This window comes from Pyrus communis, chromosome 17 (assembly GCF_041283825.1).
Source record: "Pyrus communis isolate YQ-2024b chromosome 17, ASM4128382v1, whole genome shotgun sequence".
NCBI classification, from domain to species: Eukaryota; Viridiplantae; Streptophyta; class Magnoliopsida; order Rosales; family Rosaceae; genus Pyrus; species Pyrus communis.
Genome location: NC_142581.1, coordinates 14,552,219 through 14,623,052, shown reverse-complemented (window position 1 = coordinate 14,623,052; position 70,834 = coordinate 14,552,219). Strand labels below are relative to the sequence as shown.

Sequence of the window (70,834 nt, the reverse complement as noted above, 5' to 3'; positions counted from 1 at the left end):
TTGGTCCTGTTACTATTCCTTCAAAACTTTTGTTAATATGCTCACGTGACATAAATGGGACCCATTGACACAATAATATGGTGCCACATGGTATTTTACAAAAACTACACTTTAAAAGAAAAATCTTTTAAATCAAAATTATATAAGAATAAAATAATAATTTTTTTTTTTTTAAAAGCATAATATCGTCTCCTTCTGCGGCATATCCTTGTCATACTTCGACGTTTCTCGAACCTAGGCACCAACTGCTGCCAGCCACCTCTTCTTCTAGATTTGGGCCGCTAGTACCATCTCTTCGTCGAGCTGCCCATCCTTATTAATCGACTGACTCCTCCGTCCCTGTCTATTCATATGCCCATCCCTTCCCGTCAAATTGCCGCCGCGAGCATCTAATCAGCCGGATCCACCCTTCCTCGTCAACTCTCCTCCCCATGGAACTGCTACACCGAGACCCTTTCCCTCTTCTCCTCATCGATCTGCTCAAACACAAATGCTCTCCCAATAGATATGTAAGTATTTGAATCATCTGATAAAGGTCGCAGCTCCTCTAGGGTTAGAAAGCACACTTCTTTTCTCCTTCCTTGTTCAGCGTCTGCATCTGCGCCTGCTTCAATTTAGCAGTGGGCTAATCATGCGGCCTGTTGTCTTCGTCGACCATTTTCCCCAAGATTGAATCTTTCTGAGTTCTTGGTTTTTATTTAGTTTATTTTTCTTTTCCCTTTATATTTAGTTTTAATAAGTTACAGAACTTTAAAGTCTCTTTTTTGTACTAACCATGTGACATCGTATTATTGGACTTGTAGACCCTACATGTGTGCCACATCAGTATAATTGACAGAATGCTTAAAGGAACAAATTGATTTGGGACAACCAATATCATGGACAACATTGATTTATTTTGAAATTGAGGGACCAAAATGAGGAGTTAGACCAATTTCAGGGACCATTTGTGATAAAAAGCCTATATAATTTCTCATGTTCTATTATTTTATGACTTTTTTTCCCCTTCTTTAGTCTTCCTTGGCAGGGATTGAAAGCAGGAACGAAAAAGCAAAAGTATGAGAAGATCAGTGAAAAGAAAGTGTCAACTTCGATCGAGGTAAGCTGAAATCTATTGATAACAATTCTTTGTTAATTTTTGTATAAAGACATAAGATTATATATAATAATTCAGTAGAAATATTGACTGCTTTTCTCTTGATTCTTTCATAGGCATTATGCCGTGGGTATCCCACAGAGTTTGCGTCGTACTTCCATTACTGTAGGTCTCTGCGATTTGATGATAAACCAGATTATGCTTATCTGAAGAGACTCTTTCGTGATCTTTTTATTCGGGAAGGTTTGAAATCTTTCTTTGATAGGTTACTGGAAGCAGCTCTAGTGATGTTAGCGTCGTTAGACTTGCCTACTGACATGGTTATCTTCTTTCTTCAGGTTTTCAGTTTGATTATGTCTTTGATTGGACTATCTTGAAATATCAGCAGTCACAGATTGCCACACCTCCTACTCGACCTCTTGTAAGTGATGTAGTGGTACGTTTTCAGTGCATTTTAGTGCATACATTTATCTGACATTACATAATATGTAATAGGGTCCTAATGCTGGACCGAGCTCTGGCTTGCCTCCCACTGTTGCAAATGCTGGAAGACAATCTGGTAATTCTGCCATTCTTTTCATTTTCTACATAACAGCTCCATTTACACGTCAAAACTCTGTTTCACGTCTCCCTGTTTACTTAGTGCCTTGGAAAGTGCACTCACAAAATTTTTTGCTGCATCATGCGGGTTACTTTATGTGGCTACTTGAAGTGTTCTCCGTATCTTCTTGAAGAGCGGCTTATTATATTTTATTCTAGTAATTGTATGTCTTTCTCTTCAAGTAGCTCAAGTGTTAGTTATTCATCTTCTTATTCTTAACTTTTCTGTAGGTGGTGAGGAAGGTAGACCAACTGGTTGGTCGTCGTCAGATCCTTCTCGTAGGAGAAACTCTGGACCACTTGTAAATTCTGGAAACCTGTCCAGACAAAAAAGTCCTGCAAATGATCCATCTCATTCTAAAGATGCAATGGTAAAACATTTCTGTTTGTATCATGATTCATTTAAGTTTCATCCTGTTTTGGTTGTTTTTTGATATACCAGTTTGACAAGTTCATCTCAGTTCTACAGCTAGTTTGTTTTATTCATTGCTATTTGGGTTTGTACCATCTTGGATTAATTTATTCCATTCATTTTGCTTTGATCATGCAGTTACCAAGTTCTAATTTCATGCGGTCAAGTGGATCATCGAGGAGGGCTGCAGTCTCAAGCAGTCGGGATGCTGTGTTTGCTAGCAGTGAAACTGATCCCTCTCGCCTTCAAACCACAGAAATAAGTCCTGGAACACTAGGTAAAATTTCTAGTGGCCAAAGAAGTTCACCGGTTGTGCCTTCAGATAGCAACCGTACTTCTTCAGGAAGAAATATTTCAAACACAAAGAACTTAGAGTCCACTCTCAAGGGTATTGAGAGCCTGCATTTTAATAATGATGATAGAGTACAGTATTAACAGCAGCCTCTCTCAATTTCCGGTACTGTAAATTTTAAAAACCGTATACATTTGTCGGTGGAATTTGTTTTGAAAGTGTAGTATGTTTGAGGAAAGCTGCAACTTTTGGGGGCCGTCTCTCGAAAGCAGTTTGCAATAAAGACGCAATACAGAAGTGGAAATTGGATGCCCCGGAAACCTACCAGGTAAAAAGGCCTCTGTCAATACAGTTCAAGTTGGGTCGCCCTGGTTTCACCTTCTAAAATACCTTTGTTTCCAAGTAACTTGATGTTATCATGTATGTTTGTGCTTTTCATCAAACATTACGTGTGCCTCGAATGCAGAGAGACACTGTAAAACTGTAAGTACACCAATGTTTTGATTTGTTGATGCATATTATGATAATGTAATCCTCCTTGTTATAAATAGTTAAAGTACCGAGGGTTAAGACGTACGAGTTGATGTTACGTATATTTTTGGGGCAATGTATGTCAATATTTACATGTATGGAAATTTATGACACAAGATTGTATCGATTTCTTGTATTGGGTGTTTTCTCTAACTAAAATTATAGATTTGAGTTGCCAACCATCCCACGCTTGGCCACTTTGCTGGGAAATTGCAATTTCCCGGGTCTTGCTGCCCGCGTTTAGCGTGTTTCTTGAGCGCGCCCTACCTGCCAATCAACTATAGCCAAGAGAGGCTGGCTCACCGCGTGCGCTGTTGAAATTTTACGAGGTTCGCTGTGCGTTCTGTCGATACTTTGTGAGGCTCATTGAAAATATGTTGACATTTTGCACGGCTTACTGCACACCATGTGATGATAGCGAGGGTCGCTACACATGCTACTGTCCAACCAAACCTAAGAACCCTAGCTCACAATCTAGACATGCTTTCTAACAGTTTCTCGACAGCAACTCTTCTCTTGACACCAAAACTTGACACCATGAATTTCAAACATCAAATCTTGGCAGGCACCCATGTCATTGACATGTTCTCTCGACAACAAGCTTTCCATGACATCCGGATCCAACCCTAGCCACCCCTTGTAGCCTTCACTATAGAACTTACCATCGCCTTTCCCTTGCTATCGTGACATGATTTCAAGGCATCGCACCTTCTTGTGGCCATGTCACTTGGTACCCCAACAAAAGAGTTCGACACCAACCTTCTTCGTCGGAGGTTATCTCAACGACCTCCTTTATTTGTTCCTCCTAATTATCGGAACTGATTACGAACATCTCTTTCCAAGACCACTCCATCTGATCTTCCATGCCTTGATCTTCTTCGCTTGGCCCGTCTAAGTCACCACCTTGGATTCCTTGTGAAACATCCAAGTAACCGCCTTGGACTTCCAAAGTTGCTTCCCTCCTCATAGCAACATTCTTCTCAATACCAGCTAAGGCCTCGCGACCGCAATCTTCTTCCAAGTCATTGTTGCACCTTGAATAATTAGCACCCTTTCTACACCACTAGCCTCCACATTTTCTGATATATTTTCAACTTAATATTGCACAATCCTCGCAAGGTTTTCTTGGACTTCCGCATCATCACTAGAATCTTCGGTCGAAGTTGGGATACTTACCTCGAAATCCCATTCAGAATTCTTGTCCAAGTTCATGGCAGAGCATCCAACCCTCTGTTCCTTTGCTCATCCTTAGCCACCATGTTAGCAAGGGTTGTCTTGTATGCCCATTCAAAGTCGTAGGAATTCAAGACATCCATGTACTGATCAAAGTCCCACCAATTTGTTCACTCGAATGAAGGTTCAAAACATTAACACGAGAATACATCACAAATCCTATACCTTGTAACATCAAATCCCACATGTCAGTGCATGTTGCTACCACATTGTAACGTTCCAGAGATGCAAGTTGTTGCTGTAGCAATATGCATTGACATGTGGGACATGATGCTACATGACACGAGATTCGTGGTGTATTCTTGTGTTAATGTTTTGAACCTTCATTCGAGTGAATAGATTGGTGAGGACTTTGATCAGTATCATGGATGTATTTAGTGCCTCCGACTTTGAGTGGGCGTACATGACAACCCTGGACACGATGGCTAAGATTGAGCAAAGGCAAAGCGGTTGAATGCTACCATGAACTTGGACGAGAATTCTGAGTGGGATTTGAATGTAAGTACCCAAACTTTGAACGAAGATTCAAGTGATGTTGCAGATGTCCAAGAATACCTTGCAAGGATTGTGCAAGGTTATGAAGAAAATATAGCAGAAAATGTTGATGCTAATGGTGAGAAGAGTACTAATTCTTCAAGGGGCAACAATGACTTGGAGGAAGAGTGGGATCACAAGGCCTTAGCTGACATTGAGAAGAACCTTGTTGTGAGGAGGTGTGGGACCATGATTTTTTAAGGCCAGAGTAAGGCGGATCGGGATACAAATACTTCAAAAGTTCAATCATGGTCTTAACAGCTTCTAGGCAGAGCTGCACAGACAAAGCAACGATGCCACCATAATCATGTTTCGAAGTAGCGGGCGAAGTCCAACTTCTTCACTAAGATTGACCATGCTTGTTCTGCAAGATACGGAAACCTAATCCATAAAGGAATCATTAGGTTTCCAATATTCTTGGAGTCCTTACCATTTAAGGATTGGTGAGCACCGCAAGTAATCATACTCCTAAGAGGATACAATATTTATTTCCTATATACCCTATAGGATTCTCCCAGTTTAATACGGATTTCATATACTTTACTTATGCTCTGATGTCGTGTGTGAAATGGGTTCATTCCTGCTCACAGCGCACTCTTGTCTTTAGGCAGTTTTAGTTTTAAATTTATTCACATTTTCCACATCACTATACTTTATGGCTTCGTCACCTTCCAGGTGTTAGCCAGTATAGCTCGATTCAGAGTCCTAGTGGACATTCTGAATTAGGTTGTGTTAGTTTGGTATCAGAGTCAGGTTGGGCTGTATTGCATTCATCACTCGCATGATGTAAGCATTCTCGGTTCTTGAGCCTAATGTTTGAAGCTTGCCACCTCGTCGAATACAAAAAATATGTTAGCTTTTCCTAAGTTTTGGGCAGTTTTGTCGACTTGTTGACACTTTAGAATATCAATTTTGGCAAACGCTTTTAGACTTAAAGTGAAGAACTTCCCTGGCAAGGAAAGATGTAGATTTAAGACAAGTTGATGGCCCTAAAGCAGGGCTAATGTATCAATAACGGTGTATCACCAGGGAACTATAAATCAATCCCATCATTATTTTCACGCCATCATTATCAACCTTTCCAAGATAGGAAACTAGAACTGATTTTGATTCCTTGGCAGTACCCGTTAGCATACCATTCATTAGGATTCCTACAAAGTTTACTTTGTCAAGATTCCAAAATTGTCTTGAGCGACAACCTGGTGCTAAAGTGGTAGCACTCGATGAAAGAAACATCTGGGGGACAATTGCTTTGGTCCCCAATAATGCTAACCTTCTTAAATGCACTAGTTATCATTTCGGATTTTGAGGAGAAAGATCGATGTCCATTTAAACCCCGTTCTAAAGTAGATTATTAGTAAATTCCCCTTTCCAGCTTTGGGACATATTAACCAATATTAGTTTCTGAATTTTTTTTGGTGATGTACTAGTCATTTCGATGAGTATAAGCACCGAAGTACGAGTTGTTATACCTATGAGTAGTACAAAATCTTTGAAGTAGTAAGTATTCCCTCTAGAATTATGAAACCCCCCTCACAGGACCAGTTCCTTATTAGTCGTCCAAAACCACCACCCGAGCGGGCTCTAGTCTATAATCAACTTATGGTGGCGCTACTAATTAACGATTTGTTCGATATCCAGAAACTGTCGACCAGTATTCAAGCGGTATGATTTCTGATACCAAACACGGGTGCTAGTATCTGGGAGTGATACCTTTACACTAGAATGTCGATTCACAATTTCAGGATAACGAATAATATCAAAATGTCATAAATCCATTCATTAGCGCGCGACTAATTGACTGATTAATAGTGACTGTTGGAGCCGAAGAAATTAAATCTCGAAACGTTAAGAGCAAGCTTTGTATTAGGACAGTAAACTCATAGTTGTTTTTACCTTATCACCTATCTAGGTAAACATAACCTCTCCGACTAGCCACCTTTTCGATCACATTCACAGGTAGACAGTAGAATCGAAGTACAGGTTAATTTCTCATTGTTAGAGTGAATGGAATATCGAGGAAGCTATGAAGACCTATTAGCATGTGGCATAGTGAAGGGAAGTATTATGGTACATTTTGAGGATGTACATTCAGGCGTCATATTCCAAAGTCTTACCTAAGATATTATCATCGATCTACTTTCTCATACTACACTAGTTTCCTTGCATCTTTTCGACCAACTCCTACTGTTTGGAAGAACTTAGTTACTAAAGCTTACTGATTAGGAATTTATTCGACTAAGCCCCTTATCTAGGGAACTTCAAACCTTAGGATCATACCTAGATTTTAACAAATTCCTCAGGTGGCAATTAAAGAACCATTATCCCCTACTTCAAGATGATGATCTAGTCTATCCACCCTTTGTAACTCGAGTTTCTTCCATAACCTGACAACTTCGCAGTAGTCTTTTCAACGACTTTCTCATTTGCTTTGGCAGTAAGATCAAATGTCTCAAACATTAGTTTTGTTTAGATTGGTACATATCTCAGGAGACGTGATCTTTGCAGACGATATTCTTTCTCTTTTTTTTTCCAAAAAGAGTTTAGAGAAAGAAGGTTGAAATTCTCACAAAGTGTTGTGAGATTTGAGATATCTTTAGTCTTGTCAAGTTTATTGACAATTGGTTAGCGATTTTCGGCTATAGTGTTTTTCCTCACTTATCGGCCAAGGAAAGCTAGTTAAGCTTAGGGTGTTGATTATGGATAAAGTTTCTAACAACTGAATTGTTGTTCTCACCTCACCATCGCTTTACACTTTTCAATGACATTGATCATTTTGGAAGTCCATGATGACATGTTCCTTGGATATTTCAACTATGTAGAGGTAGTACAATGGTGTATCATTTACATTTTCCAACGGTAGAACCACTCAAAATGAACCATCATATACATGATCTAGAGTCAACAATTGTCATTCTGAAAACCGAATGGTACTTCGCTGTGGAGAAAGATGTCCAAAATCTTTATTAACCTTAAAACTTTCCAATTTCACTTACTTTTGGAAAGACCTAAGTTTCTGACAGTAGCATTGGAAAAACTAAGTCAACGTCTATGATTGCACTATCGTGGATCATCCCAGTTGTACAAACGTAATTATTAAGCACCGTAGTAAGAGTTGTTTCTACCCCTAAACATTTTCAATCTTCCTTATCCTATTCCAATTGAAGTTCACGATTATTGATATGACGTTACCTCTAACCCATTAAGAAATTGTTTGAATGGTTATAATCACTTTTTGTATCCAAATGCAAATGGGAAATATCACCATAAGCTCCTGGTACCAAGTATCTTGTACATGTGGAGATTATGATGAAGTTTCAGTGTTTATAGATCGATTTGACAAGACACCCATTTTTCATTGGTTCAGAGGGACTACATTTTAGACTACTCAATAAAATTACCCATTCTTGAATTTATCTGATTTTCTGGCATTTCGATCAGCATCTTTTCCAACTGTGACTCCATATTCACTCATTTGTGCTGGAAAGACATTCTAGTTAACTTTGGGTACGTGTCTACTCTACTGCAATTCGCATTATTTCAAAGACATGTAGACTGTTCAGAAGAATTACTTTAATATTGGAATCAAGTTGTAATCATTAATTCTTCAATCACCCATTAAATACTCTGTTGAATGTATCGTTACCGTTGGTGATTGAATATTCTGGAAGTTGTTTTTGTAGTGTGATGGCAGACAATCAATTTAGATATCTTGAACTTTAAATTTGATGGACTTGTTTTGACCCTCAAATTCTTGAGTGTTCTTTTAGCCTTCTCGACATGGTCTCTTGCTCAATCAGTGAGAAATTCACGATAGATCGATTCGGTAGATGCATGCATTACAACATGATATTGGAGTATAATCTTCTTACGAATCTACCAGACTTACCAAGGAAAAATTTCAAGCGACTTTGGGGATTAAGTAGTATTACAACATGATATTGGTGAAGGTATGAATGTAGGTTATGAGCTTGGCGATTATGGCATTAATTTTCAAGTATGGCTCGAAACTGCAACTATCATTCGAAGAATGTCATCAGAGATATGGTTTCTCTAAGTTAAGCTTTCAGATCTTATACCCTATGATTTGGAGAACAACTCTAGTGAGTAGTCCCGAAGGAAGCTTTTCGCAATATGTGTTCATCTCCACATATATCTCCACTGCTTCACTCCAGGGTCTTATTGTTGTGGGAACGTGGACGTCGAGACACCTCTAGCAGCTGGTTTGGTGTGATATAGGCATATTCGCGCATAAGGAGCAAAACGAAATTTTGGCATCTTCGGGAACTTCTCACTAGCTTATTGAGACAACAATGAGTTATTGGCATTACAGGCTGCCGACTGTAATATCGATGGCTTAATTGTTAGGTTCACTAAGCAAGTGGGCAAGATGGCTCATCTACGGCAATACTTACCAGTTAGCTATGGTTTGGACTCATTCTCGAAGTTCGTGACATGACGAATGTTTGGCGAGGTCCATTTTCATTTTGGGTTTTGATTTTCATGCAATTATTTTTCTACTACGTTATTTTATTTATATGGGTATTTCTGCCATTACAAATTTTGGGTTAGTTATTTCCACTCTTGGTTTTAAACTCAATGCAAGTATTTGAATCATACGTTTTTATAGTGTGTGTGTGTGTGTGTGTGTGTTGATTTTTGAACATTTTATTATATGTATATTTCTTCCTTATAACTTACGTAATAATTGGTGTTTCCGACTTTACGGCTTATACGGGTATTACACTACTATATTATCAAGGAAGGAAGAAGGTATGAGCTTGGAGGCATGAAAGAGGAATAATTACAATCCGATAGCGACGGAATGGCATTTTCTTTTATGCAGCCGCTCTAACTCGATTTCTTCCTTGTGTATGTAAATATATACATATTTTCTCCCTGTTTTCAAGAATTTTACATTTAGCTAGTTATTTTAAATTTCAGGGAAAAAATTGTCTTAAGGGGGGTAGATTGTAAAGACCCGTTCCCAATTGTACGGTTTATATAATTTTAATAAGTAAATTTACGAAAATGCCCTTTGAGGTAAAGTGTTGAGTTTTGTTGACTATCATGTCGTGTCACATAAGACTCGTTTTCTTGGCATATCCTCATAGTACTCGTCGCTAAAAACGCATGGACACAAACGGAACATGATTTGGAATTATAACGAAGGAGATATTAACGTTTAAAGTTAGGGGCATTTTAGTGAATTGGTTATTTTCTACAAAACTCCAGATTTTTGGAGCTTAATCTGGAAAGCCACGTGTGTGGCCCAAATTTAAAGAAAGAAGAAATAGACGGTTGGGAGAAAAGATATAGGAGAGAAAGAAGGGGGAAACTGGACCAGTGAGGAAAGGAAAGATGAGAGAGTGACCAATTAGAAAAGAGAAAAGGAAGGAAGGAGAAAGGAGGAGGAGAAGGGGAACCAAATCAGATTCCCCTTAAGCCGCGAACCCGATTGCGACCCATAGGTTTCTTCAACGAAATTCATCATTTTTTCGATGGATTGAGCCGATCTACCACTTCCAATCATCATATAGACCTTTCTTCTACCATTTCTATATCAAATTTAAGGAGATTAGGTTCGGAATCGGGAATAAATGAACCCGTGGGTGTTGTGAGATCCGTGGTCGAGATCCACCAAATCTGAAACGTGTTCTTCCAATTACCACGACCATTAGACTCCCCCGGAGGTCTGTAACAAAGCCCATCCATTGGCTAGGGCGTCGGAGTTGTTTTGGAGTCGAATCAAGAACACCCAAATTCGAGGGTTTCTGGCGATTCAAGGCTATTTTCAAGGGCTTCCCCGCCGAATTGGACTTTCGGCCCAGGTATGAAAATTTATTCCCACATCGAGATCTACTTGCCTGTAAAATTTGGTAATTTTTAGAAATAGTTGAATTTTCTGGCGAGTCGGGGCGGTCGACCTCCATCTGCAGCGGCACATGGCCAGTGGGCCGCCGATGCTATTTTATGCTAAATTGATATATTGATCTCAGATTTGATATCCATATGATGTGATTTGATTATTGTAAATCTAATTTGATTAAGGTGCATTACTTGATAATTATATGAATCGACGATCTGACCCTTGGATCGTCACCAAACCTTGACACGTTATAGTACGTAATATTTGAGGATATAAGAAACTTACGGATCGAGAATCCAACATACGGATCTTTCCGAATAGGATACGTAAGTTACGTGTTCTATTGATAAGGATTCTGAGATATGTTTTGATAATTGTTCTAGGCGCCGATCGTTCGTGACGTCTCAATGTTTGTGCTAAGGAGTTGTAGCGCGGACTCCAGGTGAGTGGCCTTTTGGTTTGCTATATATATGTATATATGTTTTCCATTTTCCCAGAAATGGTTTTAAATGGATTTACGTTTTTAAATGTCATGTCAATTGCATTCCATTTTAATATATGCATTAGTATAGATATGCATATTATTGCATGACGCTGCGAACGCCCAGGTAAGCTTCAGGTGAGTGCATATTGATGATAGTAATTGCAGTGTGTATGGTTATGTTTAGATGCATTTAGTGCTCATTATCCTGCATCTCGGTGTTAGTGTTCCGCCCGAGGCTAGGGCTTAGCCTTCACGTAATCATTCACCTCCCGCACCACACGCTCACCTTGGATCCACATTATTCACATTTTCCACATCAATATACTTTAAGTTTAAATTTATTCACATTTTCCACATCAATATACTTTATGGCTTCGTCACTTTCCAAGTGTCGATCAGCACAGCTCGATTCGAAGTCCTGGTGAATATTCCAAGTCAGGGTGTGTCATTTATATTTATTTTCAACAAAAAAAAAAAAAAAAAAAAAAAAAAAAAATCAAGATCAAAGAACAAACTAAAAGATACAATGAAGAGCGGATTTTCATATACTCCTAATCCTTGTGGGATATGAACTAATAAACAAGTCATACACAAATTACAATTCAATATAAGTCTCGAACTCCTTGTCCATCCTAAACTAAACAGCAACAACAATATCACAGCAAGATTATACTGCAACAACAAGCATAGTTGATTCAGGCTTCTTTGGTTTATCACAAACAACTCGGCAATTTTTGCTCTTTGACTTCCTCCAACTTTTTTGCCATTTTTTCTTTTTTCTTTTTCCAACGTTCCAACGCCATTCCAAATAGAAACAAAACCTGAAAATTAATGGCGTACATATCATCTTTATTTGCAATTTGGAAAAATAATGAGGTACATATCATCGTTATCTTTGAATTTCAAAATTCAAAAAATATGTCCAACAAAAAATTACCGAATAAAAAACCCTCTTCACAAATTAAAATTTGCAAATGGTCAAAACTTTGGTAGGCAAAAAACGTAGCTCTTCTTTATGAAGTAATAATTTAGAGCAATAATGTATTCACATAATCTACTAAAAGACTAAAAAGATGGATCAACGTACTAGCCTCTTGATAAAACCTGAAGCAGTAAAGAATCTTGATGAAACCTGCTCAACGTACCGGCATTAAACCGCCGAAAACAGAGAGTAAATAGCATAACGTACCACCATTAAGCTACCGGAAACAAAGAGTAAATAGCAGATCACATATACGTCTAATTATCTCAAATGATAAGAAAATAAAATTGTGAAAACAACCATTAATTGAATTGGATAAACCCATTCAAGATTCAAAGATGGGAGATCACAAAATCAAACGTGGGAGAGAAACCCACGTTCTCATCGAATTCAACAAACCAGAAACTACGTCCTAAAATAAAGGTCACGTACAAAGAAATATCAAAGGATATATTTGGAATTCAATAATTAACATTTTAATTTAAAAAATACAATAATGACATGTAATTTAAGTAAATATAAAAATGTTGACGTGGTTATTGTTTAAAGCTGCTTAATCAAATCTTTAAATAGAACCAATGTTTGATCTAAACAGTATTAAAAAGATGCCGAAGATTCTAATTTTCTCAATTAAAAATGATAAAGTAGGTATAGAAAGAAAATAAATGAGTTTGAATAAAATTTTCTTAAAACTTTTCGTCCCGCCAGGCACTAAAATGAAAAGCCCAAAATCCTTCCGTCAGTTGGGTTGTGACTTGTGAGCGGCGGAGGAAAACCCTAAACCCCAAATGGGTGAAGGTAGAAAGCACTTCATGAAAAAGTAATTGCTGGCGTCTCGATACTGAGCAGAGAAACCGTTGTTGGTATTTGGTGAGTCCCTTCTTCTCTCTTCCGCTACAAGAACAAGAACTGCATTTCTGTCTGATTGTATTGTTTTGCTCCAAGTTATGATTCGTTATTGTTTTAAAAGATTGCAATTAGTGCTTCTAAGTTGTAAAATTGTTGGTGATTCAGTGACCCGTTTGAAATTTTTCCGAAAAGAAACTATTTTGATCAGACCATACTCATCGAAATCATTGTTAGTTGCTGAAAAGGTTAAACTGGGAGAAGAAGGTGGGGATTTTACAGTGTCTTACCTTATAAATTCATGTGGGTTGTCCCCAAAACATGCTCTTTCTGCGTCCAAGAAGGTTCATTTTGATACCCCGGAAGGACCCAATTCCGTTCTTAATCTTCTTGAAGATCATGGATTTGATAAGACCCACATTTCTCACCTTGTTAAGAAACGCCCACACCTGCTACTATTCAATCCTGAGAAGACCCTTTTGCCCAAACTTGAGTTTTTGAGTTCCATTGGCCTTTCAGGCACTGGCCATGCTGAGATTATCTGCTTCAACCCGGACATATTGAAAAGAATCCTAGAGAAATGTATCATACCTTGTTACAATGTCCTCAAAAATCTGCATCTCTTAGACGAGGAGTCCTCATCGAGGACAATGTTGCTCGTTTCTTTAAGAACTTTCAGTGGATACTTTCAGCCAAATTGGTAAGCAATGTTGCTCCCAATATTTCAGTTCTGAGAAAACTTGATGTGCCAGAAGCCATAATCTCCTTGTGCGCGGTCCGATATCTTTCTGTAGTTTTCCTTGGAGTTTAAGGAAATTGTCAAGAAGATCATGAGTATGGGGGTCTCCCCTTCGTCTGAAGTATTCACGAGAGCGCTACATGTGAATGCGCTGCGGGATGCATCAGAATGGGAACAGAAGATGGAACTTCATAGGAAGTGGGGTTGGACCGAGGATGATTTTATGTTGGCATTTAGAAGGAATCCTTTATTTATGGATTTCACAGAGAAGAACTTTTCGAGTAAAATGGATTTTCTTGTGAACAAAATGGGTTGGCAGCCTGCCGATGTGGCTGGAAGTCCAACTGTTGTAACTTATAGTTTGGAGAAGTATATCATCCCAAGGTGTTCAGTTATTAGAATTCTCTTGTCGAAAGGCTTGATATCAAAGGGAGAATTTACGTTAGGTACGTTTATCATGAACCCAAAGTCGTACTTCTTGAATAGGTTTGTGATCAAATATCAAGAGCAAGTGCCTGAATTACTGAGCATCTTTTAAGGGGAAATGGGTCTTGCAGAACTGGGCTTAGAATTTGAGCAAAAAGAGATCGAATGAAACAATTGTACGATGAAGCTGCTTTGGTTTTTCTTTCATTTGAGGATTAAGATAATTGTTCATAGAACCAGTTATGCACTGTAAGATCCTCTGCCAAGCTTGCCAAATCTTGCTCTACCTAAAACATTACAACAGGGTCGTAGGCATTTCTTTTTCAATTGGTTTGCGAAGAAAGATGTAGTTTTCTGGTGAGATGCAAGAAGTCAGTTTGTTTCTGATCGCAAGTCATTATGTTCTGAGGTTTCCAAACAAATCATATCTGCATTTAGAACTCAAGTTAACCTAACCCGAACTACTACTTTTCAAGCGTCTTGGCATGAATATCTGTTTATGCTAGTTTCTTCTTACAATTGTTGTGTCTATATCCTATCTGAAATTGATTAGTTTAGATCTTGTGTAGCACTGTAGGTGCATTTTTATTTTTGTTTCTGCCACCATCAACTCAAAATTTGCCTTCTCGTGTAAGATAATGGGATTGCATCTTGTTGACATGGGCAGAAGTCTGCTTACTCTCAAAGTATAGCAATACCAAACCAGCCCGAAGTCTTGCTGCTTCATTTGTTTCATTACTGTGTTTTTCATATCTAATTAGAAATTGTTACATTGAACTGTAATTCCTCGCTGAGATTAGTTGTTAATTGGAGGTGACATTGTAGAGTGTGGATCATATAACCACGGGACAAAGATGGAATGAGCTCGATTTGGAGTGTAGAGAAACTGATTGAAACACCGAAAGGGTCCATATTCAACTAGATATGATCTAAATATGGGTTTAGATGTGGTTTAAATAAGTCTGGATATTGAGATCACAACAGATTGCACTATATAAATCTCATTTAAACATAATTAGACCATATAAACTAAACTATGTTTAGACTCACTCTATCAAGATATATTTTGATCAGATATCGACTGCATCTAAACCTCACGTGCCTTTCGATCCATCCATTCATAATCCACACTCCACATGTCATTAGATATCGACCGCAGTGGAGCTTTAGATTTTGGTTTCACTGCGATTCTCTTTGGTTTTCTTGCTTGCGATCTCAGCATAGTATATGCATTGTACATTTCAAACAAAATGCGCAACTGGCTGCACCAAAAAACCTACAATCATGCTGAAAGAAATGCAATGTAGAAACCAGCATTCACAAGACTGATTTGGTACTGAGGTGCTTTAAAAATAGTGGGTATCAAAAAAAGTTGGGAGAGTTTTTGGTGTTTGGTAAACACTCCAAACCAATTTTATTTCAAAGGTTTGGATGAAAAAAAGCCAAAAACCTGAAGCTGCAAGAAGTAGCTTAAAATTAGCCAGCTTATTTTGAAAAACACGGGTGGACAGTAAATTCATTAATGAATTTTTCATTTTGCCAACATTGCCCTTCTTTCTCCTGCCTTCCTCACACTTTCAGCATGCCCTCTCGCAAAAACCTTGCAGAACTAGAAAACTTCAATCCTTCCTCCCAGCGATCTCTCTCGTTCTCCGGGTCACATTCTTTAGCCCGGCGTCCTTCCTCTTGTAAGCTTCTCTTGTCTAAAATTCCGTTATTTATTTGTTTTGATTTTTAAATTTGGGGATGGGAGAGTGAGAGTGAAAGAAGGGTGGGAAGAGCGAAGGGATGAGTTACGGGTGTTGGGAAAAAAAAATTGGGGATTGAGGGTCGGGAAAAAATTAATTGGGGAAGGTGATATGGTTTGTGGAAAAAATTAGGGTTTGTGGAGGAAACAAGAAAAATTGAGAGAGAAGTAAGAAAAATTGATTACTTCTCTATTCATTTTTTTTAGAACGTCTGGAGGAAACATGTTTATAGTTGTTGATTACTTTTTTTACATTAATTTCTTGTTTGTCATTATCTGAATTTGTCGGTGAACTGCTCTAAATTGGTCTGTGAACTCTACTTCTGATTTATCTTAGGGTTTAGGTATATAAGAAAAGATAAAGCTCTGCTCTGCTTTTGATCTTTGAACTCTGCTTCTGATTTGTCCTGCTCCGTTCCCTTGTCTCTTGCGATTCAGCACACCCCTCTGCAATGCTGTTTCATCTTCTTCTTCAAGCTCTCGCAGTCTCTTCTAAAACTCCAACCACCAAGTCAGTGCTCGTATCTTATCTCTCTCACTCCATCTGCTATCATGTTTTATATTTTTTTTTTTTGAATTCTTCATTTATGTTATTCATTTAATTGGTACTAGGTTTGAGTTCTTGGTTCACAATTTTTGGTTTAGGCTGATTAATATCTTTTTTTTTCCTTCTTTTTATGATTTCTGCTAATTTTAGTTGTCTAATTTTTGTTTATTTGTGGAAAAATATGGTTAGATTTGGTTCCTTTAATCGATTTATATATATTTTTATCATCGCAATATTTGAGGCAATGTTAAATAGTGATCTTTTTAATGTGGAATGGTCAACCTCATGACACTTATGAACGTATATGTATTCTATCTGTGTCTACTAGCTAGGCATAATAAAAATTTTAGACTTTAGTGTAACAGCTCTACGTACCCTCTTTTGCGGGTGCAAATGGCTTTAATGTTAAACTTCTTGAGACTTCCTGCTAGTATGATTGTCTATGGTTTGAGCCTGGGAGGTCCGCGCATACATATGGTCTTTGGGAGGTCCTGTGGCTTTAGCTGCTTAGCATGAAGATCTTGTCCTCAGCAAAATAGTTTGATTTCAAATTAGTTTGATTTCTTGGTTATATTACAATATCATTTGTTCTTGTCTTAATAAATACACACACACACACACTAATGTTCTTAAAATCCCCGCCTAGGCGCTAGGCGTCTAACCATTACCTCGATTAATGTCTAGGCGTTTGAAAATTAAGAAAGGGCACCTAGACATGCTGAGGCGCCTGCCTAGGCATCTGCTTAGGCACCTGCCTAGGTTGTGACTCACTTAGACAGAAAATAGGTAACTTTCATTTTGCATTTTATTTTTTTTAATAAATTGTAAGAGACTTTAGACAAAAAAAATATTGTAAGAGACTTGTTGAATACTTAAATGAGCACACATTATATGCTTGTTCCCTATGTTTTCATTATGTTCCAATATTTCATAATATATGTGTCATTCTATTTTGTAGTTTACGATGAAATTCATAATATATGTGATTCTATTTTGTAGTTTATGATGAAATTATATATATTTTAAGTATAAACATACATTTATTTACATGAAATATAATGGATTTAGTTAAATCCGGCTAGGCGGGCCTAGACCCCACCTAGCCGACTAGGCGCTAGGCCCCAGCTCGCCCGCCTAACTAGCGCCTAAGGTTTTTTTAGAACCTTGATATATACGTATCACTAGTTGGTATCGATGGCAAAGAAGGGGGCATCTTCGTCAAATCCTTTAGCTACATGGAATGCCCACAATATATCTATATTTTGTGATGTATGTATCAAGGAGATTGAGACCGGGCATAGTCTGGGCACTTATTTTAACAAAGAAGGATATGCAAATATTAGAGTGATAGGAGTATATTTATGCGACTTAGTTAGCTTGTTTTTTTGCATTTACATAGTTAGTTTCTACTTATTATAGTGTTTAAAACTATTTTCGTGTGTTTGTAGGTCCTAATGGCAAAGTTGGCAAGAAAGTGCATTTTGGAGTCATTTGGAGCAATTTTGGGCATGAAATGGATAGCTTGCATATGGAGCAAGGTGGATGGACGAATTTCAATTCAAAAGAGGCTAGGAACATGCTATAAATCTGGAGAAACAAATTGAAAACAAAGAAGATAGGAAAGAGCAAGAAACATGGAACATTATCCAAACAACCTTATCTTATCCAAACTTTATCCTGACCTAATCTTGTTCTACCTTATTTCTAGCTACAAGGGGACCTAAATACCTGATTTCTAGAGGTCTTATCTGCTCCTAAAAGAGTGTCGTACCCTTCCCCTTTATCCCTTCTAGAAGAAGTCCCAATTTTTGCCAGAAAATACCTAGTTTCTAGAAGCCCTAATTTCTGGTAAATTTCCTTAACCTTTCTCCCTTTTGGATTCTGATTTAAATTGGCCAGTTTCCTTGTGGATTTGGATTGTGTAAGTCCATGTCAGAAATTAATTGGGCTATGACTCCTTTCCCAAGCCTTGTGCCACACCCTAAGGGCCCTAGTCCTTTATTTCTGCTAAGTTCTAACCCTAGTCTGATTTCCCTAGGGTGTGCCGTGCATCACACCTATATATTCATGTTTTGCCGCAGAAAACTACCTCCCACCATCCACTCATTTATTCATTCATTCGGCCATCAAACACCATAATTCACACCACAAACACCTAAATCACCATAGTGCCACAAGCAAGGAAGGAGAAGAAGAGTGCTGTGCAATCTGCCATCCAAGGAAGGTTCGAAATCTACCATTGGAGTGGGACGTTCTTGGTTCTTTCTATCCTTAGTTTCAGTTCAATGTTTATGTTAATTTGGTTTTCAATTATGATGAACATGTGGAATTAATTTCTTTATAGTTGGAGGTGAATATGAAGCCATGATTATATGTTTTATATGAATTGATTACATCCAGTTGTTGTTTTTTGAGTCTTGAATGTGATTTGCTTATCTGAGTTATCAAAACTTGTTTATGTATGTTGGTTGAGGGTCGATACTTAATTTGCATGCATGAATTTGATGCTAGAGTATAAGGGAATTTCACCTAATCGTTATGAACTTATATTCACAAGTAGTAAAAGTCACTAGTCATGATTATGTTAAGTAAATCCTTGGTATGAGTATCATGCTTTTCATAGTTACGAATGCCTTGTCAATGCTTATGGTTTTCAAAGAACTTAATGACTTTTGATACATCTTTCTATCATGCTTTTCATAGTTAGGAAACTTGATAAGGATAATTTGGTTGTGATGCTTATTCCATCCAATTCAATGAGTTAAGGAAAATCTGAAAGTTAATTTGTGCTTTTCACGATTAATTTGAGGCATTGTCATTCATGGTTTGAAGGAATAATAATTGGAAATCAATTTTTGTTTCATATGTGCATGTGTGGAGAAGAATCCTCTAGCTAGTTTTTACCCATTCGATTCAACTAATTTAGTGTCTAACCTGTTTAGTTTTGCAATATGCCTAGTTTAGTTAATTTCGTCAAAATCAATCCTCTTTTAATATTTAGTGTTTTAACTTGGTTAGAATTTGTTTAAGTTTAGTTCTATTAGTGTTTTGAGTCAAGTAGAGTTTAAAATTCGTCCAAATAACCTTTAGTTCTTATTTGTGTTAGTTTTGTTTCAATTTGTCAGAATCTGTCCATATTGAGTCTTTTGATTCTTTTTAGTTCAACTTTCGTCCAAATCACTTTCTAGGACCTGTTTTGAGTCAATGTAATTTAGTTTGTGTGCTTTGAGCTTATTTAGTTTGTTTTGAGTTGTTAGAGTCTAGTTAAGTGTTTTTAAGCTTAGTTTTGTGTTTTTGAGTCAGTTTTGAGTTGATTAGCATCCCTAGTTAATCCCCGATCTAGAACGATCCATACTTGCATATATATTACAATTGTCAACAATAGGGTTTAATTTGTGTGTCAAGTTAATTTTCATATCATAAAGCTAACTTCAAGGCAAAGACAGGGCATGATTATGAAAGAGTGCAACTAAAAAATAAGTGGGATGCACTTAAAAATGAGTGGAAGTTGTAGAGAGAGCTAGTTGATAAAGAAACTAGCCTAGGATGGAATTCGAGCAAAGGTACCGTTGATGCCTCTGAGGAGTGGTGGAATAATAAAATTCATGTTTGTGTATTTATCTTTTAATATGTATTATGATATCATGCAATATATATTAACCATATTCTTTCTTACTTATAGATAAACAAAGAATATGGAAGATTGCCAAAAAAAAAAAAGACATTAGTCCTGAGATGGAGGAGAAGTTAGATACGATGTTCTCGAACGCAGTTACTACTGGTGAACATGCCTGGGCACCTTCATCTAGAGTGCTACCACAAAAGACGAGAGGAATCTATAGGACAAATTGATTCAGATGATGAGGAAGAAACTGAGACTATTCAGGATCTAAGGCAAGCAACTAGGAAGGGAAAAAAGAGCGGCTAACCAAGGAGAATTGCAAAAGAAGAAGGTTGATAAGAAAGGGAACAAAATTGGAGGTGTTGCAAAACTTTGTAGTCAAATTGACCGTCTTGTTGAAGCTTATGAAAGTAGGAGTTCTGCAAACTCATTGATGAGACCGCTGCATTTAGGCAGTAGTATTCTAGAAGTGATAGCGGCTATTGCACAATTGCCTAGTTGTGAGCCACCTAGTGAGTTATGGTTGTTTGCTACATGTTTATTTTGTAGTGCAGAGAAGCAAAAGATGTTTGCCACGATAAAAGATCCTGAAGTCCAGCTAACTTGGTTGAAATTTATGTTCAACAAACAATAATGAGGAGCTAAAACTATGAATTAGGACTATGTGTGGTTTGTACTTTGCATTAACATTTTGTATTTATTGAATGTTGGATTATATGTTGAATGTGAGATTATGATTTCTTGTTAAACGTTGGATTATGACTGTTCTTGAATGTCGGATTATGACTTCTTAGTGATTGTTGGATTATGACTTGTGGAATGTTGAATTATGTGTTAGGTTACAAGTGTATATTCAATATAAACACCTCTGATGATGATGTTGAGGATTTGGAGGATGGTCTAATTATATGCGTTGTAGCGAGAGTTGTTGAAACATATTATGTAAAAATTAGGTCCACAGAACTTCGTGTATGAATTCTTCCCAAACAAGTAATATTTGGTTGATGGAAGTACTACAAGGAAATGATGTGTGATGCTATAGAATGTTTAGGATGAACAAAGATGTCTTTTATAGTTTATCCAATGACCAAGGTTCTAAAAAATGCTAGGCGCTAGTCGGGCGGATGACTGGCGCCTAGCGCCTAGGCGGGTAAGCGGGATCTATGCGGCCTAAGAGGATTTAAATAAATTTCTTGTATATCTTGTAAATAAGTGCATATTAACATATAAAAAATTATACTTGTATAAAATTCATGAATAAGATAATAAAAGAATGATAAAATACAAAAAAAATATCTAACAAGTCCAAAATTTAAAAACACATTAAGCATACATGTCATATAACTTAAGACATTTTAAATGATTATATCTAATTTTTAAAAAGTAAAAGTAAAAATCTCACGTAGTGGGTTGGATGGTTCATAATAAAACTACTAGTGGGTTGGATTGGGTTGAGTTGGGTTGGATAGTTCCTTTATTTTAATTGAATTTATCATAAAACATATAAATAATTACATTCTTATACTTAAAAATAGCAAATATATTAAAAACTTAATGTAAGTCTTCTTACTCTAATAAAAAAGTAGAAATGAAAAAGCCCATTATCATTTGTATTACTAGATTTGTACTGGACGTTTTTGACTGGGTCAAAATGTCCATTAATTTTCAAGTCCATTTAATTTTGGAGAATGGGAATATGCTGGCATCCACTTAAATTAAATATAATATAATGATAAGGAAACGACATCATAAGCCTAGTTTATTTTTAACTATTCATCACCTTCTCATTCGTTGCTTTGACCTTCTATCTTCTCCAGTTCTTCTTGGTGGTCACCGAACTTCATGCTTTTCATTGTGGCTACTATTATTTTTCCAGAAAAAATCAACAGCCCAGCCCCGCCTACTCCGCCTAACCCGCCTAGATTCTCGCCTAGTCACTGTCGAATGGGTTTTTCGACTTATGACTTTTAGAACATTGTCAATGACTTACAAACTAATTATGGATTGAAAGATTCAAGGAGAATGAATGCAACTAAAATATTAGGAATGTTCTTGCATATGTTGAGACATGGTGTGAAAAATAGATTAGCGTAAAAGAGATTTCAACATTCTGGAAATACTTTTAGTGGATATTTTGGTGTTATGTTGGATATCTTATGTAAGATGACAATAGATATTATCAAACCGATGGATTGGGAGTTTCGTGGCATTCCCCAAGAAATAAGGAGAGATGCAAGATACATGCCTCATTTTAAGGTAAAGTTTGACTCGTCTTCTAACTTATTTGCAAACTATAAGTGTAGGTTGATGGTTTTCTTCTATGTTATTATTTTTAGGATTGTATTGGTGTCATAGATGGAGTACATGTTGAGGCTTCAATACCACCTCTGGATCAAGTTCCATACATTGGTAGGAGAGGACTGTCGACTCAAAATGTTATGGTTGCATGTAATTTTGACATGCAATTCACATTTACTTGTGCCAGATGGGAAGGCACTGCACATGATACAAGGGTTTTTCTATTCGTGCTACGGAATCCAAATTTAAACTTTTCTAACCTGCAAATGGTAATCTTCATACTTATTATAACATTTTACATACTTGCTTTGTATAATTATTACAATACAAAACAAAATTTTCAATTGTCAGGAAAATATTACTTAGTAGATGTGTGATACCCACAAATGAGAGGTTATTTGGGACCATATAAAGGTGAAAGATATCATCTCTTGGATTTTCGTAAGGGTGCCGAACCAATGGGTCATAAAGAGGTATTCAACCACATGCATTCTTCTCTTCGGATCATCATTGAACGAACTTTTGGGGTTTGGAATAAAAGATGGGCAATTTTAAGGGATATGTCTAATTACCCGTTCAATAAACAAGTGAAGATTGTCATTGTTATAATGGCTCTTCATAACTACATATGGAGGTATTCTGAACGTGATCATCATTTTGATGATCCCAGGGACTTTCGTGAAGAGAGCGATAGTAGTGATGATGATGATGAAGAATACCACAATTATCAAGATAAAGGATCACATGAGACAGAAGCATTAACAAATAAAATAGCGGCAAGTTTATGAATGCATCTAAGTAGCCGTTAATCTAATCATCGCCATGGGTAGACTACTTGCGTGCAGGTGTTCTTGATCCACTTGAAGCTCTTCCTCGGAGACCCCTTCATCTTCTCCTCTGCAGTGTAAACTTTGTACCCAGCAACCCGCTTCTTCCTCTGCATCTCGGGATCACTCAAGCTCCAGGTCTTCGAGGAGGTCCCGAGACTGCTCTTCCCTTTCTTCATCTTCCCATCCTTCACCACCATCTGGTGGTTGTTTGGCTGGGAAACACAAGAGCCTGCATAATTTGAGCTGTAATCCTGCATGCTTGCTGGAGGAGCACCTGGCTTCCCTCCATGGTAGACCTCCATCTGCATCCTCCCATCTCTCCCATCTCTGCATGACTTGGATCTGAAAGCCTCCATCCGAAGAAGAAAAGCAGACAGCGTTCGAAGGATTCAATGCCAAGAATGACAATAAGACAATGGGGAGGGAAGGGTTGCCTTTCTTTGTTGGTGTGTCATGTGTGTGAACGTGAGAATTAGTAAAATATTTTATTTTTTTTATGTTTTAATATTTTTATATTTTAAACTAATCTAATTTACGAAAGTGACGTTCAAACTTAAGTATAATAATGAGGATACGATATCTTTGCCAATTTTCTTAACTAACACATGCTATAAGACGATATTTTAGACTAATTTAATTTACAGTGAGAGAGATTCAAACTTAAGTAGGAGGAGCATATTGTTGTGACCAACTAAACTAGAGGCAATATGCGTTTTTAATATTTATTATTTATTTGCCTAGTTTTGGAAACAGTTAAAGGTGCTGATTTTAGATTTAATTGTATGAGAAAGTAGGTGCCAAGTTTGACTGAGTTTGGACACACATGACACATGAAACAGCTATAAGTTGAATTAAAATGTTAGATTTAGGAGATTGTTATAATAATGGCTTTGTACCATCAAAGTCTTGACTTTACAAATTGCATATGAATGGCACAAGGATGATCAACATCAATCATGATTTCGAGTTACCTTGCTTCTATTTTTCGTCCTTTCCTTTTCCTTGTTTTGGGTCGGAAAATTAAAGAATTGAGTGAATCAAAAACAAAAAGCGGTTCATGGCTAAAGGTAAAGATATATGGGTGATATTTATTTTAGATTATACCAGTTGTGTTCGAAATGGTGTTAATATAGAATCAATCTTTTAAAACTTTATAAATCTGACAAAAAATTACTATTTTTTATTCAACCGGAAACCTCTGTGTTCTATATTTGGAGGTATCCCATAATTTGAATAAACGGTAACTTTTCATGGGTTTAAACTAACGTTTTAGACTGGTTGGTAATTCTACTCGGTGTTACGATCTAATAATAGTTATCTTCACTTATAAGTTTTAGTTGCAACTTACATGGATGATAAGTTTGATACTAAATTATCATGGATGACTTATTGTGTAGTTTGGCCCAAGTGTTCTACCTATTGAAATATATTGTTGTGTAAACAATAAAAAAAATGGATGGTAATTATTCTTTTTTAAGGGTTATTGAGTATGGTTAGAGATGACAAATCAACTCATTGGGTTATTAATGGGTGCGTGGTAAGAGCTGTTTAGTTTTTTATATTACCATAACATAGAGGCGAGATTGGTAGTTGTGATAATAGTGCAAGGTAAAAGTCTGGTAGTTGTGATGATGGTGTAAGGTAAAAGTTAACACTATCGTATCTGGTGGCCTACCACTAGGTACTAGGCACCATCAGTGTATGTGGTGTTGTAGGGAGTCCTAGTACCTAGTGGTAGGCCACCAGCTACGTTAGTGTTGACTTTTACCTTACACCATCATCACAACTACTAGACTTTTACTTTGCACTATCATCACAACTATCAATCTTGCCTCTATGTTGTGGTAATATAAAAAAACTAAACAGTTTTTACCACGCACCCGTTAATAACCCAATGAGTTGATTTGTCATCTCTAACCATACTTGAACAATTAAGGTTAAGTCATGTCAACATCTTATATCAATTTTTTTTTTTTTGAAACTTTAACGAAAAACTCTCGATAATGTTCACTTTAATGAAAAACCACATTTTTACACTAAAAAGTCATTCATGGTACTATTCACTTTACTTTTTATTTTGTCTTTATAGTTAAAACTCAAAATTTTCAAGTCATTTTCATTAGTTTTCCTTCTTTTTTTTTTATAGAGACAATAAGACAAAAACAATGTGTGAGAGAGGAGGGGAGGAAAGGGAATGAAAATAGGAAGAGAGAGAATCTTACTCTGTGTTGGAGGGGTTTAGGTTTGTCTCAAATCAACTGTTAAGTTCAGGGCTATGGTCATATAATTGCATAGAAAACTATCAACACACAGACAAGTATCATCGTAACAAATAAATTAACTGCACAAGTAAAAATGTTGCATATTTGAATTATGAGATAAATTAATTGTGTAAGATAAACCGAGCATATTACGTCCCACATTAACAATCTCATCAAGACACATGCAAAATACTAAAACAATAAAGTATAAAGTACTTTCATTTTTTTAGTAGAGAGATAATTTTGGCGAGTGAGATGGTTAGTTATTAAAAAGGAAAGAAATATATGAAAATCAAACCGACAAAATAATATATAGGCCTGATTACTTATTTATTGGAAAGCGTCATTTGCATAGACTGTTAACTGCCTCATTATTGTCTACCTTGATCGTTATATGACAACTACATGCAAGAATAATATAAAATAAACCTCACCACTTTCCCCCTCACTGCCACCATTTTGTTCGGTTTCTTGTTCGTTGTTATCCATCCCTTGGTCCTCATCTATGACAACATCTCCATCTTGGTGGACACCGCCGTCCATTTTAACATACATTTAGTGGCAGATCTAGAATTTTAATATTGAGTGGTTATAATATAAAAGCTTCAAAAAAAATTACATGAAAATAACATTGAAAAAAATTAACAAACTACAACTTTTCACTCATAATCTTTGTGCAAACAACATTACAAGCTACTAAATTTGTCCACAACAAGCTTTTCAGATAGTTTCATTGTCAATACAAGAAAAAATATATGTATGATTAATTTAGACTAAAATGGAGAACTTACATAAATTTAGAAAGAAGGGGATTACATGGCGGTGGAGTCAGAGAAAAAACACTAGATTACCCTAACAGGTCAAGAGACATCAGGTGGTAGACTTGGTCCGGTCTGGTATGTGGAGAGGGAGTCTGGTGCTGCATTACTGAAGAGATATTTCAGTGGACCCGGAACACGGGGAAAGATCACATGTCATTATACAATTGGAGGAAAGTTTTTTTTTTATTATTATTCAAGCGTCATTCCAATTGTATAATGACATGTGGTGTTCTGCCCTGTATTTCGGGCATACTGAAAAATCTCTCGCACTACTGATGGTGGCCTTCAGTGGAATCGGATCCCCTCTAGACATAAATAAACTGAGTCTCCTAAGCAAAGGATCTGGGCTGTTAAAATTTGATTCAACAGCTACAATTATTATAACTTTTAGAGGGCCCCATGTTTGTAGTCATTGGATCAAATTTCAACCGTCCGGATCCTTTGCTCAGAAGGCTTAATTTATTTGGGTTCGGAGGGGATCTAGTTCCGCCTTCAGTGGTTAGGTTGGGTGGGGTGGGAAATGGTGGATAACCAATTAGGTATCAGAATTTGGTAAAGTGAAGAAGTAAATGGGACTAGATTGGAAGGAAAATGATCCTCGCCGGATCATTTTCCTAAGGATCTTAGGGATTCTGTGATCATGATCATTCATCGTATATCGTGCGGTCAGTTTTCGTTAGGTACTATTTATATTTAATTTTAAAATTTAAATTTTAAAATAATTTCTGAACGCACGATGTACGGTGAACTGTCACGTTCACGGGATCTCTAGGATCTCTAAGAAAAGAATCCGATGAAGATTGTTTTTCATGTTGGAATTCGTGTCTGACTACTCAAAAGTCATTTGGCGTTTATTTATTTTTAAATGCTTTGACCTTTTGAAACTAAAAATGGTGCTATTAGGTATGGTTTGGGGTTGAGGTGATTTAAAAAAAAAAAGCTAGTATGAAAAAAAGCTAGGAGAGTTTTTAGTGTTTGGTAAACACCCCAAATCAGCTTTTTTTCAAAGTTTTAGATGAAAAAAAGTAAAAAAGTGGAAGCTGCAAAAACCAGCTTCAAAAAATGGCTTATTGTGGAAGCTGCCAATATTGCCCTCCTTTCTCCTTTCTCATTTCTCCTGATTCCTCTCAGGAAGAAGAACAACGTCGTGGCCAGACGACATGTACGGCGTGGCCAGAAATTTCAGATGAGCTGCCTCCGGTGAGCCTGCAACGTCGACGTCGCTCGGGTTGAGTGGTGATAACAGTCCGAGTCCCCCGATTCCATTGGTGGTGGAGTTGTCGGGAGCAGCCTACTGAAGGAAAGACTGGTGGTCCACGAGTGCTATCATTGAGCATGATAGAATTAATTCTGCAGCCAATTTTATCCTCAGAGTGTGGATGATGAGCAAGAAGCCTTTCCACCACAATCTTTTCATCTTCCTCCGTCAGCTGCTCACCATCCATATACCTATCAGAGTGCAGAATCTCTTTGGCCAACAAAACGACGAGCTTGATGTCGTTTAAAATCTCCCGTTCCTTATCTTTCCACTTGCAGTAGTCAAGGTCGTCCCAGCAAGGGTACTTCGACGGCTCCTTCACGCACAGCCTCTCAGCAAAGACCTCTCCGCCGAGGACAATGGACTCTCCAACTGAGTCGACTCGCTCACTCTGCTGCACCATGCCCTGTCACTCGGGATCACAAGCCTAAGGCCCAGGCGTCGGTGGTGGACACGCACACAAAGGAACGAAACTGTACGCAACAGCAACCGGTTCAGAGTCACTATTCGCATCGTCGTCGTCGTCGTCGTCATCTCATTGTTTGAGTGGCATCAGTGTATGGTGGATCATGGTAATGACTGTGCAGGTGTTTTGTTCTTAGGTTTCTGCAGATTCACGATGGAGGTTGTGAGGGTTTCACGGTGGTGTGATGAAAAAACGAACCACGTCGTGGCTTATCATAACACATCTAGTATTATAAAAGGTCATTTCACACCATCACAACTATTTTACATAAAAATTTACCAAACACTATCATACTGCTTTTTTTTCCAAAAGCACTTTTGCAAAAAAATTTACCAAACACTCTGCTACTTATTCTCACAACACAGCAAAAACAGCTTTTTTTTTTAAAGCACAGCAAGACCAAACCAGCCCTTAGCCTACTACTAAATGCTCTTTCATGTGGATCTATAAGGTCTCTAACATGCTGTGATTTTTTTAATTTTTTTTATTGGTTTGGCTCAAAACGACGTCGTTTTGGCCAAGTCATTTTAAAAATAAAAATAAATATCTTCTCCTGCTGTTTTGTAGAATGTGCAGCAGCCATGGCTGCTCGTCTCCTCCACCACAACCCAGACTTGGGTGATCCTTGCAAGTCCTCATAGCCACTTATCTGAACTTTCAGGTAGTCTCAGACCATCCTTGTCCCTTAATAAATCCGCCTCTGCCAACATCTCGCATTAGTCAGTATGATCTCAATAATGTACTAACATGACAACAAGCTGAGCCAAATGAAATTACATTATGTAGTGCTTGTGATGCTTGTGTGATACATATGAACTGGTCTTATTAATGGACTATTGTTTTGTTAATGTGTTATTTTATGAGGTCTATTTGAATATATTGGGATACTTAAAAATTCCTTATTGTAAACAACGTACAAGTCAGAGCATCTAGACTCTATAAAACAACATTTGCTATCTATTTTAGCAAACAACCAACTAAATCTTAGGTAGCTCAGTTTATCATGTTATTGACAAATGTAGCCCCTAGTAGCCCTTTTTTTGGGACCGAGCTCTTCAATTACAAAATTGATTCAAATTCAACAGTTATATTTGAAAACATCCAACGGTAATTTAATTAAATTAACCAATAAATTAAAGTATAAATTTAAAAGTAATAAATTATTAAGGAGCCTATATTTAACCCATTCGGTTGAAGATGATACATGAATATAACTTAACATTGTTATTTAAAAATAATTTTTTTGCAGGCCTATAATTCTGAACGGGACCACATTCATTCCTTTCAGTTGGAGGTGACACTAACTTAAGTTTGTTTCTTCCCCCTCTGGGGATGCAGTGCTTTTGCCTCTGTTGTCCTTGTTCCAAAAATATACCCTCTAACAGCACCAGGAGATCAAATCCTCCAAGATTTGGTTTACATTTTGTTGGTGGGGTGTTAATTATAGAGTAAACAAAACCTATAAGGAATAAAAAGGGAAAAAGAAATGAACCATCATTCATATTGAAACAACCTTAATATTTATAACCATTCAAAATAACAAAACCCTGAACCGCACAAAGACAGTATGCAACGAACATCCTAAAAGTCTTTCTTCATATATCGAAACCGAGCAAGAAGGCCGCATACCATTTAACAGTTAGATATGTTTGACAGCATAAATTGAGGACAAAACAAAACCAAAAACAGCAGCATTAAACAGTACTTTCAAAACAGGACAATTAAAAACTGCCTCAAAAAGAGAACCGGAACTAAACGCGCGAGCTCTTCAGAGAAGATCAGCAACATTCGATGGGAGCTCCTCGATCACCACATTGTAAAACCTCTGGATGTCATAGAGCATTCTCTCGTCATCCCTTGTCACAAAGTTTATAGCGACACCCTTTCTCCCAAACCTTCCACTTCGTCCAATACGATGAAGGTAGTTCTCGGGTTGAGTTGGCAAATCGTAGTTTATTACGAGAGATACCTGCTGCACATCGATACCACGAGCCAAGAGATCAGTGGTGATGAGAACACGGGATGAGCCAGATCGGAATTCACGCATGATGATGTCACGAGTGTTCTGGTCCATGTCACCGTGGGTGGCGGAGACAGTGTGGTCACGGCTTCTCATCTTGTCAGTAAGCCAGTCCACCTTGCGCCTGGTGTTAACGAAAATGACACTCTGGGTGATGGCCAGGGTCTCATACAGATCACAAAGGGTCTCGAGCTTCCATTCTTCTTTATCGACATTGACATAGAACTGCTTGATACCCTCAAGGGTGAGCTCATCGCGCTTTACCAAGATCCTCACGGGTTTGTTCATAAACTTCCTTGTGATTTCCAGGGCTTCAGGTGGCATGGTAGCAGAAAACACCCCAACCTGAACCTTTGATGGCAGAAGCTGGAAAATGTCGTAGATCTGACCACCAAAACATCATACGTAATTAGGAAAACATTGAAGACAAAACAGTAATAGTGGTCCTAAGAAAGACACCACCTTAATACAAGTAACCAACCTGATCCTTAAAACCACGAGAAAGCATTTCATCAGCCTCATCCAATACAAACATCTTGATGTAATCTGGGCGAAGTGATTGCCTTCTCAACATGTCAAACACACGACCAGGGGTTCCTACAACAACATGAACACCAGCTTGAAGAATGCGCTGATCCTCACGAACACTTGTCCCACCAACACAAGCATGAACCTTTACACCAAGGTAGTCACCAAGTGCTCGCATAACCTTCTCAATCTGCTGTGCCAACTCCCTGGTAGGTGCCAAAACCAAAGCCTGGCACTGGACAACACCATAATCCAGTTGCTGCAAAATCCCCGAGCAAAAGGTTGCTGTTTTCCCAGTTCCGGACTGAGCCTGTTGAATCACATCAAGGCCTTTGCAGAAGGGAACAATTCCCCTTTGCTGAATGGCAGAAGGCTTCTCAAAACCTTCAGAACAAAAACAAAATTATACATCAAGGCTTTTAAAGATGAATATAACTATAAAGAAACATTCTTTAATAAACGCTGCAAAAAGAGAATTCAAAATTCAGAAATTGAACATGAATTCCTACAGCAGTGGGATAAATTAACACAACTACACAAAAGAGAAGCATCCTACCAAACAAAAGACAACTAAATAATGAACGCAGCTGTACCTACCATACGCATAAATGCCTCTCAGAAGATTTTCCTGCAATCCCATGGCATCAAAACTTTCAAAAACTTCATCATACGACGTGAAGAAATCTTGCCCATCAGTTGAGAGCCTACAAAGGTTGTCAAAACATTAAGGCGACATCAAATCATAATATGATATATTATCTTCCCCCAACAAACTTAACCAATAACGTATAAAAATAAATACCAGGCAAGACACTTACAGCTCACTCATCTTAGTATCATACTGTTTTGCATCAAACTGTGACCCCTCGGGTGCAACACCTGCCATGACTGCAGAAAGAATTCCATTTAAAACTTTAAGGATCATAAAATCCCAAAAGAATACAATGTTTTGAAATGGGATAATTTCCGGAGCATGCACATAAAACATGAGACAATTAATATGCACATATTACTCTCTTCACAATATATATGAAAATCAAAGGCTTGCCAGAGATGTGAAAGAACATTATTCAAAATAATATAACAGAAGAGCCAAACTTGTTAACCAAATAAAAAGGCGGGCAATCATTTACTCCTGTTTGAGTCTTCGGAGAAGCGTTTTGAAGAGGGCAGATGCCCGTTTGCTATCCAGAGAATGAACCCTCAAGCAAGCGGACACCTCTTTGCCCACTCCCCCAATAGTCAAAGAAGTTCCACACCACAATGAAAAAAGGTAACGCGTAATATAACTCTTTATCTAAACATAGCCAGATATAATTCAGAATTACAGTATCTACTAAATCAACTTTCACACTCAAATTGGGATACTAAAATACAATGATTTCGATGCCAGAACAGAAAAAAAAAAAAAAAAAAACATAAGTGAAAAGCTTTTCATCCCCAACTCCTAAACAACATAATTTTCTTCACAGATACAAAAAGAGTGACCAAAGATACATCAATAAAAATAAGACAAACTGAAACTTTTTACTAGCGTAACAAAACTATTCACTCGCTGATGGGTCGCTGAGAAAACAGATGAATCCTCAACTTTCATATTCGAATTGGCTCCAAACACGTAAAAAATCCATAAAAAGTTAATATGCTAACATCATATTTCCCGCTAATTTCTCGGGAAACAAACAGACCGCCATTGAAATCCATCCGTCACAAAAACGACACAACTTGAAAACAAATCGAGCAGTTGGATCCAGATCCAAAACACGATTAAAACCCACAAGCCAATCACCAAAACGAATAATTCCCCCCAACAAAATCAATCAAATTAACAACTTTTCAACCAGATATATAGATACACAAGAATACGTACAAACATACGAGAGAAATAGAGAGAGAAAGAGAGAGAGACCTGATGATGTTGATGAACGCTGGAGAGAGAGAGAGAGAGAGAGAGAGAGAGAGAGAGAAAGAGAAGCAGAAAACAACTGGAGGTTGCTAAAAGAGAGCTAGGGTTTCCCAAACTCCTCGGATCTGCGCCGTGGAGTTTGAAAGTAGGCGAGTGATAAAAAGAGGCTGGGTTTATACTCTCACTCTCTTTTAGGTTTTAGGTTTTGGTCTTTCCCCGCTTCAAATTCCGGATATGCCCTTGGGCTTCTCCTCGTATCTCCTACTCCCGGGGCCCGATTCGTCACTTGCCAAAATTTGTATCCAAGTAGTAAGGAAAACTTTGCAACTAGTTTACCACTCATATTCTTCTTTTCCTTTGTTTTTTTTTTTTAATCACGAAATTGTTGTTTATTGTGAAATTAATAATCTTGGCAATTTGGTAACACAAGAAATTCCCCTCTAGCTAAATAGAAAGGAGGAGAATTTAATTTTTTAGACCGCATCAATTTATACCTACATTTTGCTTCTTTAACAACTTTTTTTATTCAAATTTTAATATTATTAAAGGAAGGGGGAGGAATCGAAATAATTTAGAGAATGAAAAGTTTCAAATCCGTAACTCATGGGTAGAAACAAATATCATATCTGCTAAAATATTAGAACACCCTTCACTAACTTGATAGAAAAATAAACTACTCTTTTTGACACACCCCGACCGAGATCGGAGCGTGCTGGCCGTCACACAAAGGTAACGTAGCCATGTGCACGTGCGGAAGCTAATAAAGTAGTAAAATCAAAGTACGAATAATTAAAAACTAGCATACAAGTACTAGAATAAGTGCTAGTTAGTGCGATACAAATTCAGAGCAGGTCTATAGCAGTCCAAATAAAACGACAACAGTAGTACGCCCGAAGGCGACCCTACAATGTGGAGTGTCTGTCAGAACGCCGAAAAGCTCACAAGGGAAACCTCCGCAACGGCTAAGCAACTAGAACCTGGAGGGGCGCAAAACAAAAGCGTGAGTGGGCAAAAACAAATCTTTCTAAAACCATTTATAAAATACTTTCTAACCCCTCGCCGTAAAACCTGTATACTTCCCAGAAAATAAACATATATACGTATGTGTAAACATGCAAAACATGCTCAAGGGTATACCAATCATGCTCAAGATATGCCATGCCAAAATCTCAAAGTGATATGCAAGTGCCCAGGTATAATCATAATCAATATCATGTAATCAGGCAGCCGGAGTCACCTACGTGACCTGTACGGCTACATCTAGAGCTCAAATCTCACTCTCGATATCTAAACCTGCCCACGAGTCGGAACCACCTAAAGTGGTCTGTACGACAAGCCTGGGTGTAACATATATATACGCTCTAGTGCTACGATCACGTGAAGGCTGTGCGAATAATCGCGGGTCACCTACGAGTCGGAACCACCTATTGTGGTCTGTACGACAGGCCTATGCACCTAGCTTGGATCCAAGCTGAGCGTATGGTGCGGGAGGTGAACAACACGTGAAGGACTGTGCCCTACTCTGGGCGGGAGCACTAACACCGGGGGTGCAGGTTATGAGCTCTCTAAGCATCTCTAACCACTAATTAATGCAATCGTTAATTAACGCTTACCTGGCACTTACCTATGCCTCCACAGCACCCACATATAAATATGTATATGCATGCCACTACTAATGAATGTGATGATGCATAAACGTTAATAATAACATGCATGGCATAAGGCAAATAACCCTTTTAAATCAATTTCTGGGAATATAAATGTATATAGGTATATACGGAAAACAAAAGCCCACTCACTGGTATGTAGAAGGGTCGTAGCCCCCCTGTCTCGCGTGTGCACGCTCGTCCTCTGGGTACGTGTCACCTAAATGCGAAACAACTATAAAAACGTTAACTTTAAAGCACATAACCCGTTTCTCGTAATAACTTCTCATACATTGCTCAAAATGGACAAATGAATATACCAACGTGCTCTACACAACCTCAGGATCACAACCATATTTTTAAAATAATTTTTGGACCCCGCACGCGCCCCCACGCGCCAGCACAGGCACGGACCTACACGCCCCCCACGCGCGGCCACGTGCCAGGCACACTGACGGTGTCAACAGACGCCGTCAGGAATATTCCGTTAAACTGACGGAATATTCCGTCAAATCTAACCGGATACCGTTACCTCCGTTAGGAATATTCCGTTAAACTTAACGGAATATTCCGGTTTCTTCTCCGGTCGACCCTCGCCGGACTCCGGTCGCCGGAAAACTGGGAAAAGTTTAAACTTACTAATCTCCTTCGTTTCTCAACCATTTTCTATGATTCTTGGACCAAAAGAAAGCCCTAGACTAGTAGAATCACGTTGGACCACTTTTAAAGGCTAAAAATTACAAAATCTTACCTGTGCAAACAACCAAAACCGGCCAACTTCGAGTAGGACGATCCCGACGTCCAATTTCGTCCAACGAAGCACTCCGGGGCTCCTTGGGACACCACCAAGCTACCTATGAGCTTAGAAATCCCAAAAACTCAATGTATAAATTTTGCATGAACAGTACATAAATCGGAGCTTGTGAATTCGACGTGAAAACGTTGAGGTTCCTACCTGAAAATGATATATTCGTGCTTCCCTTGACCTCACGATCACGACTGCACCCTTGGTTTCCTCGATCTGTGACGGTTTGAAGGTCCTTGGTGTGTGTCCGTACACTCACAGAAGGGAGAAGAAGAAAGAAGGGAGAGAGAGAGACACGGGGGAAAGAGACAGAGGGAGGGGAAGAGTGACTGTGTGTGTGAGTGTGTGTGTGTGGTCCAACTCATGCCACACCACACAAAACAACCCACAACGTGACAAAAAAACGAACTAAGGGCAAAAAGGTAATTTCACACGTGCGTTTAATAATCCCGGGACGGGATGTCACACTTTTAGTGTGGGGTCATATGCGGTCCCACACCTCAAATCTTTTGAGTGTCCCATAGAAATTCACTCATAATAGAAGCTAGAGTATAGTATTCGAGGATGGTATTCGTGGATGGATGAGCGATTGGACCACCTATGATTGACAAGAGAGAGAAACGCATATAAGTTTTCCTCACCACTAATAAATGTATAATATCAACCGTCATTTTTTTTAATTAACATGTATATGTGAGCATTTATGCATATTGCCGCATTAATATAAATTCCTGTACAGCTGCAATGCACCATTCAAGTGCACCTTTTTTTAAGTTGAAAATCAAGTTACTAAAATACAAGATTAAAAGCTATATATTATCATGAATTAAATATAGGGTAAACTGCTGATTTAGTCTCTAAATTATTACTTAGTGAAAATTAGGTTTCTAAATTATTTTTTCCCATAAAAATCAATTATTAAACTAATACAAATCAGCCAATAATATCCCTAACATTAGATTCGAAGCTATTCTATTCAATTTTTCGTCAATTTAAGCCACGTGACTTGCATGTGATATACTTAGAGGGTAGATTGGTAGTTTTTCATAGTTTAAGGACCTATTTTTTTCGAAAAAAATAGTGTATAAAATTAACTTTGGATGATAAATTAGACGTTAGATTCGCAAGCTATATACAACTTTAAGGTCTTATAGGCAAGCAAATTATGGCATTATCCTCTAAAATGTGTCAAGTGACTTAAGTTCACGAAAAATTGGATAAAATAGCTTTCAATATTACAGGGATGAAATAAAGTTTTTTGAATTTAGGACTTATTTTACCGAAAAAATAATTCATAAACCTAATTTTCATTAAGGTGATAATTCAAAGACCTAATTTTCATTGAGGTGACAATTCTATTTGCCTGACCCAAATGTTGGGGGCCCACCTTTTTTTAACGGGGCAAACGATTTTGGCTAATGGCCGAACTGGTAGTCAAAGGTAACGGTAAAAAACTGAGCCTATCGATTTCTAGGCCATTAGTGGTCAACAGTTATATTAAAAGCTGTTTTCTTTTGGGTAAACTTTTGAATTTGACCTCACGGTCCATATTTATTTATTCAAATCCAATGAAAAAAAAGTATCCAACAACTAAAATTAAATCTAACGGTCAAAATAAGAAAATAATTTTGTTTTAAAATATATCTACTTTAAAAAAATTTCTCAAACTCTATATATACTCATTCATTTGTTGGCTGAGTGGTTGGTTGGTGTGACTTGTTCGGTTTATTTTTTATTTTTTTTATTTTGGCGAAATTTAAATATTTTTAGATTAAAACATTTGTAAAATTAAATTGAGATTGTGACAATCCGTTCCAAATTTTACGTTTTTATTTTATTTTAAAAGCGTGAATTTACGAAAATGCCATAGGGGCAAAGATTTTAACTTATATTGACCATTGTCTAGAGAGACGTATGACTTATTCTTTTAACATATTCTCGTAGTACTCGTTGGTGTGAACGCATAGGCGAAAGCCGTTTGCGAGTCCGGATTAACGGTATAGTTATGGACGTTTGAAAATGGTTATTTAAATTTTAGTTATAAATTATTTGAATTCCCACCTTGTGGGAATAGTGGACCAATTAAATTAAAGGGACAAGGAACCAATTAGAGGAGAGGAGGAAAGCCTTCAGCCAATCAGAAAGAAAGAAGAAAAAAAAAAAAAAAAAAAAAAAAGCTCCCAGCTTTCCCGTGCATTTTTCCCCTCGCGACCACCCATTTTCCAAGGCCTATTCCGGCCAACTCCGATGGATTTTTTCAATGCCACCACCACCATCTTGAAGCTCTCATTCCCCTCTACCAAACCCACCCAAGAACCACCTTGATTAACCACGGTATGTGGCGGTTTGAGGCCACGAAAGTTGGCGGTTCTCACAGTGCTTCGGGCACCCTTTTTTATTTTCCAGCAAATCGGCAAAGTGATGGCCGATGCCACCACTTGGGCTTTGTAGCCCATCATCCCAGGAGCTAAACCCAACCAACCTTGACCCCGTTGGATCACCGCAGACGACGAATCAACGTCGGGAAGTTTTAGGCACTCGCCGGCTTTGTGGGCAAAATTGATCATCTTCCGTCCACTTTTGGACTTCGTGGCAGGCACCAATCATTCAGGACGCCTCGATGCGTGCGTTAGAGAATCATAGCGTGGACTCCAGGTGAGTGGACCTTTTCCTTTTATCGTACATATTATTGATAGTTCCATCTACACTTTTAAATTGATTAGGTATATTACCTTCATATAATTATTGTGAATGCTTGAAGTACTAATATGAACTACGAATGGCTTGATCCCTGTTTAGGGTACGTAGGCAGTCTAATGAGACGTTAGATGTAGCCATAATATATTTGAGACAAAAGCCTTATTTGGGAAATTGAGTAATGCGAAGGAAATTGGTAAATGCAAGTTTTAGTTTTGTGAATTAGTTAGTTAAATTAGTGTTAATTGGGTTGTCATGGATAATTATCCCTGAAAATAAGTAGTTCGGGAGTAGGGCGTTATTGGTTGTACATTTCACACCGTATTGTATATAATTGAAAATGTTACGACATGGTTAAGTATTAGATTGCATCATGGTATATCCATATGTATATTACTTGCACATAATTATTGGGAATGCTTTCAAGTGCAAAGGTGAACGCAGGACACCCAGGTAAGTTCAGGTGAGTTTATGGTATTAGTTGAATCGATGAAGTTATAGCATGACTACATTTATGTGTTAGGCAACTTCGATACTGTCGTACTGGTTGCCATGAGTTGTACATGTTATATTGAGATGCATTGAGAGCTCATAAACCTGCACCCCCGTGTTAGTGCTCCCGCTCGTGGTCAAGGCACAGTCCTTCACGTGATGTTCACCTCTCGCATCTTACGCTCACCTTGGACTCAAGGTAGGTGCACAGGCTTGTCGTACATACCACTATAGGTGGTTCCGACTCGTAGGTGACCTGCTATTATTCGCCCAGTCTTCACGTGATCGTAGCACTTGAGCGTACTTATTTACACTCAGTCCTGTCGTACAGACCACTAGAGGTGGTTTCAACTCGTGTGCAGGGATGTTTGATGAGCTATAGATTAAGTCGTACAGGTCACTATAAGTGACTCCCGACTTGTATGCTAGTATTGATTGACGAGATATGGATACTTGTACCCCGGTGTTAGTGCTCCCGCCCGTGGCCAAGGCATAGTCCTTCACGTGATGTTCACCTCCCGCACCTTACACTCACCTTGGACTCAAGGTAGGTGCACATGCCTGTCGTACAGACCACTATAGGTAGTTCTGACTCGTAGGTGACCCGCGATTATTCGCCCAGTCTTCATGTGATCATAGCACTTGAGCGTACTTATTTACACCCAGTCCTGTCATACAGACCACTAGAGGTGGTTCCGACTCATATGCAGGGATGCTTGATGAGATATGGATAAGTCGTACAGGTCACTAGAGATGACTCCCGACTTATATGCTTGCATTGATTGATGAGATATAAGTACAGTCATATGGGTCACATTAGGTGATTCTAGCTGATGTATTATTTTATATTGATTAAGTTCATTTGGCCTACTTGTTAATGCATTGTAGAGTCTATGGACACGGCATACCTGTGGTTTTGTTCATTTCATTAGCATAGGTGGATATATAGATATATATATATATATATATATATATATATGTGTGTGTGTGTGTGTGTGTGTGTGTGTGTAGTACTGTCCTATAGAAAACGATAAGGGAATTACAATGAGGGGTTATTACTGTTAGAAAGGTAATAGTTTTGGGAAGCTTGGTTTTACTGCTTACTCATACTTTCTGTTTTGTACCCCCTTCAGGTTTTAATTGCTGAGTTCGTATCGACGAGGATGTATGGCTAATCTTAGTATTGGTGGCTACTTTTAAGGGTATGATTCTTACCCACACTACTGTACTTTACTTATGCTCTGGCATCGCATGTGAAATGGGTTCGCTCCCACTCGTAGCGCACTCTGGTATTTAGACACTTTTAGGTTCAAATTTATTCACATTTTATACACTATCACACTTTATGGCTTCGTCACCTTCCAAGTGTCGGGCAACACAGCTCGATTTGGGGTCCTAGTGGACATTCCGAGTCGGGGTGTGTCAGAGATAACTTAACTCAAAGTTACAAAAAATATCCTTACAAAAAAAATTAGGGTTAAAACCATCCCACAACAATTAATACATTTTAGGCCCAACCTAAATTATGTCTTTTAGTGGACCTAAATATTTGGGTTTGAGTTGGTTTAAGGAGAGAAATCCAAACGAACAAAATATCGCAATGTATGAACTGGCCTTTGTGGACTATACGTGCAGACCAACGCAAATTGTTGGATCTGATTTCAATGACTGAGAACAAATCAATCAAAGCAAACTTACTGGGTCTCTCATCTCTCTATGTTCCCCATCTCTTTCTCTTTCCTTTCTCTCTTTACTTTTCTCGTTCTTTTCTTAATCCCTATCTTGCAGATAGATCACAAACCACCATCAGCCTTGCTTCATCGTTGTTGTCACGTCACAAACCACCACAATAGTCCGACTACCTCTAATAGGCCCAATCCAACTTCCTCTCCATCTCTGAGTCCAACTTCCTTGGCTATGGCTCCCATGGCCATAAGAGTCACTAGGCCAGAGCAGTCTTAATGTCGTAGGGTCTTCCCGACTCCTGTCATTAGCTTTTTGTTGGAAATGTGTCCAAAAGTCAATCACGTGATGATACTTCACGAACATTTCGCATATTAAACTAAACTAGTTTAATCTAAGGACAAAGATTACTGTTTAAAATCGTCTCATAAATGTTATACGCTTAAACAATAAGTTGAAGGAATATATAGTAAAGGTGTAGTATCCCACATCGCCCGTGAGGGCGTGGTCTTTGGGCCTTATATATCCATGCCCAGAGCTTTAACTTCAGCGAGGCTTTTTGTGGACTACGGTCCACAAGAACAAAACCGTGCGGTAGCTGGGTGGCTGCGACATAGTCCAGGCCCAGAATGCCAAAGCGGACAATATCCGAGAGGTTGGAGTCTGGGATGTGACAATTTGGTATCAGAGCCAGACTCACGGTCGTGGTGTGCCGACGAGGACGTCGGACTCTCTAAGGGGGGTGGATTGTAGTATCCCACATCGCCTGTGAGGGCGTGGTCTTTGGGCCTTATATATCCATGCCCAGAGCTTTAACTTCAGAGAGGCCTTTTGTGGACTACGGTCCACAAGAACAAAACCGTGCGGTAGCTGGGTGGCTGCGACATAGTCCAGGCCCAGAATGCCAAAGCGGACAATATCCGAGAGGTTGGAGTCTGGGATGTGACAAAAGGGTCCGTGATCTAAAGAAGTTAAATACAGTTCTCTTTCATACACATATCCTAAATGTTTTTTTTTTTTTTTTTTGACAAACGACATTATCTATAGTAAGGGGAGGGGAATGAGCTTAGCATTTGGCGATAATTGAACCTAAAACATCTTACTTACAAGTGAAGATGAATACCACTAGACTATAGTACTAAATGGCAGACCAAATTATGTTGGAAAGTGAAATTAGTGGCGACAATTGAGATTATATGCCAAGTGAAACTTGGCTCAAACTATAGAGATTAAACTATAACATTATATGGAAAGTTAGTCCCTAAATGTGAGAAATAGAATATTCAAACCACTCCAAAGATTGGTCAAATGAGCAATGGGTTTTGGCTCTTTGGAGCTACGTAAGGTTTAAACATGAACAACTTAAAACAAACGGGTCACCAATGCTTTTAATTGTTTATTTGAATGTATTGGCTGTTGGGATGATTCTAAATGTTTGGTTCTGATTGGAATGCGTCAACTTTGATTATCTATTTAAAAAAATTACTAATAAAAATGTGCCTAAAGGAAATTCAAAATTGATCATCTAAGTTGTTGGAATTAAATATGCGCACTATTGTGGGACGTGGAAATAACAAATCCAAGTAATTTGTAAAGAAAAAACAACCGTGAGCTAGCCGAAGATGAAGGAGGTGTACCATCAAAGGCTCTCCGATGGTCAAGTTGATAAGCAACTAGCATACAGGCACACACAAAGTGTGTGAGAACATTTTTTATTTTTGTTTTTGAAATAGAAGGAGAGAAGAAGAGAGTGATAGAGAAGGTGGGAGTGGGAAGTTTGTTTTTTTTTTTTTAATTTTTTTATATGTTGGGATTACATGTAGGTGAGGTTTTGAAAAAAAAAAAAAAAAGCTAAATTTGGTTGTGTGAAATTACATTTCTGCCCTATATTTCTTATTCATGTTATGTTTTAATTAGTGAGTTAAACTGATAATTTCATAAGATTTTGATTGATAATGAATGTTTTATTAATTAGTAGAGATATAAGACTTAAGCAGTGGGCAAGATAATAAGAATGTGTTGGGGCCAAAAATCTCATGTGTAAGCCCAATTGCACCTCAAAGCCTGATTGCCATAAAAATACCTCGAGTCAAAGCTTAAATACATGCAAAGTTGCAAAAGCAAGAAGGAAAAATATTTACAATCACGCGGTGTTAATAAAATAATAATTTATGGGTTGAACATTTGTATAATTGCCCTAAGTCCATGCAAGTCCATGCACATTTGTCATGCCAACGAGTGTGAAAATTTTGAAACAAGTCCCTCACCCTATTTCATATGCGAAAAGGAAAAAAAAAACGAAAAACTCAAGACGAGAGAAGGGGGAGTGAATGATCGAGAAAGAGATGTAGAAAGGAAGAGGATGTGGATGAGAGGCATGATAGATGAAAAAGACGGAAGGTTTTACGCAAGAATTTTTTTTTAAATTTAATCACTTTGAAAAATTATTGGTTTTTTGGTGTAATAACAATTATTTAAGTTGACAGCTTAATCACTATAAGATTAATTTGATAGCTCGTATAAAAGAGGAGCTCACAGTCTTCAAAATAAAGACTTTATAAGAGCGGTTTTGGATTTAAAAAATATCACTAGACTAGAATAGAGTGATTCAAACACGAAACAAAGATACCGTGCGTATTTTTTTTCTTTCTATTTCATTTTCCATTTTGGCCGCAACAAAATAGTATTCATTTGGGGCATAATATTCAGTTATTCACACAAAACAACCCTATATTTATATTAATATTTATATATACACAATTTGCAAAGCCAGTGCGATCTGTTTCGATCATTGAACCCTAAACTCCACCGGTTCCTCTTCCATTCCCACTGATTTCTTGGATACTGCTTGTTTCATCAGTTTGATACCGGACAAAAATGACTTACGCATCTCGTATCATCCACCACTCCAAAAAGGTACGCCTCAATTTTCACCATTTTTCCCTTCTCTCGTGAACTTAGTGCTATTTTTTGCTCTTTCTTGTGTGTTAATTGTCAGAATTTTGTTTAGGCATTGATATTCTGGGTTTAGAGCTTGTTTGGTTAATGGGATTGTGGCCAAGCACTTGTTTTTACTGTTTAAATTCCACAAATCTTGAATCTCAGCCTTGTTTTGTATTGAATTTACGCCGTTAATTCGCTTGAATATTTGTAGTCACCAACTGGGGTAGTGATTGGATGAATCTGTCTATACTTCACCATGCTATTTCTTTATTTTTCGGGTTACTCGAAGTTCGGTAGCAAGTAGGAAATGTAATTTAATTTATTTTCTTATGAGCTTCTGTTTGATTGTTGAAGCTAGGTGTGTGCATATAAATGGAGGTAGTGTAAATTCCAGAATTAATTCTCAATTGGGTAATTTAGGATTACTATGTCCAGGGTGTTTTTAATTTGAATTTCACTAGTTTTGAATAAATTCTAGTTTTTCACTGTATATTGTCGACATAAGTTCTTGACTTTGGCTTAAAAGTTACCATGAGCCCATGACCTGTAAAATCTAGTTTTTCGCTGTGTATTGTCAACATAAGTTTTTGAACTTGGCTTAAAAGTTACCATGAGCCGATGACCAAATGTTGATTACAAGCTTACGTTGCCCAGATAACATAGGCAATTATATAAATATGCTCTTGTCTTTTGTTTTTTTTTCTATTCTTTTTGGTGCTTTATATCATTGACTTAGGTATATTTCAAGCATTAATCTATGAAGCTGATGGTTTCTATGTTATCACGATGTTTCTTTACATATAATTTTGTACTATATTTGTGTTCACTGCAGTTACGGAATGCTCCCAACTTACTACGGCAAGAGCAAGCACTCTTGGTTCGTTGGTTTTCACATGATGTTCAACCCTCTAGTGGTAAATTAAATGGAATGCCTTTTTTGTGTTGTGTGTGTGTGTGTGTGTGTGTCAAGAACTATTTTTTCCTTTCCATCTGTTATGCTAATGTTGCATATCATTGAAACAGAAGTTGCTATTCCAGATAAATTATGCTAGTTAATCCAATTGATGATGTCTATATGTTTTTTCATGAATATGTCTTTCGGACCTGATGATTCGATATTAGAGGATTAAATACAGTGATGTTGTAAATATGAGATTGAAACTGGTCTTTTGTTATCTATTTATGTTGGTTTTCCGTGTGAAATTGAAAACTGGTTGACCTGATGACTTGACTCCTTGTACTTAACATATATGTGTGTATTCATTTGGACAATACTATGTGCAATTATTTTCAATTACATTTCCTTATCATGCTTCACATGCTAACATATGCTCGTACATATATATGTATCAGGACATGAATTAAAAAATTTGATGAGTTAACTATGACTGTTCTTAAGCTGGAGTCCAGGGTTTTCCTAGTACTGATTTTGTTAAAGGTATCTTGTTGTACAATGTGTGACACAAGATCTGTGGCATCAGTTGAATGCAACAAGACACTTGGGTTTTTAATTATGCACTTAAGTGCTTCTGAAAATTTGTTTAGCTGATTTAACAATCAATTCTTTTTTCAGATATATTGAAGGTTCATCACCACAGTTATGTGCCTTCAGAAAGAGCAAGCGGTTCTAGGTCTTTCAGCAGTAGCACTGTAAGTTAAACTGGTTTTTATCATGTTGATAGGAGAAATATTATAAAATGTCCCATCTTTGGAGTATTTCTGTTCAAAGTTTTAGTGGTCTTTCTTTGCTTCTTCCTTTTTTTTTTTTAAATATCTTGTCACACACTTTTAAAGGAATTGTCACTAGTGAACTTTGTATCAATTATAGCGCTGTCACCTGTCATGTTTTGCAGAAATCAGTGTCAGGTACATTTACCAGGGATATCCCAATGACAAGGAAACTAGGAAGTTCAATTTCTGGATCGGTATTCAACAAACAGCTTTCATGGTATGCTGTGCTAGATTTTGTTACTTTGTCTGTGTGTATGTGTGTACAACTCTTGTTTGATACATCTATTTTTCCCTATATCAGTATTCAGGCGCAGTTGAGCAGAGGCTTGTCATCTGATGCAGGTATGCCTCTTGGTGTTTTGCATCTTGATAATTTCTTTTTGTATTTTTATGTCCTTGAGTGCACATTGGCTTCCTCTCCGAGTAGGCTAGTATGATGATGGACTTCATGTTGCTATAAGAGCTTGCTTCAATGATACAAGTTTACAGCATAGAACTATAACAAGTTGACTATTGGTTCATAGATTTCTCAAACTCATCCGTGCTAGAAATTGGAAGTGTAATATTGTGATCAATCACTGTGGCCTTGTAGTTTCTATTTTTTTTCATTTCATAACTCTATTTGGATATTTTTACGGTTGAGGGTGGGTACTAGTCATTAATCTCCTAAGAATGATTTCTGTATTATATTTTTTTGATCCCTGCTGCTTTAATTCATAGAGAAATAGTTTTCTTAATGTGATACCATGATTTATTGTGAATATATTATTTCACTAGTTTTGGGTATTGAAGTGATTTGCATCCCTTTTTGAAGTGTGATCTTCTTTATTTTGAACTCTTCCGTTGATTTGGTAATCCTCAAACATGTTATTTAGAGTTATATGATCATCTAACTCGTCAAGAATCATGTCCACTTCAGGCCTCCCTCCACACCAAGAAATTGGGATGCCTTCTCTTTCACCCACTATGTCTGAGGTATGTACTGTTTCAAAGCTTATTGGATTATCATACCTTTGAAAATTTACTGCTCCATTCTAAGTCATCAGTTTTTTTTATTTGTAGGGTAATATTGCTAGGTGGCTGAAGAAAGAGGGTGATAAAGTTTCTCCTGGTGAAGTTCTCTGTGAAGTTGAAACTGTAAGTTTTCTGTACTTTACATCCACTTACCTGTTAGCTCTGTTGAATGAGTAAATGAACTTCTGTTATTGTTACGTGCTTCTTTTTATGATGGAAGCCTGACGTGTACCTCATCCAATGACCTGTTAAGGATAAAGCTACAGTGGAGATGGAATGCATGGAAGATGGTTATCTTGCCAAGATTCTACGACCAGATGGCACCCAAGGGATCAAAGTTGGAGAGGTATTGATTCTAGTTAACTTTTATGGGGCTTGGGTAGATTTATAATTCACCTTTCCTTTGCTTGTGGTTGGTGGTGTTGGACTGATTAATAACGGGGATAAATTAGATTGAATAGAAAGAAACATCTTGATATAATATGAGTACTTGCTAATGGTTTTGGCACATAGGTGATTGCAATAACTGTTGAAGAGGAGGATGATATTGCAAAATTTAAAGATTATACACCATCGGCATCTGGTGCCAGTGCTCCTGCAGCTAAAGAGGCTTCTGAGCCTACCCCAACCAAAAAAGAGGTGGTTGCAGAACCAGTTCCAGAGCCAAAGGTTTCAAAGCCCAGTGCAGCTCCTGCTGCTACCCCTTCTGGAGATCGCATATTCGCAAGTCCTTTGGCAAGAAGTTTGGCTGAAGAGCACAAGGTATGCCATGCAGAATTCTATGGCTGAATTATTATCATTTAATGGTAGAAAACACTTACCATCATGCGCCATTTCTGACTTCTGTGTTTTCTAGGTTCCCCTCTCAAGTATCAAAGGAACAGGTCCTGATGGAAGCATTGTGAAGGCTGATGTTGAAGAGTATTTGGGTATAAATCTCATTACCCAAAACTCGTGTTAATACTTTTGTTATTCTTTGCTATGTTATTATTTATTTTTTTGTTGATTTTGTCTTGGACCTTTGTCTACCATTTTTCTTCTGGTAAAAAAGGCCAATCCAGCTGATGGTCAGAAATTGTGTTTGATCTTTTGCTTTTGTTTTCTCATGATTATGTAGCTTCTCATGGGAAGGAAGCTCCTAAAGCTAAGGGTGCAGCACCTGCAGCATTAGATTATACCGATATCCCCCATTCTCAGATACGGAAGGTAATATTAGAAGTAACGATTGTACGTGTTTTATGTCATAATTAATTGAGAGGATGCAATGTAAATTTTTTCCAAGTAATATCTAGGCTGATATCTTCTGTTTGTTTTGTGTTAGAGAGATTTGCATTTGTAAATTATATCAATTCAGTCCTCACTACTTGCTTATTTCTTTGGTGCACCTGAAGTACTGTCTCGGAAAATTTTAAATACGTTTATTTGGTTTGGTTCACTTACGCTTTTCAAGTACTTTTCATCAATTAATTGTTTAATCTCTGTTGTGAACTTTACTTTATTCTTTCTAAAGCTATATCTGGTATGATTTTTGCAGATCACAGCTTCAAGATTATTATTCTCAAAGCAAACAATTCCTCATTATTATTTGACGGTAGATACATGCGTCGATAGACTCATGGAGTGAGTATAAGTTTCTTAAACATTTTAAAATTGAACTAACTGCATAACTTTGGATATGTTTAACTCTTGTTTATCTGCAGTTTGAGAGGCCAACTCAATGCGTTACAAGAGGCATCAGGTGGGAAACGGATATCTGTTAATGATCTCGTAATTAAGGTACAAGATTCTTCCTTCACTGAAATTTTTGAGCGGCCAATTATGGTACAAATTTCCCCCCATGGTAAGACCAATGGAAGTGATGAGGTGCTTAAGTGCAGAATGGGATAACGGGTTCTTTTGATCTCTAGAGTTATCAGATGAAATCTCACGATTATCAGAATGACTTTTAGTCTATCATAAAAGGTGCCTCGAGGGGGAGACTGTATTCTAGAGATAACTAGAACCTTGTTAAGTTATGAGAGTTCTTGTAAGAGAAAATAAAAATCAAGTATACTGGAGGTATATGGTACCTTTCCGACTGTATATTCACTCCAATGTAACAATTATTGCAGGCTGCTGCTTTGGCTCTTCAAAAGGTTCCTCAATGCAATAGTTCATGGACAGATGACTACATCCGCCAGTGAGTTTAGATACAAACATTTATAATTAGGTTTCCATATTCCACCTGAAGTAGGTTGTAACATTCCTTTACGGTTTCTATTCTCAGGTTTCACAACGTGAACATTAATGTTGCTGTGCAGACAGAAAATGGACTGTTTGTACCCGTCATTAGGGTGAGTGATTGCCTTGGTCCGTATTGTTGAACCACTTAGTTAAAACAGCAATTTGCCTGAATCTACATTGTTAAATTCGTAGGATGCGAACAAGAAGGGACTATCCAGCATAGCCGAGGAGGTCAGGCAGCTGGCCCAAAAAGCCAAAGAAAACAGCTTAAAGCCAGAAGATTACGAGGTTGATAAAATTTTTGTCCTTTATTGTCACCACTGCAGGTATATGATAGCCTTGTGGTCTTAACCTAAATTTGGTTTATTCTTTTTGCAGGGAGGCACATTTACGGTGACAAATTTGGGAGGTCCATTTGGCATCAAACAATTTTGTGCCATTATTAACCCTCCTCAATCAGGCATTCTTGCAGTTGGATCAGGTAAGATTGGGACTTCAATCATGTTTCTTTGGGCCAAAGTTGTCTTTATGTTTATTCTGTGTTTTTTTTTTCTGAGCAGCCGAGAAGAGGGTAGTACCAAGTTCCGGGCCCGAACTATACAAGTTTGCTTCCTACATGTCGGTAACGCTAAGCTGTGATCATCGTGTTATCGATGGTATGTCCATCTCTAATTTCTGTTTGGAATTGAAAATCTGAATCGTTAAAGACAAAATAACAGCGCAAATTTCTCTTGTACAGGTGCAATTGGTGCGGAATGGCTAAGGGCATTCAAAGGCTACGTTGAGAATCCTGAGTCAATGTTGCTCTAAGTAGACGGTTTTCGATCTTGGCCTCAAATAATTTTGTTTTCTTTCCCGTGTGATTTGTCAAGACAAGGGGCTTGAATGATGGTACCCCAGCTGTTCTTCCCAATCATCGACTCGGGCTTTTGGCATAGCTTTTGAAATAAAAGGGGTTGATAATTTCAGGCATCGGATTTCGGATGAAAATTTTCCGTTGAGTGTACGTAACTAATAAGAAGTTTGACTCTAACCCCTAAATCTTGTTTTTTCTCGGACTATTGTCAATATTTGCACGTTTTAGGTGTGGTTTTGTTCTTACCGATGGCATGAAAAAACTCTGCATCTTTTCGCGAGCTACGATAAGGCAGTCGCAAATGTACCTCAACTCTCAAACAGGTGAAGAAAAATGGACGGCACCCACGTCCAATACAATGCAAAAGCAAGACACAAATCTATATGGAGGGAACACCGCAAGCATATGACAATTCCAGCATCATCGCTTTAGCAATTGTGTTGGAGTTTATCAAACTAGTTCATAAAAATCTGTTACTATGAACCAATTCGACAAAGACTTGCATGCATTTCATAATTTGTAGACCAAACTCAATTTCCGTCTCTGTTTCAATTTCTATAAGTACGTTATCCGCCATCACCGAAAGACCATACAAAACATTACATTCCCAATCAAATTATATTAACTTCCTAAACGGGTGCCCTACATCACTCATCAAGTATTACTCAAATCGATATTCAGCGCAACAGCATTTCTACCCTAAGAGTGCCTAACTCCAGACCTTCACTCGTCTGCAAACTCATAACAGAACATTCTACAATGCAAAAATGCCAATGACTGCAATCGTAGCACGCACCCTCTCTCACTTAAGCATCAGTTTCCGCATGAAAGAAAGAAGTATCGAACAATCATCAAACAAACGATAACCAACCTCTTAAAAACCCCATTAGTAATGTGTTGTCAACTCACATATCCCTTGACAATGTTAAAGTCACAAGTCAACAGGTTTACAATGAAACAGAGAAGGAACTAACTCTTGATACGAAAGATAACAACATCAAATGAAAACAAGTCCACGACACCAACAGCCACAGAAAAGAAGATCACCAACAAGCATTGCACATGACATGTTTACACTATTAAAGACCGCAAATTTAAAGAATTACTGATATACAATGAATACCCACGAGTCTAAATACATCCCAATTATTCGTTATGAGGACAAGTCGACGAATTACGGTAGAATTCTTAACGAAAACTCCGGTGCTCACCTACTTGTAATTCAATAATCAATTCCATTTAAAATTACCAAACACAGCAACACCATCTTCATCATGCATTGCCCAAATATTTTCTGTTTATCATCGTCTCCGATTCCTAATGGGACTATCAAAATTGCCGAAAACTAACCAAACTGAAAGAAAAAAAAAATAAGCCAACAATACCACCACTCACATCAAAAGCAACCTGCCATGATTATATCGGCACGTATCGCTTGGCAGCCTGCCTTGCCGTGACGGCAACGCCAACAAGGACTCCTCCAACGGCTCCGGCCACCGCAGCCGACCTCACGCCCTTTGCAGCTCGGTAAATCGCTCCAGTGCCCAGTCCCGCCGCAACGCTATTCCAAACATCGTCGGTATCTCTGACCGCTTGAATCCCACTCTCCATACCAGCATAGATCAGCCCGATCACGCCCAGCCGGTTTCCCCAAACACGACCCGTGTGGCCAGAGGAGTTGAGAACCCTATTGATCCTGAGCTTGGTAGTGTCTCCAGATTCGAACGATCGAACGCCGGAAACGAGACCGGCGCCGCCGCCTCCAATAGCGCCGCCGAGGTAGGAGCAGCCGGTGTAGAAGGTGAGATTCTCGCCCCAGGAGCGACGCTGACGTTTAGCCTCTTCGACGAAGAGGAACTCCGGAGAGGTAGGGAGCTGGTAGAGGTTTCGCATGGGGACCTGTAGGTCCTGGTAGGGGTTGTAGAGGCGGGCCTTGGACGAGTCAGAGTTGGGGTCGTGATCGGAAGGGGACATGTGATGCGCCATGGCGGAGAGAGAGAGAGAGATTGGGAAGAGGAGGAGGAATTTAGGGTTGGGCGGCGGTTAGGGTTTGGTAGTAGCCTTCGCGGGGGGGTGAGAGGGAGAGAGAGAGAGGACCTTTGACGTGTTGGCCAAATTAAACCAAAAATAAAAATAAAAAAGAAAAGGAGAAAGAAAGAATCGACGAGGTCGGTGGTGTGGTGGCTTCTGGTGAAAATTGGAATAAGAGGAAAAAGATGTGTGATTATATATACTCGGGTGGTACTGTTTTAGAGCAGTAAAATGGCGAAAATGCCCTCTAAAAAAATTCTTTTTCAATGTTTTGTACCAGCTCCTCTACAGTAAATTCGGTTGTGCCCTTTGTGTCCACGCGTCCGCCATCGCCTGTTTTCTTCGTGCGTCGAGTGGCTTTGCTCACCGTTGCCCTTTTAGGCTACCCACGTGTCGATCATCGTCGAAGGCTCTGCTTCCAATTCTTCTCGACATTTCCTTCCGTTTCCACTTCTCTCTCTCACTCCGCAGTCTTCTCTCCTCTCATCTATCACTCTTCCTCTGACTCTCCTTCCCTACTGAAAGAACCATGATCTTTCATGTTCCCCTCTTCTATTCATTCGGGTTATTTTCCAGTACACTTTTCCATTTGCTTCCCACACTAATCTCACCCTGAAACCAACAAATCCCAAAAACCCTCAAGCCATCCAACAAATTGAAAAAACACCATCTTTGCTTAAAATTTTGAATTTTTCTAGGAAACTCTCGCCTATCCCTGAAATTTTCTAGGTGGGTTTCGTTCTCAGGTCCCGTATGTAAAAGGGTTTTGGCTTTGGTAGCAGATGAAGATCGGTGACAATGATCGGAGTTCGTCGCCGTGTGGGTGATCCCAGTGGCACTGGTTTTCAATTCTGGTGATTTCTATGGTTTTGTGTTGCGTAATATTTGGGGATTTGGTTTGGGTCTGTAGGTAAACAATACTCAGGTTAAATTTGGTTCCCTTTATTTTCCCAAATTTGTTTCACAGCATGATTTTTTGATCCTTTACTTAATAGTTCTTAAGAAATGTTAGAATCTTTATTTGTTTTGAATTTATTTTTTTATATTTTATTTTCAAGCCTTGAATTTGTTTTTAATTTCTCTGTTAATAAATAAGTTTGAGGATGAAATTTATTCTTTCTTAACATTATTTGACTGCAAATTCTAGGTTCCAACCCCCAGCAACGCAACATGCTCGATACCAATTCTTAATTAAGGGGGATGATGCAAAACCCAGAATTTCTTCGTAAGTTGACTTCTGCTTAGACTATACAGGTATATTTATTCTGGGTGCCTAAGGTTTTGAGTTTTGAAGTTTGTGTTTGACTAATTAACCATTGAGATAGCCGTTATATGTGACACCACCAAGATTCTCAATTCTTAGTCTTTCATATTTACAATTTGGTTTGTGGTATTTGGACATCTCTGCTGCTCTACCCATTACCAAGCACAGCTCGACAATCCCCAGCATTAGCAACTATCAGGGTCCTGCAAAAATTACAAAGTATGTAAGATTCACAACTTCTACATGCAAAGTATTTAGAAAGAAATTCCATACAAACTCAATGCTCATCAGTCAATTTCTTTCTCTCTTTCATAATTTAACTTTTGCTTCTTATTACCTTTGTTTTTTCTTTTCTATCTTGCAGATACTCTTTACTTTGCAGCAATCACTTCTGTCGCAACTGGTCGACAACAGTAACAGTCAACCCAGTAAGAAGTGACATAGATTTTTCTTTGATATGTTTGATAGATATAGCCCGAATTGATATTTCTCCCTTAGCTCCCTGCGAAATCCATGTTGATTATATGGATTAATTATGCAACTTGATTGAAGTTTGATGTAATTTCATATTGTTAAACCCCTTTAAATGGATGAGAAAATATTGTTAAACCCCTCAAACTTTATTTGAGCTCTATTTTCAATTTAATTTCATATCAGTGAGACAATATAATTTTGTTTGAAAGGTTGGAAAAAGCTAATAACTCTTGGCAAAATGTCTTTATGCAGATCACAGACAAGCAAACATTATCAAATCTATGTGTATGAGTTGCAAAGATACATGTGGAAAATAATAGGTGACCTCTTTATTCTATATATTTCTAACGTTTATTTTTTATTTTTCCAAAATCCATGCTGAGCAATTTATGTTTCTCTTTCTTTAACATTTTTTTTGCTTCGGTTTTGCTCACTTAATAATTTGATTGACACCTACTTTTTAGAATTAGAATAGAATATGGTTATAATTATCTGCAATTGTGGGGTAGTTGGCAAAACTCAAGACCCTTTTATGCCTGTTTGAAGGAACAAACAGAGGTTGTAAACCCCTGCCTTGCTCATACATGTTTTACCCTTTCATTGGCATTTAATTTATTTTCCTGTTTTGGTTTAGGCTTTTAGTTTGGTTTGATTTGTTGTTAACTTTGTTAATATGGTAAGAATTACATTTTTCTAATGGCTTGGATTTAGGATTTCATTATAATTTCTTCTTTTTCAACATAATGGTTAATCTGGATAAGGAGGTAGTTTGCATTCAGGTGAGGTGGGGCAGACTTTTTTGAGAAAGAACCTCTTGGTGGTGTCCCCTGGAGGACAAAATAGTACTATTTAGTGACCAGGAGCTGAGAGCCCAATTTCATTACAATTTCTTCTTTTTCAACGTAATGGTTATCGAATTAATTGTTTTTCCTTTGGGTACCAACAGCAGGCTAGGCTCATACCTTTCCATTTTTTTTCTTCCAAATTCCTTTTCTACATTGAATCTTATTTTCAAATTTGTTTTATATTTTTGCTCGAAATTCACAAGTGCAGTGTTTTCTATTTGTTAAAGGCATAATAGTATATCCATTCAGTTTAATTTCATTTTAACTCGGTGGTGGTTTACACAGTTTTCTGCATTTTCCACATAGGTTCTGATTTTAATTGTTTGCTAAAACCTATAGATTGTTAAAACTAATGGCAAGCTATTACTATATATTGTTCATATCAAGGATGGAGACATTTTTAGATTACCCTAAAATATAGCTAGGAAACATCTGTTCTTTTTCATTACGGCAGACATTGATGCCCTACAGTGTTGACTTTCTTTAATGCTTCCTCTGGATTCTACAGTTTCTTTTTAAAGTTTATTTGGTTGCTGGGAAAAAAACTCAGAAATGAAGGGCTTTAGAGTTTGATCATTTGTGCCTCAAATTTGGTACTGTTTCTTTCCCCTATATAATTTTGATTGGTAATATAGATTTTCATCATAAATTATTGTATTCTTTTGCAAAGTTGTTCATGTTTTACACCTCTTTTAACTTTCCATTTCACCTGAGAACTCAACTTCAATTAGAGAAAGAGGAAGAGGAGCATAGAAGTATGTCCACTACTCTGTTTCATTGGTAATATCTCCAAACCCAATTCTCAGTTTTTAGGTTATTTTGACATCAATTAATTTTGCCTGTAATGTTAAGGCATGCTATTCTAAGGAATTTTTCGCACACAATTTTTTTTTTTTTTTTTTTTCGATCAAATAAATAGATATGGGTCTTCAACAAGTTATTTTTATGTATTATTGTCACATCCCGGCCCGGGGCGGATCACTTCCCGGGCCCATTCCACTACCGTAGCACGATATTGTCTGCTTTGGGCTTACCATTCCCTCACGGTTTTGTTTTTGGGAACTCACGAGCAACTTCCCAGTTGGTCACCCATCATGGGATTGCTCTAGCCTCCTTCTCGCTTAACTTCGGAGTTCCTACAGAACCCGAAGCCAGTGAGCTCCGAAAAGGCCTCGTGCTAGGTAGAGATGAGAATATACATATAAGGATCACTCCCCTGGGCGAAGTGGGATGTCACAATCCACCCCCCTTAGGGGCCCGACGTCCTCATCGGCACACCACGACCAGGGTTAGGCTCTGATACCAAACTGACACACCCCAACCGAAGTCAAGGCATGCTGGCCGTCACGTGAGCGTGACGTAGCCATGTGTGCTGTGCGGAAGCGATATTTTATAAGAAAAGTACGACTAATTAAAACCAAATACGATAGGTTCTAATGAAAGTTTAAGTGTGATTACACAACCAGAGCACAATGTCTAAGTGCAGTCAAACATAAGATGTACATATTTAACAACACTCGACGATGATCCTACATGAGTGGTGGTTTGTCAGAACTTTCAGCTGGACGCCTCGAGACTCACCGATATACGCTACTTAGAACCTGGAGGGGCGCAAAACAAAGTTGAGTGGGTCAGCAAAACGAACGTATTCAAAACCTTCTTTTCTCTTTTGAATATACTAACCCCTCGCCGTAAAACAAGTATAGTTTCCAGAAGTAAAGTATATAATCATATACGTAATATATATCAAATCATGCTGAACAATATGAATGTATGTCATGCCAAATATCATAACTGAATGCTCAACATTTCTATGTGAATATGAGGGTATAACATATAATCAATTCAACGCTCGGCTATAAACATAATTCATACTCTATCATCATAATCAACTCAGCCCTTGGCTGCATATATAGCTCATAATCATCTCATCTCATCTCATCATGTATATATATGCATAACCTGCACACAATCAATACCACCTCACGTGGTCTGCAATTCATCATCGTATATAACATAGTATGCTCTAGTGCTACAATCACGTGAAGCTGTGCGATAAATCGCGGGTCACCTACAAGTCGAACCCACATAAGTGGTCTATACGATAGGCTGTGCACCTAACTTGGATCCAAGGCGAGCATGCGGTGCGGGAGGTGAACATACACGTGAAGGCTATGCCCCTATCTCTGGGCGGGAGCACTTATATACATGTGCAAGTAAATGAGCTTTCAATCACATCTCAATCATATCACAATTATATCTCAATCATAACTCAATCGTATCACAATTGTATCTCAAACATATCTCAATCACATTTCATACGTATATCAACTGTATTTCGTACGTATATCAAATGTATATACTCATGTATTTCAAATGTATTTCAATCATATGTACTCACATGTAACTTACCTGGGCCTTCTCAGCACCATGCAACAATATACATAATTATAGTAATGCACATTCTAAAATATGATGCTGATGCGAGATTTACTTGACACTCAAATTAAACCCTCGTTTGACAATTGTAGTAGAATGGATAAGTGAGGGATCGTTCTAGACCGGGGATTAGGAGGGCTTGCTAAAACCTTCTAAATTGACTTAAAAACATAAAAACACAATATAAAACACTATTTAATGCTCGAAGAAAGCAAAACTAAAAATAAGAAAGATTAAGACTAAGACTTCAACGAAATAGGGGGGGAATTGGATTTGGACGAATTTAAACTAAAATGAATACTTGGAAACAAAACAAATTGTAAATATGGATTTGACGGAAATGAATGGATGGGAAGCTAGCTAAGGGGTTCATCTCTATACATGTTATACTTGCATACAAAACGATTTCTAATTGCTTTTCAATAAACCATGAATTCTCAACGCCCCGGGTTAATTAGGTCCGCTTAAATTAACCGTCAAGTTTTCCTTAAGTTAATGAATTGGATGATTGCATACGACAATCCAAAGCATTCCTCACAAGTTCCCTACATGAATTGCATAATAGAGATACAAGCAAGAATCATTAAGCAACATGAAAACTATAAGTGTTGACGAGGCATTCGTTACTATGATTGCATGAAACTTATGCCAAGAATTTGTTTAACGCGATTGTTTATAAGCAACCTCCACTACTTGTGAATATAAGTTCATAACTATTACGTGAAACTCACTTATATTCTAGCGTCATATTCATGCATGAAAATTAAGCGTTCATTCTCAATAAACATACATAAATAGGATATCAATCAAATAGTTAAACAAATTGAATTCACAACTTATGAAACGTAATTAAAAGTAATCAATTCAAAATGCAAGCATAAACATATATTTCGAATTCCCCCCTAGCCAAGGGGGGTTTAGTTGAATTTAAACATTGAAATCAAAGAAACACCTAAACATTCCAACAACTCAAACTTGAATTGTATGAACGTTTAGGCACTCTTCTCTTCCATTCCTCATACGTACAAAACAAAGAGTATTGAAATTAAACATTGAAATCAAAGAAACACCTAAACATTCCAACAACTCAAACTTGAATTGTATGAACGTTTAGGCACTCTTCTCTTCCTCTTCGTTGTAGCACAAGGTCTAAGGATAGTTTGATGGTGTGAATGGTTTGGGGAGTGGTTGGAGTGGCTGCAATGGAGGAGAAAAGTGTTTTGGTGGCTGCAATGAGGGTGTGGAGAGGTTTTGACGAATTTCTGGAATATGGAAGAGTGAATGAATGTTTGTGTGAAGTGTGTATGGTTTTTATAGGGAGATGGATGGATGGGAGAGGGAACATGACAGCTAGGTTGCATGTGCAAATGCTAGGATGGCTGAAATTGTAAGGGGAATGCATGTGCAATGTTGGAAATCTGATGGGAGAAAGGTGGATGCATGTGTTGGCTGATTTAAAGAATGTGAGGGAATGATGAAAGGGGAAACATGACAGCTAGGATGAATGCATGTGGAGTGCATGTGCAATGTTTTAAAGGATGGAATGCATGTGAATATGCTAGAAATCTGATGGGAATGAATGATTAAATGTGAATGGCTGATTAGAATCTAGGGTGCATGTGGGTTAGAAATGCATGTGGGTGAATGTTTGAATGATTAAAGAGGAAACATGACAGCTAGGTTGGTTGGTGGCTGCCATGGAGGTGTGGAATGATGGAATTTCACAAGGGGAATGCATGTGCACAGTTTTGGTGTGGAGAAATGATTATGGATGCATGTGTTGAATGATTTCTTGGTGAGGGATATGGAGTGGCTGGAATGATGAATGAATAAAGGGTGCATGTGGGTTAATTAATTAAAGGGAGTGCATGTGCAATGTTGTTGTTGGTGCAATGATGGAGGAACAAGTGCATGTGGCTGAAATGTGGAAGGTGTGTGGCTACTTCAAGTAGGAATCCTTGTGACATCAACTCTTCAATTTCGTCCATTCCTTTTGCTCCAAGTATAAGTTATCCCTTCCAAGTCCAATTTTGCTCCAAAATGCTCCAAAATGCATCTTTTTGCTTCCTTAGCCACATGAACCTAAAAACACACGAAAATGGCTTAAACGCCAAAAACAACTATGAATTAACAATATAAATGCACGAAAACAAGCTAAGTAAGTCGCCTAAATATGCTCCTATCAGATGCATACATGATAAGTTACTTAAATCGTATTTCTTTTAAAATACGTTTTCTGGGAAATACGTCAAGTATACGTATATATATACTGAAAAATAACTGCCCACTCACTGATAAGTAGCCGGTTCGTAACCTCCTCGCCTAGATTGGTTACGTTCTTCGTCTGTATAATTTTCACCTATACAAAAATAATTATAAAACATCATTTAAACGCACATACACAAACATTCGTCAATAACTTTCTCATACGTTGCTCAATTTGGGTAGGTGAATATACCACAGTGATCTACACGACGTCACGAACACGTGACAATTTTCAGAACTTGATTTGGGTCTCTCACGCGCCCTCACGCGCCACTTCTACGCGCTGCCCACGCGCGCGTCTTCTTCCTCGCGTCGCCGGACTGGTTTCGCCGGAGGTGGGTGTTTTGCCGGAAATTCTGGATAAACTTCAAAGTGTCATAACTTCTTCATTTCTTAACCATTTTCGACGTACTTTATATCAAAATGAAGGTATTGACGAGACGAACACATCCATACCTGCCTTGACCCCTAAATCGGCGTGGATTCACCAGAAAAAAAAACCCCGAAAGCTCCGGCCAAACTTTGAACTTGTCGTTCTTCGTGTTCTTACGTCCAAACACTTCCAACGAACTACTCCAAGCCTCCTTAGGACCTCAAGAAGCTTCCTATAAGCTTGAAAAGTCCTAAAAATCAACCAATAAAAAGTTGATGAATAGTACCTAAACCGGAGTTCATATTTTCGACGTGAAAACGTTATAGTTCTTACCTGAAATTGGTATGGTTGGACTCGTATCGTCGAAACGAAGAAGATGGTGATTTTTGTTTCGTCGATCTGTGAAGTTTTGATGAACTTGTTGTTTTGGCCGTGGGTTTTTGAGAGAGAAAGAGAATGAGAGCTTGAGCTTGACGGGAGAGATGAGAGTTGAGTGAGTTTGAGGGAGTTGAGGGAAAAAGAGAGAGTGAGGGATAGATGAGAGGAAATCATGGAAAAGAAAAAAAAAGAAAAGGTAAGGTTTCCTATGCAATCCGTGTGTGCACAGTGAAACTTAATCATTCTTAATCATCATAAACGGCCGAAAACGTCTCTTTCATCCAACTTTAATAAAGATTTAGGGTAATTAAACACACTTCACACATATGAAAATGTTATTTCGGGACGGGTCGTCACAATAATTTGGTATCAGAGCTCTAGGTTGCAGTCCTGCATATTTTGTGAAATTCCCTAATTCTTTCTGGTGTCTTCTGTCAGAACTATGCCGCCTCGTAGAAATCCACGAAATTCTTCTGAGCTTGGTTTTCCCAATATCTCTCAATTAGGGGAAGCCATAGCCGATGCCATTCAAGCTTCACTTCGCCCTCCTCCGAAAACTCTTTTAGAGTCAGTGTACAACTTGAAATTACCTACTTTTAGGGGTGATGAAGGACATGAAGGGTCCGAGCGTTGGCTTGAGCATGTAGAGAAAACTTTTCGAGTTATGCAGAGTCAAGGTAATCTCCCTGCTGAAAGGTGGGTTGAGACTACCGCTTGGTTTTTAAGTAAAGAAGCTGCATCTTGGTGGGAACAGGAATCTCAAGGATGGTCGCCTGAAGAGGTAGCAGACTGGAAGAATTTTAAGGATTCGTTCTATAAGAGGTTTATTCCTCCAGCCTATCTTGATCGGAAGAAGTAGGAATTCGTCAGTTTGAAGCAAAGAAAGATGTCTGCTAATGAGTACTATCGGAAATTTACTGACTTGTCTCGATATGATTCTGATATTGCTGCTAATCCTGTTGAGATGCTCAGACGTTTCAAGAGGGGTACTAAAAAGAAGTGGCGTTCTATGGCTACTATTGCAAACTGTACCACTTATCAGGAATTTTATGAAGTTCTGTTGAACGTTGAGGATTCGGAGAATTTACCCAGTGACAGTGAAGAAGAAGAAAAAGACAAGAATCAGAGGCGAAATGATAGGGTTAAAGGTCAGCTGTATCAGGGACCTAAGAAAGCCCAAAGTTTCAAAAGAAATGGTATGGGTTCAAGTTCTTCTAGTGGAGGTTTCATTTTCTCAGATCAGCGGCGAGGAGGTAGATTTTCTGGAGGCCCTAAATTCCAGTGACAGAAATTTTGGTGGTTCTGGAGGTTCAGGCGTTCCTCTTTGCCGAAGGTGCAATAATCGACACTTTGGAGGATGTCGTCAAGGTAACAATGGGTGTTTTAATTGTGGTCAGATGAGACATATGGCTAAGTATTGTCCTCAAAGCCAGCAGAGATTTCAACAGCCTTTTGTGCCCCAGCCAACTCCGACTCAACAATTTTCCGGACCTGGTGGTTTCACTCAGATGGGTCGTGGTAGCACTTATCACCTTCAAGGGGATTCAGTTTCTTATCCCTCATGACAGTATCAATATCCTCAGGACCCTTACCAGCAGAATCGTTTTGGTCAATCTTCAGAAGGTTATATGCCTTATCAGCAGAACAACTTTGGTCAGCAGTTCTCAGTTGGTGGATTGCAGTGGCAGCCAGGAGGACAACCACAGCAGTCAGATATGGTTGCTAGTAGTGGTGGACCATTTAGGCAGCCCATTCAGTCCGGTCAGGGACGTGGTTCACAGGGCAGAGGTGTTCATGCCAGCAGAGGTCGAGGAGGAAGACAGCAAGCCCAATGACGTATCCACAACATTTCTCTGCAGGATACTCAGAATAATCCTGACTTGATCATGGGTACGTTAAATATTCTTGGTTATCGTGCTAAAGTGTTGATTGATTGTGGTGCTACACATTCAGTAATTTCTCATATATTTGCTCTCATATATTTGCTCAATTCACTCAACCTCGATCTACGCCTCTAGGGTTTGAGTTAGAGTTTGCTATGCCTAGAGGGGAAAGATGTTATGTGGATTGTGTATATCCAGGGTGTCCAGTGATGGTCGAGAATGTAGTTATGTCAGCTAATCTTGTCCCGTTAGATATTGTAGATTTCGATGTGATATTAGGCGCGGATTGGTTGCATTTCAATCGTGCCCAAATTGATTGTTACTGGAAAACAGTGACTTTCCATCGTTCTGGATTACCTGAAGTTACATTCGTAGGTGAGCCTAGTGGATTAAGGCATGAAGTTATTTCAGCTGTGAGAGCTGAAAGATTGTTAGCAAAAGGTTGTCATGGGTACTTGGCTCATGTGATATTAGATGATGTTACTCCTAGTAGTGTGGAAGAAGTGGGAGTAGTCAGACATTTTCCTGACGTATTTCCGGATGATTTACCTGGATTGCCGCCTGATAGAGATGTCGAATTCACTATTGACTTGCTTCCAGGTACAAATCCTATTTCCTTAACTCCTTATCGTATGGCTCCTACTGAGTTAAGAGAATTGAAGATTCAATTGCAAGAATTGATTGATAAAGGCTTCATTCAACCTAGTACTTCACCCTGGGGAGCTCCAGTTCTGTTTGTAAGAAAGAAGGACGGAACCTTGAGGTTATGCATCGATTACCGACAATTGAATCGGGTGACGATTAAAAACCGTTATCCATTGCCGCGTATCGACGATCTATTTGATCAACTTCGAGGTGCCTGTGTATTCTCAAAGATCGACTTAAGGTCGGGTTACTATCAGTTGAAGATTAAGAATGACGATGTTTACAAAACGGCTTTTAGAACTCGTTATGGTCATTATGAGTTCCTGGTGATGCCGTTTGGATTGACGAATGCACCAGCAGCTTTTATGGGTTTGATGAATAAAGTATTCCAGCAATACTTGGATAGATTTGTCATTGTTTTTATCGATGACATTCTGGTGTATTCCAAGTCGGAAGCAGATCATATTCAACATCTTACTCTGGTGTTGGAGAAATTGAGAGAGCATCGTTTGTATGCTAAGTTTAGCAAGTGCCAATTTTGGTTAAATGAAGTGGCATTCTTGGGACATGTCATATCAGCTCAGGGTATTCTGGTAGATCCTCAAAAGATAGCAGCAGTGGAGAATTGGGAACAGCCACGAACAGTTATCGAGGTACGAAGTTTCCTTGGCTTAGCAAGTTACTATCGACGGTTTGTTAAGAATTTCTCAGTTATCGCTTTACCACTTACCAAGTTGACTAGAAAGGAAGTCAAGTTTGAGTGGGATAGTAAGTGTGAGCAGAGTTTTCAGCAACTTAAGCATTGTCTCACTCATGCACCTGTTTTGGCATTTCCTGACGACGGTGGTAATTTCGAGATTTACAGCGATGCTTCGTTGAATGGCCTGAGATGTGTGTTAATGCAGCATAGTAGAGTGATTGCTTCATAGTAGAGTGATTGCTTATGTTTCACATCAGTTAAAGCCTCATGAAAAGAATTACTCTACTCATGATTTGGAATTAGCAGCCATTATATTTGCCTTGAAGATTTGGAGACACTATCTTTATGGAGAAAAGTGTAAGATCTTTACGGATCACAAGAGTCTTCAGTACATTTTCACGCAGACAGAGCTTAATCTTAGGCAACGAAGGTGGTTAGAGTTGCTTAGCGATTATGATTGCACGATTGAGTATCATCCTGGTCGCGCTAATGTGGTGGCTGATGCTTTGAGTAGGAAATCCCAAGGTCGGGTTAACGCTTTGTATGCTTCTCGTGTTCCTCTTCTTGCAGATTTGAGGTCCACTGGAGTGGAATTGGGATTGGAGGAACAAGAGGAAATGGTGGTAGGACGAGAAGAAGCCTTACTTGCTAGTTTCCAAGTTAGGCCTATTTTGATGGATCGTATACTTGAAGCTCAAGGAAGTGACGAAGAAGTTCAGAGTTTAATCCTTGCAGTTTCTCAAGGAAAGAAGAAAGATCTCAATGTTCGTGAATCTGATGGCATGCTTATGCAGGATAAGCAGATGTACGTGCCAAATAATGCGGATTTGAAGAAAGAGATTCTTGATGAAGCGCATATTTCAGCATATGCAATGCATCCAGGAGGCACTAAGATGTATCATACCATTAGACCATTTTACTATTGGCCAGGTATGAAAAGAGAAATTGCAGAGTATGTCAGTAGGTGTGCAGTTTGTCAGCAGGTCAAAGCTGAAAGGAAGAAACCGTTTGGTTTAATGCAACCGCTTCCCGTTCCACAGTGGAAATGGGAAAACATCACTATGGATTTTGTGTACAAGCTTCCTCGTACACGGAACGGTTATGATGGCGTTTGGGTGATTGTAGACTGACTTACTAAGTCAGTGCACTTTATTCCAGTGAGAGAAAAGTATTCTCTGAATAAATTGGCTGAGCTGTTTATCACTAAGATTGTGAAGTATCATGGGGTTCTAGTGAGTATTGTTTCGGATCGAGATCCTAGATTCACTTCTAAGTTTTGGACAGCTTTTCAGGAAGCTCTTGGTACGAGATTGCTTTATAGTACGGCATATCATCCCCAGACAGATGGTCAGTCTGAGAGGACCATACAGACTTTGGAAGATATGTTAAGATCTTCTGTAATGCAGTTTGGCGATGATTGGCATGCAAAGTTGGATTTAATGGAGTTTGCTTATAATAACAGTTACCATTCCAGCATCGGGATGGCACCGTTTGAAGCTCTATATGGAAAGTCGTGTCGTACTCCTCTGTGTTGGTCAGAAGTCGGTGAAAGAGTTTTGGTGGGCCCTGAGATAGTGGAGGAGACTACTCAGAATGTCCAAGTGATTAAGTCTAACTTGAAAGCGGCCCAAGATCGGCAGAAGAGTTTAGCGGACAGGCATGCTACTGATCGAGTGTATGAAGTTAATGATTGGGTATTCTTGAAGCTATCGCCTTGGAAGGGAGTTGTAAGGTTCGGGAAAAAGGGTAAGCTAAGCCCTAGGTATAGCGGACCTTATCAAATCACCGAGCGAGTTGGTGAAGTTGCTTACAGGCTTGAGTTGCCTTCAGAATTGTCTAAAGTGCATAATGTATTTCATGTTTCGATGCTTCGTCATTACATTGCAGATCCATTGCATGTAATTCCAATTCAACCTTTGGAGATTAGCCCAGATTTGACTTATGATGAAGAACCATTGACTATCTTGGATTGGAAAGAGAAAGTTCTGAGAAATAAGACGGTGCAGTTGGTAAAAGTATTGTGGAGGAACCACTCGGTGGAAGAGGCTACTTGGGAAACAGAGGATCGGATGAGAGAGATGTATCCGAGATTGTTTTATGACTATTAGTGTTGTATTTTGATTATGTAAATTTCGGGGACGAAATTTCTATAAAGAGGGTAGATTGTGACGACCTGTCCCGAAATAACATTTTCATATGTGTGAAGTGTGTTTAATTACCCTAAATCTTTATTAAAGTTGGATGAAAGAGACGTTTTCGGCCGTTTATGATGATTAAGAATGATTAAGTTTCACTGTGCACACACGGATTGCACAGGAAACCTTACCTTTTCTTTTTTTTCTTTTCCGTGATTTCCTCTCATCTGTCCCTCACTCTCTCTTTTTCCCTCAGCTCCCTCAAACTCACTCAACTCTCATCTCTCCCGTCAAGCTCAAGCTCTCATTTTCTTTCTCTCTCAAAAGCCCACGGCCAAAACAACAAGTTCATCAAAACTTCACAGATCGACGAAACAAAAATCACCATCTTCTTCGTTTCGACGATACGAGTCCAACCATACCAATTTTAGGTAAGAACTATAATGTTTTCACGTCGAAAATACGAACTCCGGTTTAGGTACTATTCATCAACTTTTTATTGGTTGATTTTTAGGACTTTTCAAGCTTATAGGAAGCTTCTTGAGGTCCTAAGGAGGCTTGGAGTAGTTCGTTGGAAGTGTTTGGACGTAAGAACACGGAGAAAGACAAGTTCAAAGTTTGGCCGGAGCTTCCGGGGGGTTTTTTTTTTTCTGGTGAATCCACGCCGAGTTAGGGGTCAAGGCAGGTATGGATGTGTTCGTCTCGTCAATACCTTCATTTTGATATAAAGTACGTCGAAAATGGTTAAGAAATGAAGAAGTTATGACACTTTGAAGTTTACCCAGAATTTCCGGCAAAACACCCACCTCCGGCGAAACCAGTCCAGCGACGCGAGGAAGAAGACGCGCGCGTGGGCAGCGCGTAGAAGTGGCGCGTGAGGGCGCGTGAGAGACCCAAATCAAGTTCTGAAAATTGTCACGTGTTCGTGACGTCGTGTAGATCACCGTGGTATATTCACCTACCCAAATTGAGCAACGTATGAGAAAGCTATTGACGAATGTTTGTGTATGTGCGTTTAAATGATGTTTTATAATTATTTTTGTGTAGGTGAAAATTATACAGACGAAGAACGTAACCAATCTAGGCGAGGAGGTTACGAACCGGCTACTTATCAGTGAGTGGGCAGTTATTTTTCAATATATATATACGTATACTTGACGTATTTTCCAGAAAACGTATTTTAAAAGAAATACGATTTAAGTAACTTATCATGTATGCATCATATTTTAGAATGTGCATTACTATAATTATGTATATTGTTGCATGGTGCTGAGAAGGCCCAGGTAAGTTACATGTGAGTACATATGATTGAAATACATTTGAAATACGTGAGTATATACATTTGATATACGTACGAAATACAGTTGATATACGTATGAAATGTGATTGAGATATGTTTGAGATACAATTGTGATACGATTGAGTTATGATTGAGATATAATTGTGATATGATTGAGATGTGATTGAAAGCTCATTTACTTGCACATGTATATAAGTGCTCCCGCCCAGAGATAGGGGCATAGCCTTCACGTGTATGTTCACCTCCCGCACCGCATGCTCGCCTTGGATCCAAGTTAGGTGCACAGCCTGTCGTATAGACCACTTATGTGGGTTCGACTTGTAGGTGACCCGCGATTTATCGCACAGCTTCACGTGATTGTAGCACTAGAGCATACTATGTTATATACGATGATGAATTGCAGACCACATGAGGTGGTATTGATTGTGTGCAGGTTATACATATATATACATGATGAGATGAGATGATTATGAGCTATATATGCAGCCAAGGGCTGAGTTGATTATGATGATAGAGTATGAATTATGTTTATAGCCGAGCGTTGAATTGATTATATGTTATACCCTCAGATTCACATAGAAATGTTGAGCATTCAGTTATGATATTTGGCATGACATACATTCATATTGTTCAGCATGATTTGATATATATTACGTATATGATTATATACTTTACTTCTGGGAAAATATACTTGTTTTACGGCGAGGGGTTAGTATATTCAAAAGAGAAAAGAAGGTTTTGAATACGTTCATTTTGCTGACCAACTCAACTTTGTTTTGCGCCCCTCCAGGTTCTAGGTAGCGTATATCGGTGAGTCTCGAGGTGTCCAGCTGAAAGTTCTGACAAACCACCACTCATGTAGGATCATCGTCGAGTGTTGTTAAATATGTACATCTTATGTTTGACTGCACTTAGACATTGTGCTCTAGTTGTGTAATCACACTTAAACTTTCATTAGAACCTATCGTATTTGGTTTTAATTAGTCGTACTTTTCTTATAAAATATCGCTTCCGCATAGCGCACATGGCTATGTCACGCTCACGTGATGGCCAGCATGTCTTGACTTCGGTTGGGGTGTGTCAATTATAGTTTATTATTTCACAACTATAATTTTTCAATATTAATGGTAAAGCTTAATTTCGGATTGCATGTCTGAAAGTTTAGCCTTTTGTTTACAATTTGAATTGCATATCTCAAAATTTGTAGTATTTTCTTTTAATTGCCAACTTAGAGCTCAGAGAAAGAGGTAGCAGCCATCGAAGTAATTCGAGTTCAAATATGAGTTAATATATGAGTTCAAATCCTATTTTTGAGCCCTTTGTTCCATCGGTAATCAGGTAAAGCTCAAATATTTCGAACATGTTTAATTTTGGATTAGTCTCTACATCTACACGCGTACAAAGAACAAATATTCACTGGTCCTTTACAATGACGATTCAATGGTTATGAATTAGTGTAATTCATGGATATAATGGATATATGGACGACGACAACGACAACAACAAAGGATATATTGACAAAGGGATATATTGAAATATGCAGGAAATTGTTTCTCTATAACACATTGTGAGTCGAGGAATCTCTTTCTTTTGAGCTGGCCACGTCGAAGTGTATTTTTACTAACTTGGTACGCTATATCACATTCAGAGAACTCTTTTACATGTCCTTTTGTATTGTGTTTGGTAAATATATAATATTTGTTGGAGTATTTTGTATATAGTTGAGTCACATGAAATTCAAGATTCCAGTTGGTATATCATTTGACGCTTACCATCATCTAATCTTTGGCATATATAATCCGTGTGGTTGCTTAACAAAATCTGTTCGAATAATCTCCATTAAATGACTTCTGTGTTTGTGACCTTTTACTCAAACTTTATATATTTTCTCCTTTCTAATTTGTGTTTTTTGCTTTGTCAGAAGATTATTTTTGTATAAAATACAAATGTTAGAAACATTCTACCCATTGTTTAGTTTCTTTGACTAATTTTGTAGTGTTAGTTATGCACCATTTCAGTTTGGCTTTGATTGGATAAATAATAGCATTGTTTATGCTAATTTGCCAATTTCCTCATATTTTTAAGTTATCTCGAAGCCAGATTCTGGGCCCTTTATTCAGCGTTTTGAAGACGTTACAATTTCTAAACCCCCGCAGCATCGCGCGGGCAATCTTTCTAGAATCAACGATTCTTAAATTCGTTTTTATAAGTAACTTATTATAATTAGATGGGTTTAAATTTTAAAATTTGTATATATATTTTTAATAAGTGATATTATTTAGGCTAAAGAGAGTGAGCAATAGTATGGTTCACATTCGCTTTTAGAGAGAATCAAATCTAAAAAACTTCTATTTCAAAATACGTTCAATAATGTTAAATAGGATGGTGATTATCATCGTCAATTGTAGTTGGTCAGCAAAATAATTACCGGAAAGTTAAACCTCTTTATTTGTTTTGCAGATATAGAGTTTATTACACATTTTCCTCATGAACTCTAGTGTTTGTTCCACTTTGGTTCTCAAACTTTTTTTTTTTCCATTGCTTTCTTACAAGTATATATATTTTTTTAAACATATAAAGTTGTAGTGCACAATAACATTTTTAGATGTCAATAGTATCACCCTTTGCATAGTAGAGTTTCTCATTGTGTCAAATAGATAATGGTGACGTCAGTTACAAAAGTTGAAATAACTAGTGACGGGTAGTAGATTTTCTTTTGTTTAAGCAGACCCCAATGTCAACTATTTTAAGATTGATTTTTTCACACCAACACCAAACTGTCACAGCTTTTGCTTGTTGGAGATATGTCAACAATATGTGATAAAAATAAATAATAAATGCGAACAATTAATTAACAGTGTATGAACAATGAAATAATATTAAACAGAAATATTGAAGATAAAGGCTTGCGTACCGTAATGTCCTTGAAACATAAATTTCGCCCATACTCTGTGCTTGTAGTTCTACGGACGTCTGCTTCATCAGGATTCAACGATCAATTCATAATTTCAGCACTGAAAAACTTGACTTTTGGCAAATTTCTATGTGGTTCTCTCAAATGATGTTTTGGATTGTAGAAGAAGAATTGTATTTTCTGTGTTCTAAATGTCATGCAGATGGATGTATATATAGTAGTTGTATGCCTGTTCGCAACAGGTATGAGAATGTGATGTGTCTGTTAGGAGACATCTTCTCCAAAGGGGTGCTTTGCTTTGCGTTCTTTCATCACTCTTCAGGCTTCACATGAAAGGATGAGTATGTTTATGATAGGAGCATATTTATGCGACTTTGTTAGCCTATTTCCTTGCATTTACTCAGTTAGTTTCTATTTATTAGAGTATTTTAAGCCATTTTCGTGTGTTTGTAGGCCCATATGGCAAAGTTGGCAAGAAAATGTAATTTGGAGCATTTTAGAGCAGTTTTGGGCTTGGAATGGATAACACATGCATGGAGCGAGGTGGATGTGGTGTGATACAAAATAGCACACAAACTTAAACCCTTTTTATGTAGTTGTAGTATGAATAAGTAGGGATCGTTATAGGCCGGGGATGAGAAGGGATGCTAATCTACACACTTTTAAACTCTAAAACACTAAACTAGACTAAAAAACAGAAGGCTAGACTCTAATGACTCAAAACAAACTAGAATGACTCAAAACAGAAACTAAGGGTGATTTTGGATAAATTCTAACTTAACTTTGATTCAAAACACTAAAAGAAATAGATTTAAATATGTCCTAGCTAAGTAAACACGAAATATTATAGGGGAATTGGTTTTTGACGAATTTAAAACTTGAAAAAGCAAATTACTGAAACTAAAAAAGGGTACAAATTTGGAGTGAATTGATGGGTGATAGATTAGCTAGAGGATTCTTCTCCCTGCATGACACATATACATACAAATCGATTTCGAGTTATTATTCCTATAAATCATGAATGACAATGCCCTAAGTTAACCGTGAACTGCACAAATTAATCATCAGATTTTCCTAAATGCATTCAAAGATCATTAAGTGCTATGAAAATCATAAGCATTGACAAGACATTCGTAATTATGAACTGCATGATACTCCTGCCATGGATTTACTTAACACAATCATGACTAGTGACTTCCACTACTTATAAATATAAGTTCATAACGATTAGGTGAAATTCTCTTATATTTTAGCATCAAATTCATGCATTCAAACTAAATATGCATCCTTAATTAACATACAAGCATAAGTTATTAATCAAACAGATAAGTAAATCGCATTCATGTTTTACGAAACAATAACCGGAGGAAATCAATTCATATCACATATATGTTCATGGCTTCGAATTCACCTCTAGCTAAAAAGAAATTAGTTCCACATGTCCATCATAATTGAAAACCAAATTAAAATAAACATTGGACTAAAACTAAGGATAGAATACACCTAGAAACGCTCCAGCACTCCAATGGTAGATTGCACAATCCTTACTCCTCTCCTTCCTTCCTTGCTGCGGTACAAAATATATTTTTCTAATTTTTCTCTTTAAGGCTATCTGGTGTGTGGTGGTAGAATTATGCAGCACAATGTGGTATTTATAGGGCTAGATGTGGCACAATTTCTAAAGGGAAAAGGATTGCATGGCATAATTTGTAAAGGAGAAGGATAGCACAATCCTAGGAGGAAAGGGAATACGATACACGGCATATTTCTAGGTTTCTAGAAATGGTGGTGCGGTAGAGATTTTAGGATTAAGGATAGGGCTTTTAGAACCTAATATTTAGATGATTTAATGTGAAAAGAAATCCCCTTTGAAGCTAGAATTAAGGTAGGATAAGATTAGGTTAGGATAAGATAAGATAAGGTTGGATAAGGTTTGGATAAGATAAGTTAGTTTGGATAATGTTTCCTTCTTCTTAGCTGATGTCTTATCTTCCAAGTCTTGATTTAACTCTTCCAGATGTTAAGCATATTCCTATTCTCTTTTGATCTTCAAAAACGTCCATCCACCTTGCTTTATGCATGTGATATCCATTCCAAGCCCAAAACTGCTCTAAAATGCTCCAAATTACCTCTTCTTGCCTACTTTGCCATTTGGATCTACAAACACACAAAAATGGCTTAAAACACTCTAATAAATAGAAACTAACTAAGTAACTGCAAAGAAATAGGCTAACAAAGTCACATAAATATGCTCCTATCAAGATGGATGTTTTTGAAGATCAAAAGAGGCTAGGAATGTGCTTAATATCTGGAAGAATTAATTCAAGACATTGAAGATAAGGAATCAGCTAAAAGGAATAAACATTATCCAAACCAACCTTAACCAAATCTTATCCTATCCTAATCTTATCCTACCTTAATTCCAGCTGTAAGGGGGAATCAATTTCACATTAAATCACCTAAATATCTGGTTCTAGAAGCCCTATCCTCTGCCCTAGATTTGTGCCGCACCTTATCTTATCCTTTCCCCTAAGAATCTGCCGCAACCACCCTCTTCTTATTCTCCTTGGTTTCTACCATGTAATTAACCTTTTCTTTGTGGGATTGGAGTGTGTAATCCTTCTCCAACACAACTTTGATGTGCCCTATCCTTGTCCTCCAAGGATTGGTGATGTGAACCCTAGCCTATATATATACACACATTTATGCTGCACAAAACCAGAGAGCCTAAAAGAGAAAATCAGAAAAAT

At 38.0% G+C, this 70,834-nt stretch overlaps 5 protein-coding genes and 2 pseudogenes across 13 annotated transcripts in view; 4 read left to right on the top strand and 3 right to left on the bottom strand.

Annotated features, from left to right (window-relative positions):
- LOC137707565 (casein kinase 1-like protein 2) overlaps positions 1–2,976 on the top strand; it is a 6,015-nt gene extending 3,039 nt beyond the window's left edge. Inside the window, exons 9-14 of the mRNA XM_068446462.2 lie at positions 1,015–1,099; positions 1,213–1,339; positions 1,435–1,517; positions 1,592–1,655; positions 1,928–2,067; positions 2,247–2,976. Coding sequence (XP_068302563.2) covers positions 1,015–1,099; positions 1,213–1,339; positions 1,435–1,517; positions 1,592–1,655; positions 1,928–2,067; positions 2,247–2,543 — 796 coding nt within the window. The 3' untranslated portion in view covers positions 2,544–2,976. The remainder of the gene's footprint in view (positions 1–1,014; positions 1,100–1,212; positions 1,340–1,434; positions 1,518–1,591; positions 1,656–1,927; positions 2,068–2,246) is intronic.
- Positions 2,977–12,898: 9,922 nt separating this feature from the next.
- On the top strand, positions 12,899–18,735 carry LOC137709024 (transcription termination factor MTERF15, mitochondrial-like; annotated as a pseudogene). Its single transcript, XR_015958163.1, has 2 exons — positions 12,899–14,415; positions 17,787–18,735. The product of XR_015958163.1 is annotated as a transcription termination factor MTERF15, mitochondrial-like (transcript).
- A 4,033-nt stretch (positions 18,736–22,768) lies between these two features.
- On the bottom strand, positions 22,769–23,606 carry LOC148689523 (uncharacterized). Its single transcript, XM_088689771.1, has one exon. It carries the CDS (start codon positions 23,442–23,444, stop codon positions 23,073–23,075), a length of 372 nt encoding a protein of 123 aa, XP_088545897.1. The 5' UTR covers positions 23,445–23,606; the 3' UTR covers positions 22,769–23,072.
- A 5,785-nt stretch (positions 23,607–29,391) lies between these two features.
- On the bottom strand, positions 29,392–32,527 carry LOC137749473 (eukaryotic initiation factor 4A-8). Its single transcript, XM_068489568.2, has 5 exons — positions 32,352–32,527; positions 31,261–31,330; positions 31,040–31,146; positions 30,396–30,826; positions 29,392–30,298 (listed from the first exon to the last, which is right to left on the bottom strand). The coding sequence occupies exons 2-5, from the start codon at positions 31,326–31,328 to the stop codon at positions 29,663–29,665; spliced, it is 1,242 nt and encodes a 413-aa protein (XP_068345669.1). The 5' UTR covers positions 31,329–31,330; positions 32,352–32,527; the 3' UTR covers positions 29,392–29,662.
- A 9,851-nt stretch (positions 32,528–42,378) lies between these two features.
- On the top strand, positions 42,379–48,637 carry LOC137749572 (dihydrolipoyllysine-residue acetyltransferase component 3 of pyruvate dehydrogenase complex, mitochondrial). The gene is made up of 19 exons (XM_068489691.2): positions 42,379–42,587; positions 43,447–43,528; positions 44,188–44,264; positions 44,468–44,562; positions 44,647–44,687; positions 45,265–45,320; positions 45,408–45,482; positions 45,613–45,705; positions 45,873–46,121; positions 46,216–46,288; positions 46,477–46,565; positions 46,894–46,979; positions 47,060–47,135; positions 47,471–47,538; positions 47,626–47,692; positions 47,775–47,870; positions 47,961–48,063; positions 48,143–48,238; positions 48,322–48,637. Exons 1-19 carry the CDS (start codon positions 42,549–42,551, stop codon positions 48,390–48,392), a joined length of 1,632 nt encoding a protein of 543 aa, XP_068345792.2. The 5' UTR covers positions 42,379–42,548; the 3' UTR covers positions 48,393–48,637.
- Positions 48,638–49,653: 1,016 nt separating this feature from the next.
- LOC137749574 (mitochondrial import inner membrane translocase subunit TIM23-2 pseudogene) lies at positions 49,654–50,636 on the bottom strand (annotated as a pseudogene). Its single transcript, XR_015958583.1, has one exon. The product of XR_015958583.1 is annotated as a mitochondrial import inner membrane translocase subunit TIM23-2 pseudogene (transcript).
- A 145-nt stretch (positions 50,637–50,781) lies between these two features.
- Positions 50,782–66,947, top strand: LOC148689522 (uncharacterized). Of its 7 annotated transcripts, XR_015958580.1 has the most exons (8): positions 50,787–51,033; positions 51,216–51,323; positions 51,617–51,694; positions 51,902–51,952; positions 52,098–52,161; positions 52,460–52,527; positions 53,561–53,645; positions 66,405–66,947. XR_015958580.1 is itself a non-coding variant. In XM_088689376.1 (7 exons), the coding sequence occupies exons 2-6, from the start codon at positions 51,268–51,270 to the stop codon at positions 52,496–52,498; spliced, it is 288 nt and encodes a 95-aa protein (XP_088545502.1). In that variant the 5' UTR covers positions 50,782–51,033; positions 51,216–51,267; the 3' UTR covers positions 52,499–52,527; positions 66,403–66,947. The 7 variants fall into 7 exon arrangements, 3 of the variants coding, with proteins under 3 accessions (XP_088545502.1, XP_088545500.1, XP_088545501.1); XM_088689376.1 differs by lacking the exon at positions 53,561–53,645 and having other exon boundaries at positions 50,782–51,033; positions 66,403–66,947; XR_015958579.1 differs by having other exon boundaries at positions 50,791–51,033; positions 52,460–53,645; positions 66,403–66,947.
- The last annotated feature ends 3,887 nt before the right edge of the window (positions 66,948–70,834 follow it).

What these genes read in the sequence shown, in the direction of transcription:
- LOC148689523 (XM_088689771.1), bottom strand. Translation starts at nt 23,444, where the DNA reads ATGGAGGCTTTCAGATCCAAGTCATGCAGAGATGGGAGAGATGGGAGG.
- LOC137749473 (XM_068489568.2), bottom strand. Translation starts at nt 31,328, where the DNA reads ATGGCAGGTGTTGCACCCGAGGGGTCACAGTTTGATGCAAAACAGTAT. An exon ending in GATACTAAGATGAGTGAGCT is followed by an intron (nt 31,147 to 31,260) that starts GTAAGTGTCTTG and finishes CAACCTTTGTAG; the next exon opens with GCTCTCAACTGATGGGCAAG. An exon ending in GAGAGGCATTTATGCGTATG is followed by an intron (nt 30,827 to 31,039) that starts GTAGGTACAGCT and finishes TTTGTTCTGAAG; the next exon opens with GTTTTGAGAAGCCTTCTGCC.
- LOC137749572 (XM_068489691.2), top strand. Translation starts at nt 42,549, where the DNA reads ATGACTTACGCATCTCGTATCATCCACCACTCCAAAAAG. An exon ending in GGTCTTTCAGCAGTAGCACT is followed by an intron (nt 44,265 to 44,467) that starts GTAAGTTAAACT and finishes CATGTTTTGCAG; the next exon opens with AAATCAGTGTCAGGTACATT. An exon ending in TGATCATCGTGTTATCGATG is followed by an intron (nt 48,239 to 48,321) that starts GTATGTCCATCT and finishes TCTCTTGTACAG; the next exon opens with GTGCAATTGGTGCGGAATGG.
- LOC148689522 (XM_088689374.1), top strand. Translation starts at nt 51,268, where the DNA reads ATGATCGGAGTTCGTCGCCGTGTGGGTGATCCCAGTGGCACTGGTTTT. An exon ending in GCAAAACCCAGAATTTCTTC is followed by an intron (nt 51,695 to 51,901) that starts GTAAGTTGACTT and finishes TACCAAGCACAG; the next exon opens with CTCGACAATCCCCAGCATTA. An exon ending in GGTCCTGCAAAAATTACAAA is followed by an intron (nt 51,953 to 52,097) that starts GTATGTAAGATT and finishes TCTATCTTGCAG; the next exon opens with ATACTCTTTACTTTGCAGCA.